General features: G+C 26.3%; 1 protein-coding gene and 1 pseudogene across 1 annotated transcript; one reads left to right on the plus strand and one right to left on the minus strand.

Annotated features, from left to right (window-relative positions):
- Nucleotides 1-2,735: 2,735 nt before the first annotated feature.
- On the minus strand, nt 2,736-15,308 carry LOC145828864 (protein argonaute-3-like; annotated as a pseudogene).
- A 27,568-nt stretch (nt 15,309-42,876) lies between these two features.
- Nucleotides 42,877-52,881, plus strand: LOC145828865 (dynein axonemal assembly factor 3-like). The gene is made up of 11 exons (XM_082936611.1): nt 42,877-42,964; nt 46,647-46,786; nt 47,476-47,569; nt 47,831-47,988; nt 48,301-48,474; nt 50,180-50,299; nt 50,860-50,988; nt 51,472-51,685; nt 51,832-51,946; nt 52,191-52,259; nt 52,707-52,881. Exons 1-11 carry the CDS (start codon nt 42,877-42,879, stop codon nt 52,879-52,881), a joined length of 1,476 nt encoding a protein of 491 aa, XP_082792737.1.
- The last annotated feature ends 19,208 nt before the right edge of the window (nt 52,882-72,089 follow it).

The following is a 72,089-nucleotide window of genomic DNA, read 5'->3' on the forward strand; positions in this document are numbered from 1 at the left end:
TGTGGCAATTATCACAAAAATATCTTGTGCAAAATTTCAATTTGTTTCGAAATTTTCGACAGAGGCTGTTTTAGATTTTCTAAATCAACCTTAATTTAAACTGTAAAGAATGACTGAAAGAAATTTTCACGGAAGTATTTTTCTGCATATTTTTTATTAATTTCAAGTTTATAAGAAAAAAAATGTCACTATTAAAAATTGAATTGTTTTTAAGAAGTCATGAATTCTATATAATGTGTTTTTGTAATAGTTGCCACGTATAAAAAAAAAAATCTAACTAAAAACCTTAAGATGTACTTTTTGGGTCCCATGTATTTTTTACTGGGGTTGTTTTAAGAAAGTAAAAACTTGCAAATACGTTCGGTTTTCTAGATCAGCTAAAACTTTGCACAAGATGATTTCGTAATAACTGCCACATGTAAAACACTTTTCAGCTGAGATATCAAAGATTGAGTAATATTGTTAATTAAAAAACTACATACTCGATAAGATTTACCATATAAATGACTATCATTGTTGCCACAGATCAAGCTGAGAAAAATTTCCTGACTTTTGCTGACTTTTTCCTGAATTTTTACTAAAATCTTCCTGACTTTTCTAAATCAAACTCTTAATTCAAACTTATTCTTTCTAAAATACATAATCTAAGACTTGAAAGTATAAAAAGTTTTTAATCTTGTTCTAATACAGGTTAAAACAACAGTTTTTAGCTGAATTCAATCATTTAACTTCCATTACATCACTTGAATTATCTGTGTTCAATTGATAACGATATTTCTCAACTAAAATCTTAAAACAATAACGAACTTTTACAATTAAAACCTTGAAACAATAAAAAACTTATCAAATACTGTTTTTTTTGATAAAATGTACTAAAATTTATTTTCTCCGTTTGTCTATTAGCACTTCAACCTATTCATCTAATGAAGATATGGTTTCAAACATCTGGTCCCCTCTCTCTTATAAATTAATTCAAAAATTTAAACAACTTTGAAAAAACTATATACAGGTAAAGTACACCCATGAATCTCTTAAATAAAATACTAAACTAACTGCTTAATTATAAAGAACTTAATTTTTTACTTAAAGAAAAACACTTTGATCCCAAAATTAGAGTAGATAAACTTTTGTGTATATTATATATCATAGTTACACTATGAAAGTGTCCTTGCTACAGGTTATCAACACTAAAACACTTACCAGTATTACTTGTTCAAGTAAGGTAGTTTTTCAATATATTAATAGAAAGTTTTGCAGTTTTATAAAGGATATTTTATTAATTTATACCAGATGAAGGCATTAGATAATAAATAGTTTTGTAAATTTCTAAGAAAAATTGGTCTGACTTTAAAGGACTTTCAATTAAATTTTTACTATTTGAAGGCTGTGAAATTTAAAGAATTTTGTCAATTTAAACTGACAAAATCTAACTTTTTTTTAAACTTTGTAAAATTTCCTGAATTTTTTCAAAAATTCTATTTTCTTCTGACTTTAGTCAATTTTTTTTATATTTTCCTGATTTCCTGACCTTGTGGCAACTCTGGACTTTGATAATGAAAATCTATTGGGTAATATTGGAAGATAAACAGGAAATTGGTCATTATAAACTTGACCGAAAATTTGATAGTAAATAAACAAGTCAAAGGTAATTCATTTCATACTAATGTCAATAATTTCAATCATAATTTTTCACAAAAATTATTTCAAAACATGTTATGTTATAAATTAGAGTTAAAGTTTATGTACTAACAAAAGAGTAAAGCTAATCAAACTTTCTGAACAATAAATAGCTAAATTTTATTCTGTGTACACTAGATATATATTCAAATGTAATTCTATTCAACAGGTTAAAATAAGTAAGAATTATTTTTCAAATCATATTTTAGAAGGATGGTCAAACAACGGTTGTCAGAGTTAAAGAACTCTAAATAAGTTAGAAGCATTTGTATGTTTATACTTAAGCATGATACTTATGTAATTTTGTTAAGTTATTAAAATCTAAAATAGTTACTATAACTAAAACACTTAAAAACTATTGTTATTTTATTTATTTTTTGTTAACGTTTTAGTATTAAACTACTGACTGTTTTTTTTTTAATTAAATTTTTTTTACGTTATTAAAAATAATAATAACAATAATAAAAAATAATAATAATTAAAAAACAATGTTAATAAAAAAAAAATAATAATAATAACCATAATTATAACGATAACCATAGTAATTTTAATGTTAATAGTAATTAATACAATAAGAATAATAATAAGAACAATAATAACAACATTAGCAATAGTAATAATAACAATAATAATAAATAATAATAATAATAAAAATAAAAACAATAATGAAACTAATAATAACAATAGTAATAATAGTAATATTAATAATACTATAATTTATATATTAACAATAATAAACAAAAATAATAATAATAATACTGTACTTAAAGCATTGACTTTATTATTTTTATAACAATTTATTGAAATCTAAATTACTCTAAAAATAGTTTTATAACATCCATAAAAATTCCGAATGTAATAAACATTTCTATACTTTTTATGTTTTGACTAGTATACTTTTATAGCTTTTTACTAGGTATAAATAAATAAGTTACTCGTAGTTTAAAAAAGTGAGGAAACCAAACATGACAAAAATACAACAATTTTAGTAAGACAAAAAACATTTTGTAAATAAGTTGTTCTGTTGAAGTCTTTTATGACGGGATTTTTGACGAGTACTACTTCCTCTTCTTCTTCATCGAACCCTAAATGTAAATTAGCTTTTATTAAGAAATGTTTGTGCAACATAAAATAAAAGCGTTTAATTTCTATTTTAGAAGAAAATGAAAACGAAAGGCTTATCAAAGTACGACGCTGCTTATAAATTAATAAAATAAAACTTTTGGATCAAAAAGAAAAAAAAAACAGTTTTTTCTCTTCATAAATATGCATCGTTGAAAAAAGTTATTTTCCTATATTATATTTCTACTTTGTCATTAGTAATATATTGGTTTATACCAGGGTTTCCCAAACTTTTTTGCTAATGGCCCCCTTTAAAGAGTTTGAAAAAGTAATGGCTCCCTTCAACATATAGATTACTCAAAAACTACGATAAAATGCACATAAGAGCTTTTTTTTTTTTTTTTTGCTCTTCATCTGCAACTCAAGAATATCTAGTGTAAGTTTCAAGTTATGACCTCATGGCCCCCCTGTGGCTCCTTTACTGCTCATGGCCCCCTGAGTATCTGTCAAGGCCCCCTAGGGGGCCACTTGGCCCACTTTGAGAAACCCTGGTTTATACAAAACAGTATTAAAAAATGTGTCTCTTCAGTGAAATTAAAACTTTATTTTTACAAAATATTGTTTTACATTTGTTATATGTGTCACTTATGTGTTTTATATATCTCGCTTAATCAAAATAATACTGATATTGTTTTTTATATTTAAATGGATAAATTAAAAAATTCAAATAAATTTTTTTTTATCTAATCTTCTATAATTAAGTTTAAAATAAGAAAATATATATAAATTTATATGTCAGTTTATCTTATAAAAATAGGCAAGAGTTTAAAAAAAATTAGTAAGAATTGAAACTTAAAAACTTCCTTTAATCAAATTTTGATATTAAATTTAATATTTTCATAAATTCTAAAATAGAACTATGTTGTACCCTGTAGCGCTCTTCAGAAGCATTTAGATTCTAAGAATTAAAAAGATATAAACGTGATATATTAAAATTTGATTTAAGTTTACAAACTAATGTTTTAAAAGCAACAAAAATAATAAAGATTAATAAAATCGTTAAAACTACTTTGGACAAAAATTAAAAAGAAAATTGTTTATAATTCATTTTAAATGCTTGATTAGTTAAAAAAGTTATAATAATAGCTTTTTGAAAAGACTTCGTAGTAATATATTAATTTTTTTTCTGTAATTAAATATTAAGATATAAAAAACCAAAATATGCAAACTTTAATATTTTAATATGGGTAAAGTGGCAACCCTGTATAAACATAAACTAAAATTAACTAAAAAAATCTTCCCAAACTTATACTTTTACTCATGATACTATTTGCATGTTCCTGTTTTATTATTAACAAAAGATAAAAAACAAAAACAATATTTACAGAAAGCATTGTATCGTCAACAATGGCTAAAAAGTTAAACAATTCAGATATTTACTGAAAAACAATCCAAACGTACCTGAATGCCGGCGTGGGAGCAGAGGTAGAAGTCGAACTCGGTGGGGTGGCAGATGCCCACGTCCACTGTGGTCCCGCCGTGATGTTGTCCAATCTGTCCTCGCCTGCAGAACAACCGGGTGTGATGGCTGCACCACTATGAACGTGATGCCGGGCTGGTAGCCGACACACAGTACGCGGTCCTGATGGCGCGAAGCTCGCTCGCGAGTACCTGCAGGTGAAATGTTAAATTTATGTTTGTTTCCAACAACTGAACTCGTTGTTTGCACGAAAGCGTCGCGGTATCCAGAACATTTTGAGCGGATCATTTGAACTAGTTGATTTCAGTGAACAAGGAATAGCTTCTAAAAGTTCTTTCAAAAGATAGTGTTTTTATGTTTTTCATAAAACAATTGTTCCTCAGACACTTGCCAACACTTGATAAGTTTGCTGATTTTTTTTCAGACATAGTTAAAGCGGCTTTTTAAATTTAAAAGAAATTGCAGGAGAAAACGTTTTGAATTTTAAATTAGTGAAAATTTAGAAAATTAAGGATCAAACAGCTTTTTACGGTGTCTAAGCGTTTTACCATTCAAATGACAGTAATGTTGTGGAAGCACTAAGTTAAGCTGAAGTATAAAAAAATATATTTTATTACAGCTATTATTAGAAAAATATTAAATTTATGTTAGAATGTTTTTACACATTTTTTATAAATCAGGATGTTTTTATTTTAATTTTGTGTTGTACATTTTATTTTGTATTAAAAGCTTAATAAAGAAAACTTTTGTAGATTTTAACTTATTTTGGAATTAAGAATTATTAAACAAAACATTAAGTTGTTAATTACTCAGTTTTACAATTACTATTTGATTAACATTAAAATATTTTTATAGTAAATAAATTAATTTACTTTGTTTTCAAACAATAGAAATCTTATAACTTTAATACAAAAATTAAAATTTATAGTTGTCTTTAGTTCGCATAATTGTGGTAAACTATAGTAAAAACATGGAAATACTATATAGTATCATTTAATAATAGCTTTTTTTAATTTATTCTGTTGTGCAATGATTCCACTAACAGTTTTAAAAAGTGTAGTCTAATTTCTAGAAAGACGAACTATATTTAAATATTCAGCGTTGCCACTCGTTTTATCAATAATTTTTCCAGGTTTTCCAAATTTTTTAGAGGTTTTTAAAAGTGCACATTTTTTGGTCTATTTTTATTTAAAGTTAAGTTTAAGGTAAGAAACTGTGTTAAATAGTATAAAAACATTTAAGATACTGTAAAGCTACTTTAAATATGTTTTTTGATAAAATAAAATTTGATGACGAAAATTATGTTTTATTTATATGATAGACTTTTTGAGTCATAAACATAAAAAAATTTATTAAATACAAGGTTTTTTTTTTCAAAATTTCCCAAATTCCAGGTTTTTCCAGGTAAAGTTGCAACCCTGTAAATAGAGAATAAAATTAACTAACAAAATTTTCTTAAACTTATTCTTTTAGTTATGATAATATTTGCCTGTTCATATTTTTATATTAACAAAAAATAAAAAATTAAAATAATGAAAATAATATTTTCTACAATTGCTAAACAATTAAACAATTCAGATAGTTACTAAAAACAATCCAAACGTACCTGAATGCCGGCATAAAGCAAACTCGGTGGGGTGGCAGATGCCGACGTCCACTGTGGTCCCCGCCGGGATGTTGCCCGACTTTTCCTGCAGAACAGCCGGGTGTGATGGCTGCACCACTATGAACGTGATGCCGGGCTGGTAGCCGACACACAGTACGCGGTCCTGATGGCTCGCGAGTACCTGCAGGTAAAAATGTTAAATCAATGTTTGGTTCCAACAACTAAACTTGTTGTTTGCGCGAAAAAATTGCGGTAATTTACCAGATTTGATTTAAAATCATATTAAACATTAATTGAAACCAGATTAAATCCAAAATCATATTAAATTAATTTATTACCTGATTGAATTCCCTCGCTGACGCCTTCCCTGTACACGACGATCCTGACGGGCTTGAAGTTTGTCGCCTTGTAGAACTCCACCGTCAGGTGGCGCACCATCGACGCCAGGTCCTCCCCGTATTATCTCCTCCCTGCGCTGCTGCACCCTCACTTTGGCGCTGTGCCTGGACGCGTCCATGGATCCCGCCACCTGTGACGTCATAATTGACTACTGTTGTCGTAATACTAAGTAGGCTAATTTTTATTGAAGCATCTCATATTATAAAAAGTAAGTGTATCAATAATTTTCTGTGAAAACTTTTAGTAAATCAATCAGTTTTCGTTCTTGATTAGGTAAACTTTAATTGCGGCGCCATTTTGTACGCATGCCAAAATTAACTGTGTGTGCAATATACGTTACTAGCTTATTGAAACACTAATGCCTGGAAAAATTAGTTGTCTCAGAAATTAATTGAAATGTTCAATGTCTAAAACAAAAGTCAGAAATTTTCATAATTAAGTTTTTAACACAACCTACAAGCAGCAATGGAAGGCTTCTTGGTGTCGCCTGCTGGAGGGTGAGTGACGTCAGCACCGAAGAAAATATCCGGGTCGTTGAAAATACGCGGTCTGCAAATAACAAGTTTGTAAATTAAATTGTTAAAATAAAATGCTCAGATCCATACAGAGGTCTCATTAGCAAATAAAAAGACTGCATACTCATTTACAACGAACTTCAAGCAGGTAGAAAATAACTAAAAAATATACATAAATTAATACTGTTTAAACAATAAATATGTAAAATACTCCATTTGAGAACGAACTGACCTGAGACCGGGAACCAAGATGTTGTTGACGCCGCCCAACTTCAATTTATTTTAAAGCACAAGTTGAAGAGGGTCTGGGAGGAGGTCTTGGTGACGTTATTCACTTGCACGCACTGGGTCGCTATCCCCAACAGCAAGTCTCCCACCCTCTTCACTTCAGATGTTTTATTTTAATAGATGTTTACGTTTTATTTTAGCGAGTTTTTTTATTATGCGGATTTTAAAAATAGTCATTTTGAAATATTTTTTCGAGTAAAATATTTTGCAATACTATGTCTTGTAATTTTACAGGCTTCATGCAATCCGTTATAAGAAATTATGATGGTTTATAATAATAAAGAATCATCAGTTGAACGCAAAGAGTCAAACTTTAACATTTCTCACCGTACAAGTATTGCGGTTTAACAACTGCAGCGGGTAATTTTTTATGTTAAAGTAAATGTTTTTTAATAACACCTTCTGCAAGAAATTCAGTAGAACAATAAGATGATACAAAAAAGGGAGATTTTAGTAAGAAATTTATTTCAAAGATTGGTAATGCAATGCTGTAAAATTATAATTTTAAGAATTAAGTTATATCAAACAATGAGCATGATTAAAAAATAATATAAACCAACCGAAAACTAAAGTTTTTCCTGACAAAACATCAATAATGAGCTGAACTCATCACAGAGGTGCCTGTTAAAAAATATATAATTATTAATCATGATGTTTAGTATATCCTTTAAACTGTGTCCGTCGCGCTTTCATATCCTAGAAATCAACTTTTAAGCCACATGTTAAATAAATTCACTACTCGACCCACAACAGTCGAGACTAGTTCAAGAAAACTTTAAGTCATTTACACGAATAAAAAAACAATTTTTTTATATAAATAACTATAATTTACCAGTTATTTAATTCACAATACATATTCCTAATAAAAACCTGAACAGCGGTTCGACTTACTCGCTGCCCCGCGCGTACTTGCAGAATATGGGGCTTCCCCTTAGAGGGATGCTCGCGTCCTCGCTTATCCGCTGCAATTTTTTCATAAACGTCCGCAGGTGCTGATCGCATGCCCTCATCTCGATGTTGATGCCCGAATGGAACTGCTTGCCCCGCATGTCCCACACCCCCTGGTTGGGCGTAGCTTGCGCGCGTCTGTTGGAATGTTATTAATTTGAACTTTTTTAGTACAGTTACTAAATCGTTGTTACTGTAAGTTTCATGTCCCGCACTCCCTGGTTAGATGTTAGTTGGATTAGTATTATTGAGTAATTTTTTTTTCATTTTATGTTGAACTACAATACAATTCTAATGTAGGTATTTTTTTTTGTTTTTAGTTAATACTATGAACCTAGTTGACATTTTTTGATAGAAGAAAATTAATTATAAAACGTAAAAATCTAAATTATTTGTATTGAAAGTAACTTTCGTAACTTATATTATGCATATCATTTAAATTTTTTCGTTTACTGGTACTATGAACCAACGGAAAAAAATTGCACCAAATTGATGAAACAAAAATTTAATTATTAAAGTTATTAAGAGTACTCATGTTAATTGTCAGCAAACTGTTGATTATTTTTTGCTTAAATAAGTTATTGTTTAGAAAATTGTTAGTTGTTTTCAATAACTCAGTAGAATTTCCAATTAAGTGATAAAAAATCAGAAAAATTAACTCAAATTAAAAATTAAAACAAACTCACGTCGCCACTATACCGTTTTTGGGAGAAAGCAAAATTTTTCCCCTCACTTCAATTATTTCATCCACAACCTGTTAGTATTTACAATATTATTTACATGTTGACTTCAAACTGTTTAAAAGCTTTATACACGCATACTAGATAGTATATCATGTCCTGTTAAAAATAGGTTAATGTTTACTTGCTGGCCAATTTTTTTTAGAAAAATTTCTCCAGGATTTAAAAGTACACAATTTTGGATCTTTTCTAATTTTTAGTTTAAAGTTAAGTAGTGATGTACCGGACTCACTATCCGGGTCCGGATCCAGCCGGGTAATAATATTTTTGTCTGATAGCTGGATCCGGCCGGATCTTGAGTTGAAAAAATGATCCGGATCCGGTTTCGGCCGGATCTTGATTTAAAAAAAAATCCGGTTCCGGCAGGATCCTAACAGAGATCCGGCCGATTTGGATCTAGTTAGTAAAAAAAAGCATACAGAAAAGTTTTTTTCAAAAACAAACCCTATGTAAATTAAAAAAGAGTCATTTTCGTCAGTTAAAAATAAACACCTACCGTGATTGGCTCATTTTGTACACGTGACTAATTTACACTTGTTTACATTTAAACTATGAAATCAACATTTCAGAAATGCAACTCTTTACCTATGTTGTAAAATTAAAATCTTTACTACCAAATTGTCAACTTTATGGCTAGTTATTCTACTGATTATTAGATTAAAGTAATTTTTTCAGTATTTATAAACCTCATTCTGACTCAGGCTAGTTTATACTCACTCTAGCTAGTTATTTTTTGACTCAAACTTCAGCAGAAAAGGCAAGAAGCAGCACTGGTTCGCTTTCAGCTCCAAAGAATATAAAGCTCGCTGCTAAGAAGCAATCAACAATGAATGATTTTAAAAACTTCAAAACTTGGGGCAAAGATGATCCAAAATCAATTACGGTTAATGAAAAAATCATCAATATGATTGCTGTTGACAACCAGCCGTTTTCAATAGTAAATGATAAAGGGTTTTGATCCCAAGCAGAAAACATTTTAACGAGATAATGCTTCAACGGGCTTACAAAAATTTGACTTGTGATAATTCTAAACTTCTGGAAAAGTCTTCCAATTTTTCTTTTACGACAGACATATGGACTAATTCAAAGACCAATACATCACTTTCACTGACGGCGCATTGGTTGAATAAAAGTTTTGTTTATTACCACCGTGTCTTGCATTGCCGGGAAATGGAAGGTCGCCATACTGGACTCAATATTTCTTCTAACATTAAAGATATGCTCAAAAATTGAGAATAAATCACAATCAGGTGCACTTGATTGTGCGAGATAATGCTTACTATATGAGGTATGGCTTGGTATTGTCAAATATAGCATTAATTCCTTGCTTTATTCACACACTACAATTAATTACAAAGGACTCATTGTTTGCGGACGAGGATGTAGAAGTCTTTAAAAGCATCAAGAGCACGAAAAACTTGTTGGCAATTTCAGCGATTCCACCTCAGCTTGTGAAAAGCTATAATTAATTTAAGTTGGTCTAGATTCCACAGCCTTGCTACTTGTTTAAGATGAGGAGGAATTCGACCTACCTAATGCTAAAAAGGTAAATAAGTTTAAAATTAGTGTCCAGAATTATGTAGCTAGCCATTTGCAAGCTCTTATCATTACAGAAAAAGAGCGGCAATTGTAATGTCAGGTACTAAAGCTTCTTGAACCTGTTCAATTAGTTACTAAAGATTGTAGCAAAAATGATGCTCTACTCTCTAGTGTTATTCTGTATACACGAGCACTGAAGAACTTCATCGGTCACCAAGCACGTTGCGTGCTCGATTTAAATGCTGCTACAAACCTAGCAAAAATGAGAAGGCTTGCGAAAACAGGTTATACAATACCTCCTCGGATTTATACCTGAATGATAACAGTTTACTGTCAACCACAATGGCTGTTGATCAGCGCTATCGCCTTTCAGTTTTTTGCTTCTGAATTGAAAAAAAAAGTTAAGACACTGCTGCAAATAAAGTCAAAAAGCATATCAGCTGTGAGGCAAATGAACATTGTGACTCTCCTACACATAAACGTTAGAGAGTTCAAAGTCACAATCTTTAACATTTTATCCAAATGACTTTCTTAGTCTTTACTCTACTGAAGAAGAAGAAGAAGAAGCACAGAACAAGCAACAAAACATAGAAAGTGACGAGGTTGTTGCTGAGATTAAGAGCTTCTTAACCGAAGTAAATTTAAAAGGTCGTGCCATAGAAGCCGATGTTTTAGAATGGTGGAACTTAAACCGAGCATTTTATCCCTATCTCACAAACTTTGCAAGGAAATGTCTGTCTGCACCTCCATACTGTGTAATCAGAACGATTTTATTCTGAAGCTGGCAATTTGTATGAAAATAAGCGCAATCGCTTACTTAGGAAAAGCTTTTACTTCTTCACCACAACTTAGCAAAATAGATATTTTAGTGTTTTTTATTCTTCTTTTAATTTAAAGTTTTTTACTGTTCTTTTAATTTTAATAAAATTCAAATGTAAATACTGTTCGGAAAATGAGCAAACATACCAGCTACTATTTTTAAGTGTTAATCTTAGCTAGACCTTAATAACATATCATAAACTTTCTTATTAATTAATTATTTTAGCAGTATATTTGTATTTTTTAGTCTAATTCTTTTTTAAACTATTATTTTTCAAAACTTGAAAGGATATAGTTAAATATAACACATAAAAGATAACTTCACACAATTATACTTAGTTAGTAGTAGCGATGTACCGGACTCACTATCCGGGTCCGGATCCGGCCGGATATTGCCATTTTAGTCTGATATCAGGATCCGGCCGGATCTTGATATGAAAAAAACACCGGATCTGATTCTGGCCGGATATTGATTTTAAAAAAAGGTTCGGATCCGGTTCCGGCCGCATCCTAACAGAGATCCGACCGATTCGGATCTAGTTAGTAAAAAAGAGCATATAGAAAAGTATTTTTTTAAAAACAGACCCTGTGAAAATTAAAAAAGGGTCATTTTCGTCAGTTATGAAATAAACATTTCAGAAATTCAACTTTTTACCTATGTTGTAAAATGAAATCTTTACTACCAAATTGTCAACCTTATGGCTAGCTGTTCTACTGATTATTAGATTAAAGTATTTTTTTCAGTTTTTATAAACCTCATTCTGACTCAGGCTAGTTTATGCTCACTCTAGCTAGTTTTTTTTTTTGACTTAAACAGTGGCAACCCTGCTAGTTTGTAAATTTTTGGTTTTTTCTGAAAATCTTAGCCTGCCTCAGACTAGTTTAGTTTTTATAAAAACTCAGGCTAGTTTTCTTTTAGATTTTGAATGAGTTTGAGCTGATCCGGTTTTCAAAATTTTGTGATTTTCTAGTTAATTATGTTCAAGAACTTGATTTCAGATTGTTAATTGTAAATATTACCTAAAAATGTCAACCTTGTGGCTAGCTGTTCTACTAATTATTAGATTAAAGTATTTTTTCAGTTTTTAAAAACCTCATTTTGACTCATGCTAGTTTATAGTCACTTTACAGGGCTCCCATATTTTTAGATTTCTCTAGATATCCCTAGATTTTTGCAACTATCAAAAAAAAAAAACCTAAATTTCCCTAAAATTTCCTAAATAAAATAAAACAAACATGAATTTCCCTAGATTTTACTTTTTTTATTGCTGAACCTTTTTTTATGATATATATATATATAATGTTACATAATTGACATAATATGACTCACTATCAAGGTCCGGATCCGGGCGGATGTTGTCATTTTTGTCTGATATCCGGATCTGGCCGGATCTTGATATGAAAAAAATATCCGGTCCAGGTTCCGGCTAAATCCTAATTTGAAAAAAAAAATCTTGATTCAGTTCCGGCCGGATTTTAATTTGAAAAAGCTATCCGGGTCTAGCCGAATCTTAATTTGAATAAAAAGTCCGGATCCGGGTACGGTACATCACTAGTTAGTAATAAGTTATATAATTTCGCATTATCGTACATAGTAGTTTTTATATTATAAATATTACAAATAACTTAAAGTATTAAAAATTTGGTTCCGGATCCGCCCGGATTTTAATTTAAAAAAATATCCGGGTCTGGTTCCGGCCGGATCCTAACTTGAAAAAAAAAATCCGGATTCGGTTCCGGCCGGTTTCTAGTTTGAAAAATAAAGTCCGGATTCGGGTCCTGTACATCACTATAGTTAAGTAAGAAACAGTTTTGAATAGTACAAAAATAATGTAAAGATACTGTAAAACAACTTTAAATGTGTTTCTTAACAAAAAAAGTTTGATGATGACAGAAAAAATTTATCTATATGATTTTTTTAGTCAAATTGTAACTTTACTACTAAACAGGTAAAAGTTGCTTAAAATTCCAGGTATTTTAATGATTTTCGTTCAAAATTCCAGGTTTCTTCAAATGTCGAGGTTTTTTGGCACCCTGTATTTACATGTTTGAATTACTTTAAACTGTTTGAGAAATAGATTAAATTTTTTTTTTCAAATATAACTACCTGGATGCCAAACTCTTGCACGTAAGGGTCGTTTTTGAACTACGCCTTTTTCACAAGCTGCAAAATTTCTCTTTCGCGATCTGGAGCGCTTCTTGCAGTTGCCTAAAAAACAAATTGGTAATTCAATAAGTTCCGGTGAGTTTTTTTTTTTGCTCATATTTTAAAGTTGTTAATTAAATATAATTGTTAAAATTAAATATACTTAAATATTAGTTATTCTAGCCTAGTTTTAGTTGAAATACAAAACTTTAATTGCAAATTCAGTTTTACTTAAAACAAACCTTTATTTTAACAGACAGATAATGTACATTAACAAATTACAGTATTTAAGCGAACCGTATTAAATCAACTGTGTAACCTTGATCATGGTGGAAGTGTGGCTGTCGGTGAGCAACTGATGCAACGCTGTCCGATGTTTGCAACTCGATAGCGGCAGGAAGGTGTGCTTCTGCTCCTTACCCACTTGCAAGCACGGCAGGTGAGGGTATCTGTTGCGTTGTACTAGATTGAAAACACTTTTAAACATTTTTCTATATATATTTACCAAAATTTAAAAGCTTTAAAATTTTTGTTCATGTAAAAAAAACCTAAAGTTTGTGCAACGTTTCTAATGATAAAACAACATTTTTCTAATTAGGCTAAATAACTTTTTTTATTGTAAATGTACAAGAGTAACAAAATAAAACAAACTTCAAGGGTAGGAAATGGTCAAAACAACTATTACACTATAAAATAATTAACTCATTTATTATTACACTAAGATGCATAAACTTGAAACTGACTGCAAACGCATGCTTCTCCTGGAAGTACCTCGCCATGATGCTTTCTGCCTTTCATCTGCAGGAAGAACGGTTCTGCTGGGTGGCCGACCTCTTCGTGACGTTGCACACGCGGTACTTCCCCCTCATGTTGCCGCAGCACGTGATCTCGACCTGTGGGTGACGTCACAATGATCACAAGAGGGGTTCGTACAAAAACGTACACTCGTTTGCAACGTCTTTAATTCTTTATCAACATTTACCGCACTTTTATACTTTTGAACGAATGCACAATTTAACATTGTTCGGTATTTTTAACAACATTCAACTTAACCAAACGAACTCTCCTTTTTCATACACATGTCTCTGATGTGAGTAACTAATAAGATTGTTTCAAAACCCTGCAACCAACCTTCAGCCTCCTGTTTTCTTTGAAAAACTTGACGCGCTGTAAGTCGCTCAGCCCCCTAACGTACCCCAGCTCGTCAGGCTTCTTTACCTCCAGAACGTCGCACAGGAACGGCTGGATCCGATAGAACGCCGTCGCGCTAACTGTAAAAGTTGATTTGTAAAATTGGTCACACTAACTTATATGTGTGAAACTGCATGTGCTGTTTAAAAGTAAAAGGCAGACATGGAACTTTTGATTGCTTTTTGTTCGTATGCCACAAATTAGTTACGATACTTAACAGTTAAAATGTTTAATTTATATCGATTATTTTTATTATATAATTATGTTATGATTATTATAATCAAAAAGTTTAAGAATAACTATAGTTTTGCCAGGTACAACTTATTTAAAGAATTACTAAAAAAATATGCTGACTTCTAAAACACACACATTCTTCAAAGTCAGCATCAAACAATGAAACTAAAACTTTATTTTGTTTTATATGTTACATATTCATTCTTTCCTTTAGTTCAACAACTGTTTTACATAAGTCATATAGTTATTTCACCACCAATGAACTTTTTCCATTAAACTAACCGTAAATATTAAGCAACATTTTCCACTTAGACGGCCTCATGTACTGGTGGAAACCGAACCACACCTCTCTTCCGCCTCCTAGGGTGTCGTGAATCCCTCGGGATCGCTGAAAAACGACCTGCCCACGGGTGTGTACCTAAAAACCAATGATAAATAAAACTTACTAGGTTGCGTGTGTAGTGTGAAAAGTTTGTAATGTGAAAGAATAAAACTTATAGGAGTTTTGTGGTGAAAGAGATAAACTTTTTTTAAATACTGTGTATAAAAAATAGCTAAAAGAAATCATACTGATAAAAACAATGTACGTAAACATTTAATTACCTTACATCTAAGAATAAAATTCAATTACTTTAAATAAAAACCTATCAAAATAAGAAATCATTATTTAAATAATCAGCATATCGGATCGGACAAACAAAAGCAACTAATGTAATGAACTAAAATGAAATAAGGTAACTTTGATATATACACGCATTATTATTTTTTATTTTAAACAAAAATGGAATTAAAAAGTGTTTGACTTTTAATTGATCTCAATTTAATTTACAACGCTAAACTATTTAAAAATTTTAGACTTGAGAAAAGAAATAAATCAGCACTTTTTAAATGTTAAAACGACTTCTAAAACTCGAATTAATACGGTATATAATAAAAATAGAGAAATGTTAAATTTAAAACATGAAATGTATTTATTTAAAAAATCTATTTCATTACTGAAACATATAAAAAGAAAAAATGGTAGGGCAGAATTTTAAGAAGGTAAAAAACTTTTATAGTTAAATAAAACATTTAAACACTTGTTTAAACATTCTTACACACAACAACGAAGTATCATCTAACTAATTTTTTTTCTTCTTTTATGTAATTTTGGAGTTTTTTTAGTAAACGAAGTTTTCAAAAGTATATCTATTATGTTACTTTTTTATTTAAAATTATTTTTGTAAGTTGAAGTCTGCATAAATGGTAGGGGTCAAAAATTTGCGTTTAATTAGCATTTTTTGTTAAGTTGTTAAATTTTTCACATTAATAAGATGTGTATTAACCAGGGGCGTGTCTAGACTTTTTTCAAAGGGGGTTCACAATTTTTTTTGTTCTTAATTTCCCGCTTAAGTACGCATTTCTTAGGTATGCACTACCAGTTAAGTACGCAATATTTAGTAGAAAAACACTGCGTTTAAAATTCTTTTTTCTGCTTAGAAATAAATATATATATATAGGTAGTAATGGAAAAATATTATATATTTCTATTTATTATTCTGTATTAAATTTAGATAAATTAAAAATATAAGAGCCGGAAAATATTATATTTATTATAAAAACAATTTTTAAAGTACTTTGATCGATAAAAATTGAAATTTCACAAAAAAAATTGAGTAATTACCTAGAATGATGTCGCCCCAATATCAAGCTGAAATTATATTAATTTCAATGTTGTTTTTTACCATAATTATAGGCTTAAAAAATATATTTTATAAATACATAGATAGAACTTATTTTTCATAAGCCAATAAAACTTATATCATTCATTTCTTTTGTTTTCAAAATAAAGCAAATGATACAATAACTTATATACATTCTTATACTGTAAAATAAAATCAATTGACTCTTTTAGTTTTTAACAAATAAATTTAGTTATAACTATGTATTTATATAGCTTGTTTAAAACGAAGAGTAATTTTAGATCAACCATATAAGGCTTAAAATCAATATTTTAAGCCTAACATTGTGGTTCAAAAAATTAACAATACATTTTCAGCTTGATATTAGTGCAACATCATCCTAGGTAATTACCAAAAAATGTTTAGACTTTTACAACAAAATTAAAATGTCTCTAAATTATAATTAAATGTTTGCCTGATGGTGCAGAAATTCTAATAATGATTTTGTAATCTCTCTGAGTTAAGAAATTCAATAAATTAAGAACCAACTTTATGGCCAACAGATATACAAAAATAAAAAAACCTAAATAAAAAAATTTAATATATCATTAAATGATAAAAGAATAATTTGCCAGTTGTAGTTGTCTCAATATAATCTGAAAATTCTCTAAACAGAACTTTTTAAGGTTTAAACCCAGTTGGTTGATACATAAACAAAGAATATAAATTTTAAGGTACAAAAGCTTCACACAACATTATTATATACAACCAACTTGGTAAAATAAAACTTTAGTGATTTTATTAGAAATTTTTTAAGTAAAATTGTACTTACTAGTTCAAAAACAATACTGTATCAAGAGTTATTTATATTAAGTAACAAATTATAGTGAAAATTAAGAGCATTTTAGTAAAAAGTTTCCTAGAAAAAAAATGCTACTTTAAAACTTTTACCTGTTATGACGTCACAATTAAAACTTTATTTAAAATCTATTTCAGCTGTGCAAAAAGGAGCATTTTTAGTTAAGGAAACTTTTTTTATCTTTCAGTGTTATAAATTCAACATTCATTATTCAAAGTTTATCAAATAACCAAAACAAAGTCAATAAACAAAGTTTTTAGGGTATTTTAAGAATCTTTTTTTTTTTTTTTTTTTGATTTTTTTCATGGGGTTCACAGGAAACTGGAAACCAGTCAAAACACGCCCCTGGTATTAAGTTAATTTCCTAGTTATTTCTTGTATTTTAAAAGTCGTTTTACTCTGTTTTGTTTTGTCAACAACACTGTATGGAAATATTTTTGTATATTATTCCATATATGACAGAGTTTTTGAACTTTTAACTAATTTAAATAGCTATATTAAAACTAAGCATTTTTTAAAATACTTTTTGTACCTCTTTAATCAAACTTTTAATTATTTGAAAGGTTTTTTATTTGACTAACTTTTTGCTTAAAAGTTTATTTTATTAAAAAAATGATAAAATAAGTTGTAAAAAACTTTTACTATCTGGCATATTATTTTATATTTCTACCAGTAAGTGGTCACACAATTACTAAAGCACTATAATTTAAGTTAAGTTTAAAAACTTTAATCAAAAATATTTTATTCTAAAACTCTAGATACTCTTTCATAAGGCATATAAACTTAAAAAATTATACCAATAACATTTTGTTATACCTTTTAAGAAAAAAAAACTTAATTAAAAAGTTATGATATTTTTAGAACTACGAAGTATTTTGAGACATTAAATTATGTACAATTAAATAGGAATATGCATAGTTTAATTTAACATAACGAAGAAAATTTAAACTTTTTGGAAAAAAATATGCATTTCTGGCATTTTACGTAGTCAAACCTACGTCGCAATTTTAATTAACTATAGTCGAGCATGTTATGCTAAAATGCGGCAAAAACAAATTTGCAAAAAATTCAAATTTTAGTATTTTTTCCAATTCTATTATACTTTTTTAATGCAGATTATAAAATGTAAACACAAAAACTATTTTTTATTTAATAAAAGAAGTATTATGTATATTTTATTTTTTTATAAAATCTATTTCCAGGTTTAATTTTATTTTAGTATTTTCTAACAATATACTTTTTGTTTGTCATAAGTTTTGCCTAAAACGTTGATCAACAATCTAACTTATATTTGTCATACTTGTAAATTCAGGGAACAGGTCAAAATTGCACAAACACAAAATTGTACAAAGGGACTAAATTGCACGAGGTGACTAAATTGCACGAGGGTACTAAAATGTACGAAGACAAATTTACACAAAGATTATTTTACACGAAGACAAATTTACACGAGGGGACAAAATTACATTAAGTCAATTTTGTACCTAGTATCAATTATTGCACGAGTGACAGTTTTGCACTGAGGGTCATTTATGTACGAGAGTAGAAAAAAAATAACAAAAAAATAGAAAATTAAAAAACAAACAAAAAAAAAACTACAAAAAAATGAAAAAAAAAATGCTGACCGAGGATAAGGGTTTGAGGTAACATTTATAGTAAAAATAAAAATAACCAATAAAAATGTTATTAAAAAAAACAAAAAAATATTATTTAACAAAAATTATTTAATTGAAATGAAGAAAAAAAAGTTACCAACCGAGGGTAAGGGTTAGTGGTAACAGTGATAGTATAAAAAAAAGGAGAGTTAAAATTATTTAGAAACTAAAAACAAATTAATAACAAGTTCAACCTTTTCAAAAACGTCTCCGCGCAAAATTGTCTGCTGGTGCAAAAGTGACTTTACGTGCAACATAGTCACTCATGTAAAAGCGTCTTCGTGCAAAAGTTTCTTCGTGCAATTTTGTCCCCTCGTGCAAATTTGATACCTTCCCGTATATTATGTAACAAAATATTTTTTTTTTCACTAGTAAACTGTTAGAACTAATTAAAATTATTATATATATTTGTTTTAAACAGTTTATTTTACAAATAAAAAATAAAGGAATAGTTTAAGAAAATGTCTTTGTTTAATAACATTAATATGACATAGTAATAAGCGGAGAGAAAACATAAATTTATATATAAAACGTGTAATTTTCTATAACATTTTGAATTTTTAAGAAATATGGTTCAACTTTTTTGGTAAACTAATTATCATTAAAAAAAGTTTAAAATAAAAACAATAATCAATAAAACTGTTACTATCTTGCTTGCTTGCCAAAATTTCTACCACTAAGTAATCATACATTCACTTAAGCAATGTTTGCCTTGTACTCATAGTTTCCACTAAATGAAATAAAAAAGATTATTTGCAAAAAAAAATGCTTTTTTTTTGTGGAAATAAGTGGTTTTGTTACAATAATTCCTTAAGAAAACAGATAAGCCGTACTCCGGGGTTCAAAAACAATTCCAACTAACTACTGTTTCAGACAAAGCTATACTAAAATGTTCAAATACGAAAAAGCTATAAAATAGCCTTAAAATAGTTGCCTAATAAAACAAAACCAAAACACACTAATTGCAAAGCTTTCGTCCTTTATTTAGATTATTTTTAGTGCAAAAATACGGCTGTAAAAAGAAAAACTAAAATAAAGACAAAAAATTTCAAAAAATATACATATATATATATAAATGTTTTTAATTGATAAAATGACATCTATTTATTAACAGCAAACAAAACACTTAAAATAAAAAAATACTAAATAAAAAAACACATTTACTTTATGCTTATAATATTAAAAAAAGATCTATTTTATAAAACTACATATGTACATTAAAATATAAATATATGTTAAGATCTACTTAATAACACAAAAACGTACAAGAAAAAATACAAAAAAGATGCATCTAACAAAATTTACTTTAATTATTTTACCCCTATAAATCACTGTATTGTGTTTTAAATTCTCATTCAGAAATTTTAAACATTCAGGGTAAAACATCAAAGTTGAGACCAAATCTGAACTGCAAGAGTTATGGAATTTACGTAGCTATATGCACAAAATGTAGTAGCAACTATATAGGACAAACTAAAAATAGCCTCAGTACAAGACTGACAGCACACAGATTTAGTTGGAATAGATCAAAATCAAATGTTAACCCAAAAGATATAAAAGATGAAAACACTTTATATAGGCACTACTATTTTAAACACAAGAACGATCAACAGAGTGTTGGTTTTCATGGCGCGTATGAAGTTGCTTTTTTGGAAGAACCAGATTTTAAGAATCTTAACTATAAAGAAAACTTTTGGATAAATAAACTCAAATCAATTATTAATTTAGCTAAAACACAATATAGTGATTTAAAGAAGTAAAATAGTTAAAGTACATTTTGTTAGTTTCATCTTTTTTTTAATTTTTTTTGTATGTTTTTGTATTATTTAGTGGTCTTAACATGTATTCATATACTAATATACATATGTAATTTTATAAAACAGAACTTTTTTTAATATTATAAGCATAAAGTAAATGTGTTTTTTTATTTAGCAATTTTTTAAAAAAGTGTTTTGTTTGTTGTTAATAAACAAATGTAATTTTATCAATTAAAAACTTTTTTTTATGTATATAAATTTAAGTTTTATGTTTAAATTTTATTTTTTGTTATTGCAGCCGTATTTTTGGACTGGAAATGTTCTAAATAAAGGACAAAAGCTTTGCAATTAGTCTGTTTTGGTTTTTGTTTCATTAGACAACTGTTTTAAGGCTATTTTATAGCTTTTTAGTATTTAATAGTTCATTAAAAAATTAAAAAAAAGTATAAGCACAGTTAAATTTCACATAATTGTCGGAAATTAAAAATCAAATATAGTAAAGTGTTATGTAAATGTTCGTTTTTTTGACATTTAAAATATATTATAGGACAAATATATTCTTTAAAGCAAAAAAGGTTAAAATGCGACAGAAACTGTGGTTTAAAAATGTTTAAATGAGTTTAGTAAGTCTTTTCGTCTTATAACTTTTAAATGTGTTTTTTATACTAATTCTAGTGCCGAATTAAAAAATTAAATAATACAACATTTTTTGTTTCGTTTGACAAGAAAGAAGTAAGCATTTTCTAATTTTACAACAAGATTTTAAAAACTATTTAACAACATACCGTAGAAAAAGATGAAGCTGCTAATGAACTTTCCCAATATATTTCATTGTACTGCACGTTTACAACTTGTGAGCATCTAAGATAGAGATTAATTAAAACCTTTTAAATTAAAGTATTATACTATAAAAACAATATAAAGTTAAAAAGTAAAGCAAGACATCACAAAAAATAAAAACTTATTAAACATGCTACTGTTTCAATTGCTCAAATTTGAGTGTTTTTTATCAAAACACTGGTAATTTAAAAGTACTTTCATTGTTAATTGATATTTTTTTTAATTTACTAGAAAAACATTAATTTTCAAGATAAAAATATAAATCAAGCTATAATAACTATTTAATAGCGTTTTAACAAAAATTTACAAATAACTTGCATTAAGTAATTTTAACATAACCATTATAAAACTTACAAAAACAATGTTTAGCAAAAATTTCATTAAATATTTTTTTTTACCTGCCAATTAAATGTATATAGTTTTAGTTCAGAATAATGGTTTTTGTCGTACTTTTATTAATGTTTTAATTAAAATTCATTTTTATGTTTTATTCATACGTTTCGTAGTACTTTGTGAGAAACAAATGTTTAAGTTTCTATAAAAAAAAATAAACAAACAATAGTTTTTGTTTTTGAATAACAAGTTATACATAAACTTAGACAAGTTTATTACAACAAAAATAGGTAAATAGTGAGTAGTTTAGCTTAAAAATGTTGTATTTTTTTTTGTAAATAAGATAGCTTAATAAAAATGTGAATAAGTTTTGTAGTACACCTTAAGTGAAAAACAAAATTAAAAACTCAAACGGAATCACTTTTTAGATTAAGAACTATTTATCAATTTCCATTATGTCAATAATAGTGTTGCCACTTATTGAAGCGAAAATGCCAGTCAAAGTGAAAAATATAATTGAGTTTAGTCAAACTATTATTAAAAAAAAAAACAATGTTAAAAGACAAATATTCAAAAACTTACAATTAATCAAGGTTAAACACATTAAGAAAATATTGTAACAAACTAAAATCGCTAACGTTTTTATCAAACCGAAAAGTAATACAACAAAAACGGGGTTAGTTTTTGCTTGAAAAGGTCTGTAAAAAAAAAAAAAATATATTTTTTTTAAAAATAAAAAAGTTATTAAATATCAAATTAAATTCATTTAGTTATCTTGTAAGCTCTAGCATATATTCTAATTCAATTTTAAAGCACATCTTGTACCAGTTATATTAGTTTTGCACAAATTATTTTTAAGCTTAACAATTAGTCACTTACAAGAAGTTTATGCTTTAATTTCCCATAATAAGAGGAAAATAAAGTTTTTTGATAGAAAGTTTAATTTTAAAGTCATAAAAACTAAACTGTGTTTAACAACGAACAAACTTAAGTTATACTTGAGTTTTTTGTTTTTTTTTTATTAGAATTATATGTTTAGCTGAAAGTTAGTATGTTTTTTTTTCCAAATATTACCTTGCATTTAAAATAGTTGTTGTTAATCAATTAAGATTTTGATGTTTAGATTAGATTATTTTTGTTGTTATAGCATGTAATTACATGTAAAGATTTAAACTAGTCACAAGCTGAAAAATCATTTAACGTATTATTAACTATTATTAATTTTTTTTATCAAAAAATATTTTTAAAACAAATATATTGAAGTAAACTTATGTAATTTTACTTAATATTTGATTAAACAGTGAAAAATAAACTTATGCTTTGAAATTAAACTTTTCAAGTCATAAAAAAACTGTAATTAATTAATTATGAAGACTAATGTTAATTTTTTGGTTCATGAAGTTTACATAAAATACATTTTAGAGTTGTAGTTTATGTATAAGAATTATTTAAGTTAGGTTTAGGTTCTTTTTAATAGAATTTTTTTAGTTGAAAATTTCATTTACATAAATCATTAAGTGAATAAAACATTAACTCTTAATAAATACTCAAATAAGTTCAGAAAAAAATAATTTTTTAAAGTGATATTTTTTTGCAAAAAAAAGGGGAAATAGTTTAAAAATAAAATGAACTTTAAGAAACATTCAAAATAAAAAGTTAACTTTTGCAATAAAATTAAAAGTATAACAGAAAGAAAAAATATTAAAGTAATACTTACCAAAATTTAAGAATTTAAAATAAACTTATTGTCCTGCGGATTTCGTATCTGGGTATGTTTAGTTTCTTTTGACCTTGACCTCTTTATTACAGCATCTAGTAACAACGGTTTGTTTTTAATAATTTCAATAAAACACGACATTAAGTTCTGCAGCAACACAATTTTATTTATATTTATTTATATTTTTATGTTATACTATGTTATAATTGATGTTTTTATCTTTTAAATTTCTTATGTATTTAAAATGCTCTATTTCATGTTTTTTTTTTCCATTTTTGAATGTTAATTAATGAATTTTTTGGCTTACCTTAAATGTCTGTCTTGTTTATTTAGTAAAAAGTAGCTTTGTTTTTAGTTCTGACAGTGGACAAACCAAGACTATCAAAAAAAAATCTTGAGCTTCTTTTTAAACATGTTTACCATGGTTTGTGAAAATGAGTACATCTAGTGTTTGGGGAATATTTTACTACTTTATTGTACTAAAATAGCCACAATATTTTGCCACTAAAACTTGGTTGTAAATAAGATGATTAATTTGCACATCTTTATATAGATATCCTTTTTTAAATTTCAGCAAACGGAAAAACCTTTTTTAGGATCAATAACTATATTATTAATTTTTCAAAATAATAATGCATTCAAAAAAAGATATTATTAATTTATAAACGATATCTTATTCAAATTAAGTTCTATTTTATTAAGATTTTAACATTAGTTGATGACCTCTTATTTTGAGTGAAATATTAATTGAAAATAAACTTTTAAAATGTTTAAAATTTTATTACTCTTCTTATTATTAATTTGGGACCTTTTATGTTATATTTAAAAGTTAATAATTTTAATACAGCTTTGTTAATCTAGTTATTCTAAATGATAAGGTACTTTTACAGTTAGTTATTTATGTGTCTAGTCTGTGTATGTAACATACAAAGTGAAATGACGTGAGTTTTAAAACTAGTTAGTTTAAATACCTAAATTTTAAGGAATTTACATTGAAATTTAAGTTTCAGTGCAATAGTAACTATGCTAAGTGAAGTTCAAATTTTAATTTAAAAGAAGTAAAGTGTCTTTTTTGTTTATTTGTGTGTATTTCATTGTAAGTTAAATCATAATAGTTATGAACATAAATCATATATACTCCATATGACCTTTTTAACTGAATAGTAAGTTTACTAAAAACGACGAAGGAGGAGTGTTCTGATCTGTTCCAGATGATTAATTGACAACTAAACATGCAAAGGCCAAGAACAGTTAAAAAAAAAACACAATTGACAACAAAATTACTTATTTGCTACTCTGTGCAAATTTGATTTAAGGGAATTATAAAAAAAATCGAAGTTTTACTATAATTAAGAAAAAAAAAATTGAAACTTAATATGAATATTAAACTGGTTTTATAAACACTTACACTGCACCCATGTCGGAAGAAGCTCCTGAGTCCGTAATTTGTTCTTGGTGCTGCTTTGAAGACAGAAGGTGCACTCCACTACACAGATCAACAGCGGCTGCGACTGACCTTACAGCGCACATGTGTTTAATTACATATTAAACTTACTATGCAAAGATAAAACAAATATATATGTTTATTTTGAGCACTTTAAGTTCAGGGAAAATAGGTTTTGCAAAATTTTGTTATTTTATATTTTTACATACATTTATCAAGAACCATCTGCCGTTTACTTAAAAAAAGAGACAAATTTTCTCACTGACATGTCCTTAAGTCGATTTAAATTAATTTGTTGTGAACATAAAATTCGTTTTTAAAGTTCTAATATTCGTTTTAAATTAATATATTTAAGTTTCTTAAATTAAAACTTGATTAAATCATTAAATACTTAAAGCTAAAAACAACCTCTTATTGAAATTTAAATATTTAAATAATCTAAGTTTATTTTTTCTATTTTATTTTAATAAAAATACAACCTTCTTTTTTTACATCAATTAATTCAAAGTTTTTAGTCTTGTTGTTTTTGTTCTTTTAGTATTTCTGTTCTTAAAATGTTCAAATTTTATTACTCTCCTTATTAATGTCTATAAATCCTTTATTAAGTTTTGTGTGTATTATTACTACAAGTTAAAATATAAGTTTGAAATTGTTTATTTAACACTGGTTGTGATACCCTTTTTTGAAAACTACTTAGTCAATAAAAATATCATTCTGTTTTATAGTAAATTATTTGTTATATGAATCATAAAATGACTTATTGACTTTTATGCACTATGATCAAATGTGGTAATGCATTCTTAATCTAGACTAAACTAATGAAAAAATATTAAAAATATAGAATAACTAAAGTAAGATAAATTAACTTTGTGAATAGGAGCTTTCTAGATGAATTTAATATTTATCTAATAACTTAAACATAATTCTATAAAGATCAATGGTTCTTGATCAGAACAATTACAATTTACAATTTTACTAAGACATTTTTTTAATGAACAAACTGTAATCTTAATTACAAAACAAATACATTTTTACATTGCTGTTTATAAAATTTAACATACTTTTGCTGTGTTATTAAAATTTATTTTAGTACAGTATAATTTATTACATTTTAAAATTAATTAATTAACTAATTTCACTAGAGTAACTACTCCAAATGCAGTATGTAAATAAAACTTCATCTGAATTTTTCGTAAAACTTCATATGTATACTAAATAACATAAACATCTCTAACTTAGAAATAACTTAAAAATATATAAATTTTGTAAATAAATAGCATATTGTTCAATATTTTGCTAGCTATGTTATGCTTGAGCAGTAAAACGTACGCAAAATCGAAATTGTCCTTTTAGAATTTACGAAAACGTTTGGTCAGTAACCGCAAGTCAAGTATAATGTATTTTAAGAATAATGATGATTGAATAAAAACATTTAATAAAAAGTCTAGTATATAGTTTAATTTAAATCGTTTTCTATTTACTCATTCTAAAATATTTTTTTTCGAAATTTGTTTGGTAATAGTTTCAAAATTTTATTTTTCGTTTTTTATGCAAATAATACTTAATAATTCAGTAATAAGTTGTATCTAATTTAAAAAAAAAATGACTAAAAACTATTATCTCTGTCCATTATTACAAGCTCAATGATCATTTATAAAGTATAAATAGTTAAAGAAAATATAAAACCTTTTAAACGTACTGTTATAAAGCATTAGTAATGAACTTAAATTTACCAGACAGAATTATTTTATTATATATAAATAAATAACATTTTTTCAAAAATCTATAACGAAAAATATATATGATAGTGAAAAATAATTATTCGAAATTTTTTTATACTAGATCGAATAGGAGTCGAATGGTTTCTAAAGAAATACATGTACTATAACTAAAAAGTTAGTTTTCTTAGTTTAATTTATTTCTTTATAGTTTCCAGAATAAATCTACTTAAATCAGTTTTATTTTCATGAAATAAACTACTGTACTCAGTCAATAAATCAACGAGTAGTAATTTTCTACAGTTTTAATAAAGTCGTAATAAAAACGTTGGTATAAAATTAAACGTTATACTTTCCTACAAAATAACTTAAATTGAAAGTATAGATTACTAAACAATTACTTTACAGCAGTTTTTTTTAAATTCGATATTGTTTTAGTACATATTTTATAAAGAAGTCCATTTTACTGTTTATACTAAGTTCAACAGTCTTTTAAGAACAACAGAAGAATTGAAAGTAAAAATAATGACTAATTAAATTTTTTAATGAAAATTTAAACATAAAGTTTTTATTGAAAAAACAAAACATAACTTAGTACCATACCGACTAACAGTTAAGTTTTAATCGTATTCATAAACTTTAATCAAAAAAAAAACATTTGGGTAGTTTTCCTTAAACAGTTTTGAATAAAACACTAGTCACAGGAAAAAAATTAATCGGTAGCTGGTCGAATTTTGCGCTAGCCGTGGTTTTCGACCAATAGATTAATTTAATGTCAGTTATTTTTTTCAACATTTTTCACAGCTTAATTTAAAATACTTATAATTAACTGTCTTGATTTATTTAATTTTACTGTCTTAAAAGAATTCGGGTTTTAAAATACTTTATGTACAAGCTTTTTTTAATCTAAATTTTCTACCACTTCAGTTGACAAATAATTTTTGGTTCATAAACCTTTTTTGGATTGTTCGTAGAAAAGATAAAGTTTTTAACTTTAAATTAGCTTTTATAAAAATTAATATAAATTTCAGTTGATAAAAACAAAGAGTAAAATGATAAAATAAACGTTTTATAACTAAATCATCATTTTTAAAGACATCATATAATTTTGATTATTTTCACAACTTCGTACTTTTAGCTAATAAAACTTAGTTTTTTAACCTAAACAAATAGCATTTAAGAAATGTTAAAGTTTTTTTTTAAACCTTCTTTCGCAATTTATTTGCATAAGCTTATATTTGTTTCTTAAACGACATTGATTTTGGTGTTTTTTCTAAATTAATATCTTGTTTACAAGCTTCAAAAGTAATACAAAGCCTTGCTGGTATACTTCGTCTAAAATAAAAACTAATTAAAACTTACTTACCTTATATTTTTTCTATTATTTTAACACTAGCCTTCAAAATTTATTTATAGTTTGTTTATTTTATTTTAAACGTGTTTTTTTTTCACTTGTTGACAGAAACTAAAGCTAAGGAAAACCTACAAAAGTCTAAAAAAAATTAATTAGCTATAAAAATTAAATATACAATAATACTTAGTTTTGAACTAATTCTGAATAAATGATTTAGTGAATCTAAATTTAAACTTTTGCTCAGTTATGACCCTTTGATATATTATTGTTATGTTATTGTACTTTTGTTTAGTCTTTTTTAATTTGTAGAAGTTTTTTTCAACCGCTATTGAATTTTTATAAACTTTATTAAAAGTCTTTTAAATGTTCGTTTTACTGGTTATTCAATATAATCTTTTCTTTCGTATCAATAAAATTTTAGATACGTATAAAGTTATCTTTAAAATAGCAGTTGTTTCTGAATGAAATTATAGCATTATTTATAAAAAATCTTTAAGTATTCTTTAAATACCTTAAACAGTTTTATAAACTGTTTTTCAGGAGTTTCACTATGTTAAAGACTAAAAATTATTTTGAATACCTGGCATTTAAACCACACAACGTATTTATGCTGATACCATTTAAATAATAAATTTTAGCATCAATAAGCCTAGGGCAAACTAAAATATTTTTTACTAAATAAGTTCAAAATCAAGCAAACGAAAAAACTGGTGGTTAAGCCGTTAGATCAGGCAAATATTTATTTAAATATAAAAGTTATAAACTTATGACTTTTTATGACTTATATCTTGAAAACATAGCTATACTTTAATAGTTAATGGTTTTGTTTATAAACTGTACATTAGTTTATACCATTGTATTTGAAGCTATCTATACTCGCTTAAATGATTTTTTTTTCAAATTGAAAACAACTTTTGAAACTATAAAAAATAAAACTTTTTCAAAAAATTAAAGTTGCTGTTTTAAATAATTACTTTTTATCATTCAAAAAATAAAAATATATCTAACAAACTTCAAGTTAAACTTTAGACACTCCGTTCATTATGCATGAACTAGTTTTGATAATTTAACCATAATAAGTACAGCGTACAATGGGAAAACATTCGATACAGCTGATTTGAAAATTAAATTAAATAAATTACAACCAGTTGTCTTACTTTACGTAAACAACCACTTTTAACTCATAAAATAATAAATTCATGGCTGGTATAAATCACTCGCTGTGAGTAAAAATTTTTTAAAGCAAAAAAGAAACGTATCAAAAGCTAATTTTAAGTGTGTACTTTTTCTTCTTTTTAATCATATTTTAAACTTATACTTTAAAATTTTAAAACGTTTACGAACGAGTTAAGTTTGAGTTTTATACGAACACTCTAGGTTACTAGTTTTGGTCTCAAAACACATTACCACTTCAAAAATTACACAACACCTTGAAAACTTATCAAAATATTTTTATTCAATAAATACTTAGTTACTCAGACCTCATGATATAAAACTTTTTGTATTTCTATTTAGTTTTTTTAGAAAGTAAAAAATTTTAAATACCTCTACACTTAATTAATAAGCAACTGATAATTTTTTAACTCAAGCTTAAATAATCAATTAAAAATTATGATCGTCAATTTTATTAGATTTAGCTGTTATAAGCCCAAGCCAACTAAAATTGATTACACGAAACAAATTTATTGTCAAAGTTAATAATTATTTTTACGAATATCGATATATAAAAGAGTTAAATTCAATGTTTACTTATATCAAAGATTATTTTTTAATTTTTATTTTTCAAAACACTATTAAATTTTATTGTCAAGGTACCAGCTTGTAAGTTGTTTAGTCGTTTAATAAAATTTATAAGAAATTTATGATAAAATTTATAATAAAATTTATAATAAGAAAGCTGATTACGCATTTAAAGCTTTGAAAATTTATCAAAACTTTCTAATCTTTAATAAAAAATTAAGGGTACAAATATTTTAGTAAGTTACTTATAAGGCGCAGGTTTTGTAAAAAGAAATTTGTTTATGCAAAAAATAAATTTATTAATTAATTTTTTTTTTATTTAGACTATGTAGTGGAAGGCTTGTTTTACTAGACTCAAAAAACGTATTATCAAACTAGTTTTTAGTTGTAACCAGGGGCGTAGCGTGGGGAGGGACGCTGGCGCATGCGTGCCACCCAAAAAAAAAAAAGTAGTAAAAAAAACGTAATATCTATATTCTTTATTCTTTATTTTTTCTGATTAATTTTCCGTTTTTCAACTAAGTTTTTCTAGTATTTGAAAAGTAAAACAAAATTTCAAATACCAATTAGTGACAAGTTAGGGAAATTACCCAGTATACCGATTCGGTGCGTGATTTCAAATGTGCACCAATGTTGATCCAAAACTCCATAAGGAAAAATTTTATAACTTAATTAACTTCATAAGAATTTACACTCAAACAGTACGCAACCAGTTAGTGCACCGGAGTAGTATAACCTTATGAGAGAATTTTCTACAAGGACAAATGCTAACATTTTGTTAGTAAACCATAAAGCTAAACCTGTTGTATAGTGATAATGATTCAAGAATAAACAAATAGTAGTAAAAATAGCAATTAATAACTGCTCATAAAATAAAAATAAATTGAAGAACAAAAAATATTAACAACATAATTTAAAAGATAGTTGACAAAAAAAAATAACAAATAATAAATAAACAGTTCATACTGTGATTGCAGTTTTAATCTCACTGTACAAAAAGTATTCTTTATATTACCCTAAACTTAAATTTTTTTTTAAAAGTAGTTTTTTTTTATTAAGATAACAAACAAATCAAAAAATTTTTAAAATTAATCAATTTTTGTAGCTAGTTATTTTAAAATTTCTTCAGTCACATCATGAATAATATTATAGCAACTTGTAAAACAGATTTTTTACAATCAATATTTAGTCTTAAAGACTTAATTAATTAATTATAAATTTATTTCATTTTAAATCAAGTTTAAATGGTATTTAAAAAAAATTCTTTCTACCCACTGTTTGTAGTATTTAAAAAATGCTATTCCCTAAAGATCATAGAAAAACTGATTTCAAGATAAATGAAAAGCTATATTTCTTGTGAATTTTTAAAAGCATGGAAAAGGTTGACCTTCAAAAATTTATCTTTTAAACTTTTTGTTTTGTATCAGAAACATTTAGTAAAATCTTTCCACACACAAAGGATAACTCAAGATTCTATGAAGTTTTGGAAAATTTTAGTATGACTCAGTTAAAACTAGGATAACTTTTTTAGTTTCTTATAAAATTAAGTATTTTTAAGCTCAGGCTGATTAGGGATATATTTGTTTTTTTGTTAACTCAGGGTAGATTTAGTGGTTTTTAAAGCTTTTTTTTAAGAGCCTAGTTTCTATTAGTTTAAAAACAATAAAAAATATCTTTAAAATAATTTAAAATGCCTATGATGACACATGATATTTTAAAACTAACTCAGGACAGTTATTTTGACTCAAAGAGTGGCAAGGCAATCTTGATATCTTCAAAGTTGGTTGTTTTTTTTTTAAATTTGTTTTATAATACTAAATAAAAAGTAAAAATATGTTTTCATTAATTTTAGATTATTATCTAAAAAAAATATGCAAAGTAGTATTGTATGGAATGTTGCAAGTCTAAAAATATGTCAGATAGGAAAATTATCTGAAAATCAAAAACTTGAATTGAAAAATAACAGACCAACACCAGATATTGCTATTACTCTAGACTGCAGTTCAAGTGGTATAAAATTTTAATTTTTGTTTATATTTCAAATTTTCTTCATTTGTTAATATATATTTTTACAGTTTTATATTGTAATATATCCAAAAATGTAGAAGTTAAAACAAAAAAAAAAAACTAGCTCTTTAGATTTTTTCTAAAAAAAATAAAAAATTTAAGACTTTTAATTTTAATACTGAAGATTTTAATTTTTTATATAAAAGATAGAGATAGTATATTAAAAGCTGCAACAAACTAAAAGTATGAGTTATTTTGAGTTTAATACAATTCTATTTGTAGATATAAAATAAATATTTAAAATTATCTAGAAAATGCACAGAGAAAATGTTTAGAGGCATTAATTGTTATACTTAGTTGACTATTTATTTGTATATTTTTGATATTTTTTTGATATTTTTTCTTAAATAAAACATATACTTTCGTTTTTTTGAATATATTCATTTTTAAAGATATAAAATTTACTGTAAGTAGTAAAAACATTTTTCTTTAGTAAGTTTACATTTGTATAAGTATAAGTAGTTCTAATAAAGTTTATACTTTTTTTAATTATTTAATTTTGTAATAAATAATTATTTTTTAAAACAGTTGCTTTAAACTTATTTTACTTAATGAATTTATTTTAATTATATTACTTATAAAAAGACCTTTTTATAGCTAATTACAAAAGTTGCAACTTAGGGGATTTTTTGAGAAAAAAAATTGCGCACCCCCTGACCAAAACACCACGCTACGCCACTGGTTGTAACTGATAAGAAATAGAAAATAGAACTTTACTTAAACGTCATTTAGAAAGACATTAATCAAATTTATATACAGCAAAAGTTTATAAAATTATTTATTTTTGGTAATATTTGGAAAAATGAATATATACCGAATTTTAAAAACCTTTATATACCGATGTATAATAAATAATATATTTTTTAAAAGTTCGCCAAAAAAAAAAAAAATGTTTTTGAAAAGTTTTGTTCTCCAGAAAAAAAAAACTCAACACACTTTTTAAATAATCACGTCCACCTCAATAATTCTCATTATCAAAACTGAAAAATAGAAAGTTTTGAAAACATAAGCACAGCGAATGATGATAACAGAGACAAAATTAGATTAAGCAAATTACAACCAGTTATCTGACTCTGTGTGCACTTAGCTTAAATTCGCATAATGAGAAAACTGTCCGGCATAATTTGCTCTCAGCCAACGATAATTGTTTCAAGTAAGTAAGAATTGCAATTAAGGCTAATTTTAAGTATGTGCTTTGCGGTGAAAATCTGATGCTGAGTAAACAACTTGCGGTCAATTCACAATTACCACTAATTTTAATTCGGTTTTGAAGGAAACCAGGCGAGACAGCCTGCTAAAGTTTGTGAGAGAAAATTTTTAAAATAAAAAAGCGTAAAGCATAATTTTAGCAGTGTATATCACAGTGAGTCGACTGATATTGTTTTCATAAGTCAGACAGTATACGTCTGAAGTCAGACAGAGTACGTTGTCAGCTTCGGTTTAATTTTGTATAACTTGTTTTAAAAGATTTTGTTTTTGTTTAATAAAGTTTTATCAGCTCAAAGAATAAACAATTTATTGAGTGTTTGTATTTGGTTACAAGTTATAAAATAACTTTGCAGTGTCTTAAGAATTTGAAAATTGACTTTGGAAAACAAAGTATAAATTAGTTTATACATCAATTAAAATCGAGTATAAATTATAATGTTTTCATTTTTATAGATAACTATTTAATAAAAGTTAAAGCTTTCAGTTATTTTCTGTTCAAAGTTAAACGACAACATGGAAAGAACAAACTACAAATTTTATGGTTGGTTGATTTATATTGTTATGTTAATTATTTATTCTCGTTAAGTATCTTTTTATCAGTTTTTTTTTTTAAACTTATATCGTTAATTCTTAACAGACGGCTCTAGCAATCTTAATCTTCAATTATCTAAAAGCGATATTTTACAGCTTCGAAACAGAGTTATGCAACTGGGTAATACCTTTTTTTTGATAACTATCTTTATTAGCTATAATAAAATTTAAGATCAAGTACAAACATAATTGATCATTTGTTATTGACTATCATGTATGTTTAAATATACCAATTATTCAAACAAGATAAATCGGATAGTCATGAAATAGGTATCTAATTTGTTTTACAGAGCACAGCATGCATCCGGTGTTGAGGAACGAAGATGCCTACACCGAGCCGGCTAACAACGTGATTTCATCCAATCAAGCTTTTGGATATCTTCGATCATTCCAAAACAATAGGACTTCACTATTTACTGGAAAAACTAATGAAGAAATGCAAAAGGGTTTGAAACTATAATTTTATTTAATCAACATAACTTTAACTTTAAGAATTATTTAAGTTTAGTTTTAAATTTTATGTAAATACCTTTTTTTTTATTAAATTACAAATAAATAAGGAGGTTTATAAATGTAGTTAATAAGTATTTTTCATGATTTTCAAAAATATGTATTTATAGAGCATAAGGAGAATCCGGTACTACGTAATCAAGAAGCGTACACTGAGAGCACGCTATTTGAACGTAAATTTGTTTTGTATATTAAATAAGATAAAACTTCAAAACTAAACAAAAATGTATAAATATAATATAAATAAAGCTTTTCAATTGAAAATAAACTTAACTATATATAAACAGTTACTGTAGATTATCCTAGATAAGGTAATAAAAGTTTTATTTAAGCATAAAGAATTTAATTGATAACTATTTGAAGTCATTCTTAATAAATTAAATACTTTTAGTAAGTTTAAACTGTAAAATAAACAAGTTATGTACTAATTGTTAACTTAAAGCTGTTTTATGGTATAACTGTAATTATTTTTTTTCTTGAATAAAATTGATCTTGTTTAAATAAATAAAAAATATGTTTAATGAACCTTAAGTCGTATTTTATAAAATTCAAACAAAAAAATTTTATAAAACTAATTTTACGTCATTTAGTTGTACGACAAAGTATAAACATTTTGTATGCAAGTTTTATGATAAATAGCTTAACTTGTTTGTATTATATAGCAGCTTACAAAAGCTGACACATGACACATGTAATAATTAACTGTTTAAGTATATAATTTTCATTATACAGTTGGAAATGGAGTATTCGGAGGGAAATCAAGACATATTTTACCAAATATTCAAAAAGTACTGATTTCAACTTTTAGCCAGTTGACACAGAATCCCACACCAGCTGAAGTAGAAATAATGTCAAGTCGCCTAAATTTGGAACCAATTATTATTGAGGTAAGTGTTAAACAATTTGTTACTTGGCATTTTTCTATAAAATTAGTTATTTTACATCTTACTATTCCATTTGTTTTTAGTTTAGGACGTTTTAAGTTAATTAGTAATGTTACCAGTAAACCTTTTAAACTACATTTGTCTTTTTTATTAAAATTTAAAATAAAAACTTACTAAATAATTTTTACAGGAATTTTTCTCTAGAATGCGAATAAACTTCAGAAAAAAGTAAAAAAAAGAATTATGCAAATTTATTCTGTTAATGTAATCATGTATGTATAAATATTAATTGAACTTTTATTGTTTGGTAGGAATAACTAACTGTTTTGTTACATAATTGTTTTCAATCTTTTTACTTTGTTTTGTTAACCAGAGATAACTGTTTTGTGTAATATATTTATAACTATATTTATTATATTTATTATCTGTTTTACAGTTCATTTTATATAAAGCTAATCTGCTTGTACTATAAAGCTTTTAATAATTTATTGACCATTTGTCTATACTTAAACTTTTTCAGTGTACTTATTTAAGTGGTGTGTTTGTATTTTATACGAGTTTATATGTCGTAAAAGTTTTAATAAAACATGTAAAAATTTTGTTTTGTTTCGTATAGTTTATAAAGCATAGCTCGATTTGTTTGATTGTAAAAAAAAAACAAATACGCTTAACAAATGTTTTTAATAGCTGTATTTAAAGTTAGTCAAGTTTTAAACATGCAAAGTTAAAAACTATATATTATAGATTTGATAGAAAAATAAGTAAATTACTGTTTTAAGTTGCTATAAATAGTACTGATTTTATGTTATTAGTTAGAATTTATAGCCGAAAGCAATATTCGTTTTTAATAGTCTTACTTTGATTAATTACTATTTTCAAGTTCAACTTATGCAAACATACTTTTTAAAACTTCGTAGTTTGAATTAATAATTGCAGTTACTTATTAAATTTGTTTTAAACGTTTAACTCTTAAAGTTAAGCATTTTTTAAAATGAAAACTTATACTTTTAAGTAATAATAACTAATATTGCTTATTAGTCAAAGAAATAACTTTGTTAAGATTTTATAATTGTAATATATTTGCCTACTAATAAACTTAACCCAGATACGTGATACTATTTTACCCATTGAACTGTCTATATTTAAAGCTTAATTTCAGTGCTAACTTAATGTTAGCTGTTAATCACAAGCTACTTAAACTGTAAATACTTAAAAATTCATAAAAACGTTTATTATAATCTAATTTAACATAATTTAACAACTTAAACTATAAAAATCAAAAATATAAATCTTATAATCATATTTTTGTTGCTAGTTTAACTATGAACCGGACAAGTTTAAAAGCTTCTATTTGAGTAATTTTATGTTAAAGACTTAAATACGTTTATCATGTTATAGTGTAAAATGTAACATAAAAAATTTTATACTTGCTAATGAACTAATATATTATGTGCTTTTTGTCAAATTTACAAGTAGAAGTTTTCTAGGTAAATGTACAAAGTTGTTTTAGTACAGCAGATACTTACCAAATCTAAAATATTTAGATCACTGGTTCTTTAGAGGTAAATTCTCTTTATAAAAGTTATATGAATAAATAATTTTAATTTTTCTTTTATGATTATAAGCTAGTATTTAACTATAACTATATTTAAATTAAAAAAACTCTTTAAACTTTACGATTTTTAGCACTCTGAAAGTTTAAGTTTTTTTTTTCCTCAAAATTAAACACTATTTTGTATATTGGGGGTAAATTTGGTAAAAACCTTTTAAAATGAGTAAAACGTGACAAAAAGGTTTAGAACAGCTGATGTAGATGATAACTGCAATTTTAATTGTGCTTTTTGTGGTTGTACTTTTTAGGATCGAAATACTAAGCCCCCAAGCGACTCATATTAGTTGCAACATATAATGTGCACTTAACTCTAAAGATTAACATTTTAGGATCAAAAAATGCGTCCCCATGCGACTTGTGTTAGTTGCAACTTATATTGTGCACTTAGAAGAAAAAATATTATGCTTTTAGCAAATAAAATTGTGCACCTAAGCATTAAAAAAGCATAAAAAAAGTATAAGTAGAAACAACCGCAAAAATTGCATATTACTTTTAGCAAAACATCCCTGACACCAAATTTCTCTTTTAATTAAACTCAATAAACCACTACTACACACTTATATTATAGTTTAGTATTAGCATCATCAAGACTTTTTTGTTTCATTGCTCGTCTTAGCATTGTCGGAAATTTTCAATTTCATTGCTCGTCTTAGCGTTGTCGGGACTTATTAATTTCATTGCTCGTCTTAGCATTGTCGGAAATTTTCAATTTCATTGCTCGTCTTAGCATTGTCGAGACTTTTTTGTTTGAATGTTCGTCTTAGAATTGTCGGAAATTTTTATTTCAACGTTCGCCTTAGCAATTGTAAACTGTTTTAAATGGAATAAAAAATTCCCTGAGGCAAAAGTTCCAAAGGCGCTCCTTCTCAATCTTAATGATTCTTTTGTTTTCTAAGCGAAAAAACTAATAAAAAATTCCTCTTTTTTAATAAAATCCTCGCAAAACATCCAAAAATAAAAGCTTTGCAACAACAAAAATTTCGCTTAATGAAAACTCGTAAACTCATTACGCAACAGAGTGGAAGGAAATTGAAAATAGCGATTTGTTTTCAATTCGGATTGCAGTGGGTGAACTGTCACCTACTGAGAAATAGAAAGTTGTGCAATCTGCTATAAAAAGGCGGCAATTGATTGCGTAGTAAACAATTATTTTAATTTATTCAAATTAATCACGTATGCCTTACGCGCTGGTATCTGTTTGGTATTTTTGTTTTTTTTGTGGATTTTACTTTCAAAGCAAGAATTTGGAATAGTTTTTGCGATAATTGATTTAAAAATTTTACAAAGCAAATTCAAAGTAGTCAGTTTACTTTATTAGATTTTGAATAACTTAGATTTTTAGTTTTAATACCTTTTTGTTTATTTTGTAATTTTTTTTCGAACCAAATTTTGTCTTTTTTTTTATAATTCGATTTTCTTTTGTTTTATGATAATTAATGTGATACTTTGTTAGTTGTTGGTAATCTACTTAATCAACGTGCAAATATAAGTACAAAAAAGTTACAGTAACTTACTACAAAAATAGTAGTCTTAATATGTTGAAAACTTATTACCATATCTTTATACCTTTCTAAAACTGAACAAAAGCTTAGGCTTTATATCTTTTATGTAAAAAGGTGTTCGGTTTTTACTAAAAAATATTGTAAAAAAAGTTAAAGCTTGATGGTTAACATAATTCTACATCAGAAAGAATATTAAAAAAAATATAAAGCTTTGCTTTCTTGTTATGTTTTCAAATTAATATGATACTAAATGATAAATAAGGTCTACTGTAGTATGTGTCTTGTTTTTTTGAAAATTCTGTGAACACCGGGTGGTGATTATAGAAGTATGTAGTTTTTTATTTTGATGATCTTTTAAAGTTATTATAACAATTTTTCATATTTTACTGACTGATAGAATGTGTGGGTACTTTTAAGATAAAAGTTTATTATTACAAATTTGATCAGCTTCATTTATTTTAATTTATTTTTACTGAATTTAATGTTTTAACATTATATTATTTACCATTTAGCATTGTATTTTTTATTGCACAGTATTGGTAGACATTATTTTATTAATCATAATCACATTTAAAAAATAGATTTTATCTAATTGCTTTTGGTGTAAACGAAAATTAAAGATTTTGTTTGGTGTTATACCATGTTATCAAAACTGTTAGTTAAAATAGTCTGTTTGTCAAAATTAAAATTTTTGAAATACTTTTTGTATTTATAATGAGTGGAATGAAAAGTTTAGGTGTGCACTCAAAGTCTTTCTAAAATTTTTATGTGTGTAAATTATCCCTTAGAGTTTTAACAAAAAACATTAGTAGGTAAAATATATTTTTTAAAATTAGTATAAAAAACTTTATTGCATAAATGTAAAAAATTAAAATGTTCAAATTTTTTTTTGTAAGTGTTTTTGTTTAAGTTTTTAAAATGTAAAGTGTTATAAAAGATTGTAATCAGAAAAGTAATTTTTTGTCATAAATTATAAAAAAAAATTGCGTACTTATTCCAGTGAGTTGTTAGTTTTAATGAGAAACCAAAAATTTTCAAGCATATAATTAATTTCCTTGAATGAATTTGTTGAAATTTTCTGAAAACTAAAACTGCAGTTTTTTTTATTTTTTAAACAAAAAAATGTCCCACATTGTTTTATAAAATCCAAATGTTTTATATAACATTTGAATACTCAAAAATGATTTCGGCAAGTTTCAATTTAATTACTTTTATTAATTACTTAATAGTTAAAGCTGCAATTAAATTGTTATATCGTATTTCAAAGCACTTTTTTCAGTTGAAATATCCTATTTTTTTGATAAGATTAAAATATTTCGTATAGTTGTTAATAAATTTTCAAAGATGCATAAAAGAACTCTCTCTCGTTCTTTTTTTTTTTTCGTTTACAATTGTTATCTCTTTTTTTTTAAGTAAAAAATGTAAAAGTAGCGTTTCATTTTCAGTTGCAGAAGAAATCTTCGTATTATTATAACATTTTTTAATTTGAGCAATTTTTTTTCGACCATTGAAAGTTTAAACTGTTGTTTAAACAGAAAACAGATTTCAGCTATTAATTTCAATGAGAATCGTGTTCAAAAAGTATTGCCGTTTTATGTCAATCGAATAAGCATCAGTGTATTGCTGTTTTAGCTTTGCGCATTCAAGCGTGATGGTAGTAAACTCATGTTCGGTTTTAGTAAACTCTCGTTTTTTAAGATCACATATTCAGTTTTGAATTGCTAGTGAACAAAGAAGTGTGTTTTTTTATATACAAATTCAATAAAAGTAGAAAATAAAACCAGTAGAAAAACATAGCAAAATTTGTTATTTAGATTAAAAAAAAGTAGTACAAATATTATAAAAAGCAACTTGAATTTTTCCTAAGTGGTAGAAAGTATTTTTTTTGTTGCCAACATTATCCCATTAGTTATTTATTGGAATAATTATTATAGGATTTTGGTATTTTTACTTTTTGTTATACTATTTATGTATTGCTTGAAATAAAATAGTATAAAAGTAGCTCACAATGAGATAGTAAATCATTAAAGATTTAAATTATTTTTATTACAGCAAAAAGGTTTTTCTTGAATCATTAATACATATATTTTGTTGTTGTTGACTGCAACACATGGTTGCCACTTTACCTGGAAATTTGGAAAAACCTGGTATTTGACAATTTAGGCAAAAAAAAAACCTGGATTTTGAAAAACTTAAAAACAACCTGAAAAAAACCTGGAATTTGAACAAAAATAACTAAATAAATCTGGAAAAACCTAGAATATTAACAATTTTCACATATTCAGTAGTAAAATTTCGACTTGCCTCAAAAAATTATCATGTAAATAAAAAATTACGGTAATCATCAATTTATTTTTTATTAAAAACATATTTAAAGTAGCTTTACATTATCTTTTAAATGTTTTTTTTTTACTATTTTACACAGTTTCTTATCTTAAACTCAACTATAAACTTACATTGACCCAAAAATGTGGTCTTTAAAAAATCTGGAGGAAATTTAAAAAATCTGGAATTTTTTTTTTAAAACGAGTGGCAAACCTGTGCAACATTACCATTAAGTCAGTTATCTAAAAAAGTATTTTTAACGTTACTACGTAAAAAATTTTACTGTTGAATTCAACCTTTTTGAATGCCCAGAACTGATAAATTATTATATTGAATTTTGTGATCAATTTGAACCAGTTAATTATTATATATCAATATCAATCACAATAACGATATCAAAGTTTACATTAGCTTTTACTTGATAATAACCACATTTTATTAAGTCATTAAAATTTCAGAAGTTTTCAGAAATTCTATATCCAGGAATACCAAAAAATCTGGAATCCCGGAAAAGCTTGGAATTCCGAACAAAATCACTTAAAAACCTTTAATTGTAACAACTTGTTTCGATTAAATTCCAAAAAAGTTTCGACTTGATATGAAAAATATATCAAAAGATAAGAAATAATTTGTTCCAATAAAAATGTTATTAGTTAAAAAAAAATTTTAAAGTAGCTTTACACTATCCATAAATATTGTTGTACTATTTATCACAGTTTTTTACCTTTGGTTTAAAACTTTACTTGAAATGGATAAAAAACCTTGTTCTTTAAAAAACCTGGAAAAAATGGATAAAACTAAAAAAGAATTTTTAATAAACCGACAGTAGTCTATAGTACAACTAGTAAAACATCGACAGTGCTTTTTATTATAAAAAAAACAACCCTACAGCAGAATCATGTTAGATTACAAAAGAAAATTATCATAATTCCAAACAACAAAACTAACAAAGTTACTCAATAAAAATATTTAGGTTTTGTTTACTAAAGACTTTTTTTTTTCAACAGCGCTTCAGCAAATGGAATACTCACCTGCATTTGCTTTTTGATAACTCATCTGTTGACAAATAGCTATGTAAATTATATTTTTAATACAACACAGCTATTATAACTAATAATCACCTCTTTTTAAAATAATACCTCCTACAATATTTATTCACTCCACAGCGCTTCAGCAAATGGGATACGGCCTGTCACCGCAGTTCGCCCGCACAGCCACTTGGTGCCACGACAAGCGAGGCGTCATGGGACAACTCGACTTGGAATCGTTCATCTGCTGCTGTTTGAAACTGCAGAAACTGACTGGCGATTTTCAGAGGAGGGATGCGCAACGTGTAGGGAGGGCTAATTTGAACTACGAGGATTTCATGGTGATGGCAGTCAACAATATCATGTAAATTGTGTGTGGGATATTTTTATTGATTTCCAGGACTTGATTGACATTTTTTATTGTGTATTAACATGTGTTTCTATTATGTTGCTTACTATAAAGTTGAGATATCGATGTATGACTTTTTCTTAACATTGTTAGATCTTACACAAGAAAGAGTTAAAACTTTTATGAATGTGTTGTATATAGTGTTTTTGTGACACCTTTGTGTTATTGCCGTTATGGGGTTAGATAAATATTTTCGTCACAGCTGTACCATTAATGTAATTATTAAGATTATTACCTACACATATAAGATTATAAATTGCCTCTTCTGCGTAAAACCAATAGATATTCTTATGCAAAATTAAATTCAGTTTTTCAGTTTTTCTAAAGATTATTTTTTGCATGTTGAAATGGTTATTAATTAATTATACTATTTACTCTCTCACTTTGGCATTATAATAACATCAGAAGGTTTGCTTCTAATTTCTAAAGTAAATGTTCTTATTACATTAAGTTTTTTAATTTTCCTTGACCTTTTTTAGTTATTTAAACATGTTATGACGTTATGTAGCAGCTGATTTTTTTTTTGGTTTTAATTGAGCCTTTTGTACAGTAACAATCAAGTACAAAATATAGATTTCATAAACATCTTCAGAGGGAGTTTTTGTTTTCTCATTGCATTTGTTCTATATCAGTTTAACAACAGCTGCTTACTGATATACTTAGTTTTACTATAAACAAAACAAAGCAGAATTTAAATTATATTTTTCTCACTATGAAGCTTTCTGTTAACAATATATGTCTTTAAGAACTATATAAATTATTTAAAAACCGTTATAGTAGTACAAGTAACAAATATACTTTTTTAAAGTTATTCTTTTCTGTCTCCTTACTTAAGTCTTATTAGTAATAACCATATTAAATTGAGTTTATAACTTTTCTCTACAATGCTTTCCTTTGAAATGTTCTGTCTGCATAGTTGTTAACAATTTTTTTGATTAGAAATATTCTATAGAAGTTTTATTTCTGCTTACTAAAGTGTTATTAACAAATATTTTAAACCAGAGTAGTAATTAAAATATGCCGGGTAGTGAAAATGGTGGAGTTATTCCGGGTTACGGACTTATACCATACTGGGGCCACAGTCCCGCCATAGATTTTCAAGAAGGTTTGTTTATTTGTTTTATATAAAAATACTATTTAAATTATTTTTGTTTTCTTTCTTACTGAGGCACAATCCTGAAATTGAGTTTCAAGAAGGTGTGTTGTTTGTTTTGGAATATACGGTATACTTTTCAGTAGTTTTTCTCTTTAAAAGAGCTATTGCAAAATGTTTGTTTACTTACAGAATAAATATCAAAAATGATTATCAATTAAAAATCTTTTGCATAGACAAAATTGTTTTTACATAATAAATTTTTTAACAAACTAAAAAAATAACATATACTTGAAACTTGGAAGCTATTTGTTGCACATCTGTAATGTTTATAAATATTTTATACTTTTAGTAAATAAATCATTAATTATTGCTATTTATCATTAATGTTTTAATTATACTTTTCATGCATACTTTTTAAACATAAAAATTTTTGTTTCTTGATTTATTATAAAACATGTTTTGTTGCATAGAATATGGATTATAGTATTTATTTATTTTTGTTTTTACAGCTGCAACTTAAAAAAATAAATACTTTTAAACATTAAAAATATTTTTTTCTTACATTGACAATCGTACCATATATAAAAACTAAGTTCGTAGCGACTCTTTGGCAATTCGAACAAAATTATACAACCCAGCTCACTTAAACTAAGCTGCTTCATAACAAAATAGTTGCTGAAACATCGCACAAGCAGTTATTTCGATTCGCGCCCAAACAGTGTATTTGCGAAGCAAGCAGACAAAACAACAAACACTTTTTTTTGCAATTAATTGCATGCCGCCAAAAACTGCATCTCGAATCTTCCCCGACTCTCGCTGGCGTCCGTGACGGTTCTCTTCGACACGCTCCACTGATTCTCTCGTTTTTTTTTGTGCAAAAACAACTTTTGAACAACTCGTTTGAACTCTGTTATGTTAATTCGGCTCTAAAATTTTTATGTTTGCATTCGTTAATACGTGAATGGTTTGTATATAGATATAAAAATTTAACTTTTGTTTTTCTTTCATTGGCTATCTTGTGTCTTTTTGCAAAATACAGTTGTAAAAGAACTCAAGTGAACTCTGTTATGTTAGTTCATCCAGGTGAAACTTCGTGTTTGAGTTCCAATACGAATATTACGAACAGCATAGATTATTTGCGCTTTTACAAAAATTTTTAAGAAAAATCTTTGAACTCTAAAGTTTATTTATGCATCTAACAGCTTTATGTTTACATTTTATGTACGTGAATGGTTTTTCTTTAAAACTAAATGTTTTTCGAACCTGTTTGAACTCACAGATCGATGTTTTCATTTCATGTTTCTATTTTCTTAAATACTTTCGTCATTTAGGATCAAATTTCAAAATACTTTTGGAACTCGAGGGAATATTTTTTGCGCTCCCATTGCATATGAACGTGAATACAGTCTGTCTTTAGAAATATAAACTCAACTTTTTGTTTTTTCTTTATTGATCTTGCGTTTACTGAAAAAAAAACAACTTTCTGGTAAATTCGTTTAAAATCTGTTATGTTGATTTGCACAGCTAACAGCTCTTTAATGTGTATGTGAACTTGAAATTAAAAAATCTGACTTTTGTTTTTCTGAACCCGATTGAACTTACACACGTCGATATTTCAGTTTTTACTTTTCTTAAAAAACCGACGCAGTTTCGTCATTCAGAATTAAATGTGGAAACTCGCGGGGAAATAATTTGTCTCTGTTTGGATTGCGAGCCGAAAAAATGAAGAATTAGTTTTTAATGTTGCTTTTTGTTTGTTTGATATTTCTGTGTGTTTATTTTAAGCTTCCAAACTCGAATGATCCCGAATGCTTGTCGAATTATGCGTGCAAACGAGTTTTGATTCTCGAAATGTTTTTTGTTTTGAAATTTGTTTTCATTTTCTTGCCACTCATTAGGATTTTGCATTGACGTCAGAAATTTTGCACATCTCACGTTTTAAAAGGCGATAAACAAATTGATTAACTAAATTGTGTTTTTGGTGCAGCTGTTTATTTAGATTAAAAGACATTTCTTGTTATCTTTTATAAACTGTTAGAGATTTAATAACAAAAAAAGTAACTTACATTAAAATGATACAGAATAACTAATTTTGATGAGAAAACTTCAATTTTATTTTAATACAAATGTATATACATCACTTTTTTATAGAACTAAAAACCTAGTTTATACAATTAAAATATTAGTCTGTATTATCATTATAAAATAGAAAATATTTGTTTATCTATTACAAATTTTCAATGTGTGATTTTATTTTATTTCAATATAAAAAAATATTAAATAAAATTTAGTATATAATTGTAATTTCATGGTAAATAAAAATGCAAATAAAATAAAACAACTTTATTTATCTATTATTACACACTTACAATTAAAATACAGGAGCAGATACTTGAGCTTTTGAAAATTATTTCAAAGAGGTACACAATACAAGTTTGAATACACGTTTAAAATTTTATTTATTCATAACTTTTTATTTACTTTTTGGTAAGATTAATTTTTATTTTAAGTGTATTTTAAGGTATTTGTTGTTTTATTACTGTTAAAAAATCAATAATTTGGAAATTTGTCTCTAGATTTCAAAGTTTAAGTTTAGTTTTCACCTTAATCTATAAATAGTTTACTTAATTAAACATACTTTGAACTATTTTTTTTTTAATTGGAGATAAAAAAGTACTGTTGTTTTTCAATTTATCTCATAATATGTTCTCTATGTTTCAAAAAACTTTTCATAAAAACTAGTTACTTCTTTATAAAAAAAAATTCAATTGACTATAACCATTTAGTCTAAAAAGTTAAATAGTCGATTGTAAAGTTAAAATAAAATAAGAATAATATTAATAACAACTATGTCTCAGGTTTCAGTAATTAAAAAAAAAAAAAATTAATCACAATTTATCATTACATATATTATTGTTACTATATATGATTACTATACGTTTGTTATATGTTATTAAAATTTAATCCCAAATTATCATTACATATATTACTGTTACTATTTATGACTATTATATGTTTGCTAACATATGAATATCATAACATTACTTAATAGACTGAAGTTATGAAGTAGTTTAAACTATAAAGCAACCTCTTAAATTAACAATTCATGCGGAAAAAGGGATTTTATAAAGTTGATAAGCTCTTATATGAAAGCTTAAACTGTGAACTAAAACAAATATTTTATAGAATACAAAGATTACACTTCACTTTTGAGATGTGTTTGTTTGTGTAAATAGTTTCAAATACAAACATATGGAATAATAATCAAATTCAGGTCTGAGCGAAGAATTTAAACTAGATATTAACAGTTTAATTTTTCTATGTTAATTTTATAAGTTCGCTAACATTATACTACAAACTTTTACATTAAAGTAATTTTCGCAAATAGTTTTTTAGCTCTTACATAAGTACTATAAACACCAATGTTTCTAAATTTCTATGTTAATTTTGCAGTTTAACCATCATTATACTACAAATAACTAATGTTAATAATGAACATGTAAATAAAGAAAACAAATGTTAACTAGCCTTTTACATGAATATAGTTTTCATTATTCACAGACATTTACAGGTCTGAGCGATGAAATACTATTTTCAAATGTTAACTTTATAAGTTCGTTAACATTTCAGCATAACAACACAATAGGACATTAGACAGCACTATAAATATTACAACAACTATTAATCACAGACCTGTGTGAAGACCTGAAACTGGAAACTGACAGACACGGAAACGAGATACTGAACGTGCTGATGGTTGGTAGCGGTGACTGCCGACACATTCTTAAGACCATGGCCAAGATGTACCAGCACAAGAATAGAAGCATTCATGTTTGTTTATTATTTTCGTTTATTTATTATATCTTAAAACCATGGATAAAATGTACAAACACTAGAATAGAAGCATACACGTTTGTTTTATTATTATTGTTTTCATTTAATATTAATTTATGTGTCAAAAACCATAGCTAAAATGTACAAACATAAGAAGAGAAGCACACGTGTTTGTTTTACTCAAATATCTTTATAATTAACTTTGTTATATCTTATTTCTTTATTGTAAAGTACAAGTTTGTTTAAATATTCATATTTGATTCATTAAACCACTAAAATATATCCTTGGTAAGTTAATTGTTCAAAATATAATTTCTATTTCTGAACCCATAATAAAATAAAGTCGATTCAAAAGAGCTTTTTTTTTTAATTTTAATATGTATTTTTTTTTATAAAATTCTATCAAATATAAAGTTTGTTTTGAAGAATGTAAAGATGCACATTAGTAAATAATAACACTTTTGCAATACAATTATTACACAGTCTCTAATAATATATTATGCGAAATAATATTTATAATAAAATGTTATCTTCTACAGATACACACAGCTATATGTTCTAGAATATTTATAATACTTTTGTACAGATGTACAAAATATGATAATAATTTTATAATATTTTTATACAGATATACGCAATATAGTAACATTTTAATGTTATTTTTAAGAATACAATACACATTACAGATATACACAATAGAAAGCAATATGGAATCAGTTGCCCGCCACATCCTTCTACTCACTCTTGCATTGGAACCTAAAGAATTAATGGGGATCCAAGGTATTAACATTGTCAATATTTATTATTGAAAGATTCCATTAAAAGTGTTTTTGGTTTTGTATTTTCTTCTTAAATAAAGCTTTTACTTTCAAAATTAGAAATTTTATTTCTGATAATCAGTATGTGCACATATCAGCATTACAAAGTTGTATAACTATTTATGGTGATAACTCCTTGAAGTGAACTTACATCTGGGTAGATCCCACATATGCCCTTAATTTCAGTAACATAACTAAATGAAAACCAATACTATCAAAACAGAAAAGACGGAAATGTTCATGGAGTTGTACGGGAATACCCTGTTGCGAGACGAGACATCCACATACCTGAAGAAATCATCGTTCTGCTTGGAGCAGATGGTAACTGATCTCGAATATGCCGATGAACGAATGCCTTGTTTAGATTTGTCTCATTTGAAGGTGATTATAGCATAATGCTATTTATATTAATGTTAATTATAAATTTATGTTATTTATATCCATGGTGGTTTCTAAAAAATAAAAGTCTTTTATGCAGTTTTTAGAAACGTTAATTGTATTTAAAAAATATGTAAGTATACACTTCTGTATACAGAAATTATATAACTACAATCAAGTTTACTTTTTTAAATATGCGACAAACTGTAACTGTTAAAATTTTAAATACTATTTACTGGTAAGTGTATTTGTTTGAAATTAGCCAGTTTTCAACGGTGACACGTTTTATTTTGAAATAATTTTAATCACTTACAGTTGATGGATAGAGACTTGCTGCATGATTCATTCAAATCGTGGCGCAACACCAAGGTAAAAAGCAAACTAATGACAACAAGAGATATGAGAGAAAGAAGTTTGCTCAGTCATAGATACGACTCAAGAGGTTCGCACTACGATTGGCAGCATGTGATGCAACTTCATCGAAAACAAGTTGGATTGAAAATTTTAATATATATTAAGTATTACGAGGTACAATTCGAGAGATTTGTTTAATATTTGTAATTTATTATACTACGATAGGCACTTGATGATGCAATTACACCAGAAACAAGTTAAATTAACATGTATAAAATATGTATCACTAGTTTATTAATATGTTGACAATTTGTATCATGATTATTAACTTATGATACAGTTGCATCAAAAACAAGTGAGATAAAATAAAATATTCTTAAATGAAATTTTACTTTATTACTGACCATTAACTAAATTTAAATGGTAGTTTTTATAAATATTTTGCCTAATAATTTTGTTTCGTACTTGCAGTATAACAGTTTTTTTTCTTTTCAAAGTGACAACAAAACTTTTACAAAGAAGAACAGTTTAGTTAAAGCTTTGTACATTAGCAAACAAAATGGTTTAATTTCAAAATTACTCTCATTGGTTATAAGCAATATTCTAAACTAAACAGAAAGAAAGTTATCACATTACATAAGAAATAAATTAACACTTATTTTTGATGAAAAGATTTTGTGTTTTTTGATTTATAAACAAAAACAGTTAGAAAGTCAACCGTCAAAATAAACTAATTAGAATAAAGGTCAATTTATTGAAGACTGATGTCATTAGTTTAATTTAGCAATTATTAGCGATAAAAATGTATTATAGGCTGTTTTGTAATTTAGCATAAATTAATTAGGATATATTAATAATAGTATAAAGTTATACTATTATAAAAGAAATAGAGTACAATTAATCAACTTATTTTTTAAGTTTTAGTATTTGCTACTTTTTTATAATTAATAATAAATTTACGCCTACAATTGTTCGTTTTAAGTCATATCTAAAACTTCAATAGCGTATTATACAAGCTAAAACTTTTGAAAAATAAAATAAGTTCAACAAAACTCGGTACATGGTACAAAAGTGTTTTTCATAAGTTGATTGCTGAAACGTCTCACGGAATAACAAATATACAAGCAGATAATAAAGAATTTAGACAAAAATAACAACATGTTTTCAAAACGTGATCAATTATATGTGATTTGATTGTTTCAAATAAATTGTTTTAACACATATTGATATTTGTCTATCTGTTTGAGAAGCTTTTTAATTTTTTTATCTTAAATTTTGGAATTGTACTGTTAACTTTTTGTTAAAATAACGTTGGTAGCAATATTTTAAAAGTCTTCCACTGTGTCTTACTCATATTTACATTTACTATTTTAAAATTAAAAGATTATCTAAATATGTAAAAAAAATGTTTAGTTATTAAAATTCATATCAAATTGAATGCCAACCTTCCAAAATACTTATACATTTTATAGAGTTAATATTTTTATTTGAATTTGTTTTTGTTTTTTAATAGGGGGTTAGTCAAAGTTCTTATAAAGTGTATGTGTAAACTTTTTGTTATCATTAATTTTTTTTCACATAAGTATTTCTTAAATTTCTGAAACAAAGTAGACAAACCAGAGCCAGCAAAGGTTTGATTGCATTGGTATCTGACAATTTAAATATAATTTATGTATTAAACAATCATGTACCCAACTTTTGTAGTAAATGAATAAATAAATATATTGAACAATATACAAAGTCTACCTTAAAAAATAAATTCCAAAGTCAAAAAAGGTTTAAAAATTAAAGTACCACACATATTCAGCCAACAATTTTATCAATAATTTTATCCGAATAGGCGAATATGATACAGAAAGCGGAATATTTGAGGTTCAGATTCGACGGAGTTGCATTTCAGATCATGAACGGATTCTACCCCCACAAGAACAAAAGTTTGGAAAGTTCTGTAACTTTGAATGTAAGTTTTATTGTCATTTATTAGTTTCTAAATATTCTTCTCCCACAAAAACAGAAATTTAGAAGGTTCCAACACACTAAATGTAAGTTTCGTTATTTTATTTAGTATTTTAACAAAAAGATAAGTTTAGAAGTCCCACCACTTTGAATCTTAGTATTTTAAATTATTAATATTGTATAAAAGAACGTCGGTTTGAAAAAAATAACCTTAAATCAATTATGAGCTCTATTTAAGTTGAACAAAATCAATAAGAGTAACTAAACCCATTAGATCCATAAACTATAAAAAAAAAAGAATTTCAATTTGCTTAAAAACTTGAACCTGCTACTATAACTAAAAAAGTGTGTTTTGTTCCAACAGCTATATAAATTCTTTAACAATTTAAAGTTTTTTGTTTATTAGCAAATAAAAATAGTTTTCATCTCAATAGCTCGGGAGGCAAGTTTTTGTGTTAGTAAAATTACAAGTTAACTCTCCAAACAATAGCTACTAATTCAAAATTGGTTGCTACTATAGTTCACAAAGCGTATTTAAATATTTACGTTTATTTATGCCAACAGCACGGTCAGCAAGCCCCGAAGAAGGTCAGAGGATACTTGGGCGACATGACCACAGGACCCTTTATCACGTTCGGCACCGAAACTGACAACAAGGAACTGCTTAAAACACAAAACGGTACCGTCGCTAAGGTTCGTTTGTTATTGACTAATATAGGGTTTTTTAGGTTGTTTAAATTTGATATCTTTATTTAGATTTAGAACAACTGACTTAAGATCTGTTACAGTTTTTTTTGTACTAATGGTTGGTATTTATTTTAAAGAATTTTTTTAGCATTAATAGATTTGATATTTTTAGTTTGATCAATTTTAATTAGTATCAGATTGTTTTTAAATAAATCTTGTGTTCTTGGTTTGTTTTTATAAAAATATCTGATACTGAATCAAAAAAGAAGGCTTAAATAACATCTATCAGATGTTATAGTTTAGTTTTTTATAACAAAAATACATGTAAGTATTAAAACAGTTGCCCTTTTCATGTTAGTTTTGTCTGATACTGATTATTTATATAATAAAATCTAAAGCTCTTAATAACAGCCATCGACACATTACAAGTATGGTTGTTATTATACAAAATATAAATGTATTTAAAATGTATGTCACTACTTCTCATAGAGCTCAACGGAGATCACGGAGTACAATCTGAACGAGATCTTCCACGAGATATTGCACAAGACCCCGTACGATCCCAACAACCCGCCCAAAGACGAAGAGGATGAAGAGGAGATGGATCACGACGGTGACACTGATGGTTCTGATGATGAGGATTCCGATGACACTGATTATGAAGAGTTTGTCTATCCGGAAGACTTTATAAGGGATGAATATGGTTTGTTTTGTTTGCAAAAATGTAATGTTTTAGTTTTAAAGAAAATTTCAATATATTTTGTTTAGATATGTTGTAGAGTTTTACAATTCAATGTACTAATTGGTTTTACCAAAAAGGAGAATGAAAAAGAAAAAGTTTATTTACAGAACCGATCACAGTGGGTAATATAACAGTTCATCTGTTGCCGGCAGCGTCCGGTCCTGAGCTACACCTCAAGGAGAAGTACAAGGAGTTCTTCCACTGCATTTTCATGGGAACAACGTAAGTTGCCTTTATGTTGTAGTTTATCGAAATTTGATAAAAATAAATTGAAATAACTCAAAGGTTCATTATATTTCAAATTGAAATTTTTATACTAGTTAGTTTTTTATTATGTCGAAAACTCAGTCTTACCAGATTGTGTTTTGTATCATAAATGTTCAGTTTTGGTAAATAAAGTTTAAATACGTTCATTTAGAATAAAACGTTTTGGCTTAAGTAAGTAGGACGAAATAAAACTTTACAGATTGGCGAGTTCTGTGTATCTGAACAAAGTCAGCGCTCCGGGATGCTCGTTGACTATCGAGCTTGCAAAGTTTGTTTTTAACTTGTTTTAATATATGTATTAAATGTAATGTTAATTAAACTTATCTTTATAACATAATTTAATTGATTATTGAGCTTGCAAAGTTTGTTTTTAACTTGTTTCAAATATATTTTGTTTTTAAGTTGAGATGTTTGCAATAACAAAACTTTATTTTTTTTATCAAGCAGTGCACCATATTTTTTTCAAACACTAAAGTAGTTATACGTGATTGGTTAAAAATTTAAATATAGTTGTTTGTATAAAAACAACTGCATAATTTTATTAAAACTACTCCTTTTAGTGATAACAAGTTTCTTACTTTGAGTCAATTCACCATAGCATGCATCAAATCCTTTGACATCTTTGAAAGAAAAAATTAAAATCACCTGTTTGGTGTTTTTTTTAAATAAGTGTTTTTTAATTAATTACACCTTACTTATTTATCATAAACACCAGATACTACCTGGACTTATCGAAGGAGAGGGTGAAGTGTTTCGAGAGCAACATGAACGACTTTGCGAAGAAGCACGGATTCGTGAGAAGGGATCCTTCAAGTCAGTTTCTCGAGGACAGTTACGAGAACGTCTTCTCCAAGTTCGTCTTCAGGCCTCAGAACAACTCGGAAAAATAAAAACTTTGGTTTTAGTCAAATTTTTATTATTGTTAGAAAAGTTTCAAGCTGTTTTTTCGAATTTCGAGATTGATTTTAAAAGATACTTTTTAAATAACCTAAACAACAAGAACATCTTATTTTGATTCGAAGTTAAGTTGATATTTTTGTTCAAGAACTTTTGGCAAATATTTTTTTTTAGCTGTAAACGTTAATAACAACTTTATTGTCAATCTTTTTTATATTACCTGACATTTTGAATTCAACTTTTAAGGATTAAAATAGAAACTTTTTGAATAGCTCTGAAATATAAAGTTATGATATTTTTTATTTAGATTCAATAAACTTTTTGTTTGAGATCGTGTGGCAAAAGTTTTATATCACTTTTATTTTTAAACGAAGCTTTTTTAAAATCTTGCTGTTTAATTAAAATGTTTGAAGTAAATGTTTAAAAGTTTTTATGAGTACTTTTCAAATATTTACTCAAAAACTGCGAAGACTTTGAACTATTGTAAAACAAGTTTATATTTGTTTGTTTCTATGCCTTTCAAACGTTTCTTCCACCTTTTGTGTTTTTTGCACAAAAATAACTCTCAGGAACGCTTTGTTAATCTTAAAATACTTCATTGTTGCATCGAATCAAAAGTTTTTTTTTTAATTAATTTAATTTAGACTGTTTATTATTATATCAAAAAATTGGTGCTATTTTCTTCTGAACTTAGTTTTACATAACAAATAACATCAGTATTCAATTTTTTACGGAGTAATCTTTTGAGTTGATCTTTTTATTATTACTTTTTGTCTTATTTTTTTCTTCTCTTTAATCTTTTAGCTTTATAGAAAACACTTGTTTCAATGCAAAATTTTTACAATTTAAAAAACAAAATTGTTTTTGTACTCAATTTTATCATAGCTCAAATAAACATTGAATTTAAATAATTGATAACAAATAAATGTGTTTTGTTTTATGTAGAAGTTAGAGTTTTTTAGTATAGCTTCAAAGAATTTTTAAGTAAAGTAGAAATTTTTTACAAAAAATTAATTTATATTTTATAAACAGTATGCATTAATTGTGTTTGTGGAAGATACTTATAAGACTAATATTTTTACAATAGAAAGCAATAGGCTCTACTTTTTGCTTTAAAAATATTACAAGTTTAAATCTATCTCAAAATAGTGCTTATTTATAAACGTTTACTTAAAATCGAAGAGTGTAAACTATTACTTTCGCTTTCTAAATGCTTTGAACGATCGCTATTAAAAAAATATTAATTTATTATTTAAGTTAAACAAAGTTATCAAGTTACATACTATCATAGTTGCCATAATTTAGAGCTCTTTTGTTTGCGCTTATTTACATGTTCATTCACTATAAGCTTTAAATAGGGCAACTTTGCATACATTCACCTTTGCACAAAGCTATAATTATAAGTATATATAGTGTTCGTTTATAGAGGTAGAATACATTAAAAAAAATCAATTTCAATAGCAATTAACAAAGTTTCAAAATAATAGTTGACACAATTGTTGTAAAAAGTCGCGATTTACTGGATTACTTTGTAAAAATCCAGCTGGATCTTGATTTTCAAAAAAAGTCTAGATCTTACCTAGGACCAAATACTTTAAGCGTCTTCATTTGTCGTTATATATAATAATACCTAAAATTTCGATTGAAACCAATTAATTAAATACACCAAAATTTTATGAGAAAAAATAATCTGCTATAAAAAATGCTAAGTTTGTCTCTACTTTTTGAAAAGACTTAAGCGTACATTTTAAACTAGTACAACTTATACAAATTGTAAAATATTAAAACAATATATGTATACTGTAAATTAAAAATGCTTATAAGCACTGCTTTAGTTTACAACATGGTTTGTCATAGCATTTTATTCATAAGGCCCCCTCTGAATTAATAAAAAAGCTATGGCTTCCTCAGACAATATTTCTCAAAAGACTACCATGGTATACGCCTAAGACGTTTCTTTGCTTCCCATTATCAAAAACATAATATATAGTGTAAGTTTCAATTGTTTGCCCTTTGCTGCTTTTGGCCCTCAATGTAGCCTATTTTAGAAAACCCTGGTTTAAAACATGGGTTGGCAAACTATGACTAGGTATACTTGAAATTTTTGAAACTTGCACTTCGGTATAGCTTACAAGGGGTTTTAAACTCACAAAAAATCATTCTTTGAATTACAATGAAGAGTAAAGTCAGGTTTTCTGTGAAAACTACAAGTGATTTTTAGTTTATGATAGAAATTCTTGGGTTCGTAATAAAAATTTAAATCAAGTAATAGAATAACTAAAGTTGATTTCAAAACTGGATCTTGATTTGAAGTAACATTCAGAACTAATGGGACTAGTAATATGAGAACCCGGTAGATCATTAGCAAAACGATAGTTTAAATTATTAGAGAACAAATGTCAGATTACTCAAACACACTAACTAAGTTCATTTTGTATATGAGTAGTTACTAAAATTAACATGCACAAACTATAAATCAAAAAGTTTTTATGAATATAACATAAGGTTTGCTTTAATTTCAAAGTTCTAATAAAAGATAAGCAACAAAATTTAAGTTATCTTGACTATGGTTAATGTGTTAACTTTTAAATATCTCCGATTACGTAGTTAAACTGGAAAATAAATAACTTTTAGCTCTAAACTTGTCAGTAAGATGCGTATTAAGGTTAATTTTATAATATAACTGCACAAAATATTATACCAAAGTATAAAAATATAACTAAAACGGTTTGTTAGATTTAATAAGTTTACTATGCTATAAACAAAACAAATAGCTTTAAACGTTTGAGAATAATTATATATAAACATTTAAAATAATCGGAACACATAGAAAAAGGTAGATGTCAAATTTGCACGAGCGTACAAAATTGCACAGGGGGAGAAATTTGCACGAGTAGTTATCAGTAGTTTAAAATAAGTCATACTTCTGTCTTTCTTTAGTTAATAAAGATTTAATGTTTTGTGATAGAATTGCCACCTAGTATTAAATGTATTAAGTTTTAAAAATAGTAAAAAGCTTATTAAGACTTAAGTATATAATGCAAAGTAAATTTTAGTTCAATAACTATGTTAAATTTAAACATGCCTTCTCTGTATAGCTAAAAGTTATCTAAATTACTAAAGTAAATGTAACTAACACCTTGAGTAAAACTTAAACAATGTTCCATTGCATGTGACTAAACTAAAACATAAGTATTTTGAAAATGTGACTAAAACTAAAACTGTGGCCCGCGAAGAACTTGAAGCTTGTAATTTGGCCCGCGATTACCAAACTGCCTGTCGACCTCTGTTCTAAGCGTGTTGTTTATAAATACTTATAATGCAAATATAAATTCTTAAACAACTGAAATGTGTTAATTTTTAATTACTTTTAATTTCAATTAAAAATGATTGACAATAACTGTAGTATAACTTTAACTTTAACAGTTTCAAATTAGTTTATTACTTAGAAGTACAATCTCATTGTTAAAACTTCTAGTTTTGTACATTGGTTGTTTTTAATTGATTATAATGCGTTTTAAGTTTTTTAAGCAGTTAAAATTGTTAAAAAAATATAAGTTTTTATTACTTAAGAACTTAAATTTCTGATTTAATTTAATTTATTGCATTTTTAAGTGTTTTTTATTTTTTTATATAAATTGTTTGTTCGATAAGCATTTATGTTTGTTCAAGTATCAAAAGCTTTAATTGAATTAAGAAATGATAAATTTAAATCGTTACACTTTTTGGAAAAATATTATTAGACTGTATTTTAATTAGCAGTATTGCTTATTGCTACAGGTAAACTATTAATTTAATAAACATAATAGTATGATCAAATACATCACGCTGGAACGCTCATTGAGTTCAATGAAAGAAGTCCGCTTGAAGAAGTAGAATAATATTAAGAAGAAGATAAGTGAAATGGAGAAGTAGTTGTAGGAATTACGATTCAACAACTACTGTTGGAGCGTTTTCAGGAAAATACAGTTTATTGAACGATAAAAAATGCGCTTTATATATTTGATCGTAGGACCTGGTGCACGAAAAAACTTTTGGTTATAGAGTCGCACACCACGAATACCTTTTAACGTCTTGCCTAGGACAGCACAATAATGAAGGATAAAGTCTTAAAATTGTATCAAAAAATAATGTTTTGCTTAATTTAACATCAGAATTAATAGTGATGAGCAAAAATGAGGACTTTTGAGTTATGTACTTTTCGACGTCTTTAAAAAGCAAAGATGGTGTAATTAGATAAACAAACTTTGTTTTTGTGATTGTTATTTGTAGAAAAAAAACAAAAACAAAGTTGAAAATGTTATCTTAAGTTAAAATCATTGAATAATGATTACTTTGTCTAAACAGACCAGTCGATAAGAAAGTTATCAGCAAAAATAGGTAGATTTATTTAGTTTTCGGATGATTTAACAAGGAAAGATATTCTGTTAAATTGTCAAAAACATTTTTCTGAAAGAAAAGTTCTTTCCGAATTCGTTGATCTGAAATATCAGTGATATTTTGCTTCTTTTGACTCAAATTGACTTAACTTTTGAGCACAGTGCAGTTCTGCAGGAAAGTTTCGATAAATAACAATTTACGAAGCTCAAGCAAAGAAACAGTGTTTTATTCATAGAAATAAAAAAAGAACTTAAATGACTAAAGTTTTAGTTAGTAGTATGAAAAAGTATCGTATGAATCTTAAAAAACATATTGTACAAGAAAACATGAAAAAAATAATCTAATTCGGATTTAAGCTCATACCTAAAATTGTTTAAAAGCTTGCTTTTTGTGTTAACAATAAAACTAGTAATAAACAAAACAAAATAGAATTGTTCTTTTTTTAGATCATGTTGATAATAAATTTTCCGAAAGGTTCTTTTTTTCAACGAATGTGTAAAAAAATTTTATTGCATTTTAAAGCTAGTTGAAGGTTAATGTTTAATTATCTGAAATAAAGTTAGAAAAAAATTATGAAAGTTGAGATTCAATTACAAACGGTTTTGGTTGTAGAAGTTTTTAGTGATAAATTCTAGAACTTTTTGTATAACAGTATAAAAATATGTATAAGCAAACAATTTTACGTATGATATAATAGAACAGTATTACGTATTAGTAGTAAAACAGCAAGAAAGTTTGAACTAATTGTTCTCTTAAAAAAGTTAAAAAAACAAACATGACTAAAAAAAAAAAATACTATAAAGATAAGCACTAATTTGCTGCTTGTACATATATGTTTATTAATGGAGTAAAAAAATTGCAATTTTTATGATTTGCTTGATTTTAGCTATAAACTTTTTGGCTAATGGTTTGTTTTATTCCTACATTTTTAATAAAATTTAAGCTTAATAATAACTAAGTTTCTATAAAGCTTTATCATCATATTTATCGTATGAGTCATGAAGTAAACTTAGTAACATACTTTTTCTTGTACTTATAGTTTTTTTAATTATTTCTTGTTTGAAACTTAGTCATAGCATTTAGTTGATCAAAGTAGTGTTTAAAAATATTTTTTTGGTGTATTTTAAACACTTTGTATTATTCGACCTGTTAGCAAATTTAAATTATAACAAAAAAAGTTGCATTAGCAAATAATTGATAACATGTTAGTAACAAACATAAAAGTTATACTTCTTTGATTTTAAATCAAAGTAAAATGTTACACAAAAAACTTGAGCGTATTTTTTTTTTGTAATTTAATCTACAAAACGTACGTTAACCTTTTATTTCCTCTTTAAATATTTTATTATTAATGATGTTTCTAGTTACTTTTTGTAACATGATAAGTTTTTTATTTTCTATAAAGGCCACTCAAATGTAATTACACAAAAAAAAAATATTTTATAAATTAAAACATTTCCAAACAATAGTTTGGTTGCTTTAAGAAATATTGAATTTTTTACATGGAGAACATTTTATATTTTGATTACTATGAAAAAAAAAAGATTTTTTTTAAGTTTTGAATCTTCTGTTAAACAGAAGTTAAAGCTTTTGCTTTATTTTTTTTTTTGAAATAATTCGACTTTTAATTTATATAAAACTTTTATTACAATTAAATTATATGTTTTTCTTTTAATAAGTATACATTATGTGTATTTTTTTTAATTTACAGTCTCTTAAGAAAACACGTTATAATCAACCAAACAAACAAGTGTTCTCAGATCAAATTCGCTCATAATAGCAATGTAGTGATCATTGTCGCAATTCACCACTGTTACTTTGAACTCTCTTCTGTTGTAAACGAGACAGTGGTCCATGTTGTTACCGTTCACATCTCTCACCCACCAATTCACCAAGTCGGTCCTATCCTTGAACGGTAGAAGTATCTGCCTGTTGATGGAAATTAATTAGTTAATTATTTACATTTCATATTTATTTTTATACCTGTACTAAGCGATAAAAGCTGTAATGTAAGATTTATACCTAAAGCTACACACCAATACTCAGTTATTTAGTATATATACTTGAACAACTTTTATTCACTAAACAACTGCTTAACTTATTTTTAACCAACTTAATACTTTCAATAATTTTTACCTGAGTTTTTTAACTTTTTAGTTATTTTGTATAACAATAAGCACTCAAATTTCTGTTTGACATAGTAAGCATAATAATTTATCATCTGAATATACTTTTTAAATTACGAGAACAAATCATAGAACTATGTAATTTGTAAAATAAAATAGATATTATAATTTTTTATGAAAGATGTTATTTCTACTTATTTTTCATCTTTATTCTATTTTAACTCACTCGAGATTACTTATTGAATCTTCATATATTCTTCTTTCGAGTGACAATTTTCCGTTTACGTCATGCTTCTTTTCTGGTACCACGATCTTAAGTAGAAGAAATTTAAATGAAACGCAACTGTTGCAGAAATTACTTAGCAACAATACAAGTATAATAAAACGTTAAGAACGACTTGAAAAACGTAGGACTTTTTTTACTATCTGTTTTTAATATTTTATAAGCCTTACAAAATTATGTTTAATTCTAAAGTAAATATTATAAAATTTCTAATCTTTTTAAATATGTGATAAAAAATGTAGACTGTTGTGTTGTTTTTAAAGTATTTCTATACAAACTTAATATATTTCCAATTAAAATCTAAAAACAGTTTAGCAGTATCCTAGAAATTTTGTACAATTTTGTTTATGATTATTCAAAGATTAAAAACAGTTCTGCAGATTAGTTCGGTATTATTACTTCACAAGCCCTATATTACCATACTATGACGTCACAAACCTTATAGTACCACTCTATGACGTCACAAACCTTGTTACCGACGACGGTGAAGTTAGTTTTGAAATCTGCAACTTTTCCGCCAAAACTCACCATTTTGTTGTGGGCTTCCTGGTAGCTTTTCGACAGGTAATTGTAATCGTGGTAGAAATGGTATCTAAAAGTATGTTGTAATTAAATATATTACCAGATAAATAAATATTATGTCCATCAATTTATTTTCGTGGTTGTAATTGAGGTAATGATGGTACCTTGGGATGTATTTTTATTAACTGTTTAATAGAAATGATACATTTAAGTTTATTTTAATATCATATATTCATTATAATAGTATTAAATTAAGATAAAATTGTACCTTCTTTCCTTATGGTCATTAGAAGCATCTGATACTGCGCATCTAATGAACCAAATGTTCCACTTGAAACCTATAAAAGTTATTTTTAAGGATTACTTATTTTTTGTCGTGATACTAAATAATAGCTGTACTAATTTTTACAGATAATAAACAATCTTGCTCTAGTTTAAGCGATGGCTTGTAGTAATTTGTTGAAAAAAAAGAAGATTTTTAATGAAATGTTGTTTGTAGCAAATAATTAGTTTAGAAGTTTTTATCAAACAAAATATGTAGTTTTTCATCTTTTAATTCCGTTATTTTGTTTATGTTTTATAAAAATCTCACTCATTGACTATATTTTTCTTTATTGCATAAGCCGCTTTGCATTTTAAAACTTTTTTATTTTTAAATTATTTGAATTTTTTGTTTTTAGTGAGTTGTTCATTCAAATAATATATAATTTTATTTATAATAGCTATATATGGGTGGGTGTCACTTTTGCACGAGGGGACACTTTTGCACGAGCGTCACTTTTGCACGAGCGTCACTTTATCACGAGGGGACACTTTTGCACGGCGTCACTTTTGCACGAGCGACTCTTTTGCACGAGCGTCACTTTAGTACGAGGGGACACTTTTGCACTGCGTCACTTTTGCACGCAGGGTCACTTTTGCACGAGGGGACACTTTTGCACGAGCGTCACTTTTGCACGAGCGTCACTTTATCACGAGGGGACACTTTTGCACGGCGTCACTTTTGCACGGAGGGTCACATTTGCACGAGGGGACACTTTTGCACGGCGACTCTTTTGCACGCAGGGTCACTTTTGCACGATGGGACACTTTTGCACGGCGTCACTTTTGCACGCAGGGTCATTTTTGCACGGCGTAATTTTTGCACGAGGAGACACTTCTGCACGGCGACATTTGTTACGGCAGCATTGTTGCACATGGGTACTTTTGCACAACGTCACATTTTTACGATGAAGATTTTGCCCAGCGAAATTTTGACACAATGATTTTTTCGCACGGAATATCAATTTTTCATTTTGGTAAAAAGTTCTTTAGCTAGTACCAAATTTTTAACATACTTATATTAAAGGCAAAAAATGAAAGATTTGAAATCTTAAACAGTAAAAGTTAATGTTAGAAACAAACTAAGGAAAGATAAAATATAATTATTTTTAAAAATTTCATACCAGGGACACAAAAAAAAAATTAATTTAGAAACTAGGATAAAAAATACTTTGAGTGTAAGTAAGTTGTTCTAGTTTATTTTGAAATTTAATATATTAGTCAACAACTTTGTCATATTGTATATTTTACTACACAGTTACAAGTTTATTGTCCATATAATTGACCTAGGCATCAAAACCTAGACCACTTAAACTGAAAGAAACATAATAAAAAAATAAAATTAATCCAGAAGTTTATTATAAAAACAAAGATAAAAACATAGTTTGATATAAAACTTATAGGTTAACATAAAAAGCAAAATGTTAAGCACAAACTTCTACTTATTTACGCTTTGATGTAGAACGATGAACGTCAAATATTTAAACGCATTTATTTACAACAAAAATAAAAACCTAACACTCCAAGGACATTAAAAATAGACTGGCTAGATGAGTAATCATTAAATACATTAAAAAAAGGACTCATTATTAATAGAGTAAAGGTGCTGCTAATATAATAAATTGAATTATAAACTAAGCTTAATCTTAAAATTAAATCAACGGTTGATAAAATTACTTATTAATTTTACTAACACAAACATAAATTTGATAAAAAAATTTTAACTTTAATCGAAATTCTTAAAAATTTTTGCAGAAACTAATTCATTTGTAAGTTTGTTCCATATTTCAACTAACCGATAAAAAAAATTCTGCCAAGCCTCATTTTAGATATGTTGCAGCGGTTGAAGACTAATATGGTATATTTTCTTTTAACATAAGTTCAAACTTCCAAATGTTACTTTCTCTTTGGCTTATCATGATCATGCAAAGTTATAATGCTGAAATAATCCAAGTTCAAATCATTTTATTGCTCTTTTTATTCTCACTAAATAAAAAAATAGACTGAAAAATAAATGTCAAGTAAAATCTGAAATACCTTTACAATTCAAAAATTAACTAAATCTTTTGTTTTATTTTAACAATCGTTTATAATAAAAATAAATTTTAACCATTTGTTTAACAACTATATATTGCTAATTTTAAAATCAAGAGAATATAAATAAAAAATAATACTCAAGATTCGTGTTTCAAAGCCTTACTAAATTAAGGTTATCTTTCTCTTTAAAATTTAACGAGATTCAGATAACTTTTATTTAAATTATTCAAAACTGTTTGTTATTCATCTAATTTATTTTGATTAAGATTATAAATATTTATAAATGAATTGTGGTACGTAATTATATTGTTCTCCGTAAAACTTAAGATAAAAACTTTTATTTAAGAAATTTATTTAAGCACTGACGAGGTATTAGACCGAAACTTAGTTTGTAAAATAAATTTTTGCAACAATAATTTCATAAAAAAACTACAACATTTTATTGATTCAAAACAATTTGCGTTTAAAAGCGAATATTATTTAAATTGACAAAAAAAAAATCTAATTATATTTTTATTTGAGAAAATAAAAATTAGAAGCGTGCAAAAGTGAAGTTCTATTCAAAATTGACTGATTATTTAAAATTTTGCAGTTCATAAGTATACCCGTGAAATTATAACGCAGTGCGAAAGTGATGCTTTGCAAAAGTGTTGTCATGCAAATGTAACGTCGTGCAAAAGTTTTGACGTGTAAAAATGTAGCCGTGAAAAAGTGACGACCGTGCAAAAGTGACGCCGTGCAAAAGTGTCCTTCGTGCAAAAGTGACCCTCCGTGCAAAAGAGTCGCCGTGCAAAAGTGTCACCTCGTGCAAAAGTGACCCTGCGTGCAAAAGTGACGCCGTGCAAAAGTGTCACCTCGTACTAAAGTGACGCTCGTGCAAAAGTTACGCCGTGCAAAAGTGTCCCCTCGTGCAAAAGTGACCCTGCGTGCAAAAGTAACGCCGTGCAAAAGTGTCCTCTCGTGCTAAAGTGTCGCTCGTGCAAAAGAGTCGCCGTGCAAAAGTGACCCTTCGTGCAAAAGTGACTCTCGTGCAAAAGTGTCCCCTCGTGCAAAAGTGTCTTCGTGCAAAAGTGACGCTCGTGCAAAAGTGACCCGTTCCCAAAAAATAGCCCTTAAATAGCTGTCTAATGAAACAATAGCCAAAACACTTTAGTTGCAAAGCTTTTGCCTTTATTTAGAAATTTTCAATGCAAAAATACGGCTGTAAAAACATAAATTAAAACATAAAATGTATATTTAAAAATGTTTTTAATTGATAAAATGACATCTATTAACAGCAAACAAAAAACTTTATATAAAAATTTTTTACTAAATAAAAAACACATTTACTTTATTCCTATAATATTAAAAAGAGTTTTGTTTTATAAAATTACATATGTAATTAATATATAAATGTATGTTAAGAACTACTAAATAACACAAAGATATACAAAAAAATATACAAAAGAGATGCATCTAACAATATGTACTTTAACTACTCTACCCCTATAAATCACTGTATTGTGTTTTAGCTAAATTAATATTTGATTTGAGTTTATGTATCCAAAAATTTCTTTATAGCCAAGGTTCTTAAAATTTAGTTCTTCCAAAAAAGCAACTTCATACGCGTCATCAAAACAACACTCTTTCTGTAGATCGTTCTTGTGTTTAAAATAGTAGTGTCTATATAAGGCATTTTCATCTGTTATATCTTTTGGGTTAAAATTTGACTTTGATCTATTCCAACTATATCTATGTGCTGTCCATCTTGTACTGAATCTATTTTTAGTTTGTCCTATATAGTTGCTATTACATTTTGTGCATATAGCTGCGTAAATTCCATAACTCTTGCAGTTCAGATTCGGTTTCAATTTTATTGTCTTACCCTGAATGTTTAAAATTTCTTTATCAAATACCATGCTTTTATGTTTGCCATGATTACCACATAGTGCGCATTTTTCACATTTGTTGCTTAATTTAGTACTCGTTTGTTTTTGTTTTGCAATTTGACTAAAACTGTTTAAAAGTTTTCATAGGCTCGCTGGTTTTGTAAACGATATTTTACCTAAAGGGAAAAGTTTAGTTTCCTCTTTAGTGAAACTTAAAAGCTTCTTAAATTGAGTAGACCAATGTACATTTTCGTTTTAAGTTATGTCTTTTTGTTCAATTGGAACGTTCCTATTCTCATTTTTGCAATAAATTTTCTTAAATTGGTCTTCTACTAGTTTGGGATTTAAATTGGATGCTAAACAATTAGTTTTAAGTTTTTTCAAACTCTCATAATAATCTTCTTTTCTTCATTTATTCTTTTCAATCTTTTTTTTCGCCTGTAATTATACCTTTAAAGATGTTCAGTGGGTGGAAAGATGTTCCGTTTAAAAAAGTAAAATTTACAGCTGTAGTTTTTTTATAATTTCTGGTATAGAAAAAACTTTTTTCGTTTATTCCAGTACGAATGTGCTCAATATCTAGGAAAGGTAACTTATCTACCTCATTTTCTTCGACATTATTGTTGATGTCAAATCTAGATTGTACTCTTTATATGTTTTCTTGAGATCTTTTATTATTTCTTTTGATATTGAAATATTCTCTGATATTAATGATATATCGTCAATGTAACGTTTTACAAATAGTGATTTATTTAATTTAGAAGCTTTAGTCATTATATAATTTAAATAAATATTAGCTATGACAACGGAGTTGTTGTCACCTGTAATAATACCTTTCTTCTGTTTAAAATATTTTTCCTAAAATACTATAAAGTTATTGCGTAAAGCTATTTCTGATAGCATTACTAAATATTTGATCATCGGTGTCTCAAAATCTGAGCACAACTTTAATGCTTCCACAAGAGCTTTGTTCACTAAATCTATTGATAATGACGGATACAAATTTACGACATCAACTGTACTTAAAATACAATTTTTTTCATCATAAGACTTTTTCCAAGTTTCAAGTCTTCTAAATAATTTTTTGAATCTTTACAATATTCATTTATTCCCTTTTTGCAATAAATAACACTAATCGGTTCCAGTATTAGGTTGAGTACAGCTGTCAATATACTTAGATATGTATAACCAGCGGCTTGGACTATTCTAGTTGGTAAATCTTTAGTACTGCAAGTTTTGAGAATATCTGGATTATCTTATGACATTCAAATATCTTATGACATTCAAATTTAAAAACTAAACTTGTTTTTTTAATAAATTTTAAGCTTTAAATTTTACTAAATGATACTTAAAATGTAAACCATAATTTATACAAGCTTAAGTTTTAAATTAATTTTATACATTATTTTTTGTTAAAAATTTTCGTTTAAGTTATCTGATTTATGACATTTACTTTAGTTTGAGATATGATGGTACGAGATTGTTCATAGCAAATCCTAAACACGTATACCGTTATTACACGCGTGTGGATGATCTGCATATTGACCTTACAGCTGGGGAAGTTATTCAAATGTCAAAAAAAAAACTGTTTCCATTGGCTGAAAAGCCCTTAGTCGTAGTGAAGTTGTTTTACATGTCAAAACAGAATTAATAGTTTTATTATCTTCGCTGCGCTAAAACTAGATAGTCGTTGTATTTTTGTTTGTTCATCATTATTGCTAAAATGTTTAAAATGATTTCTTTTGCCTTAGTTTTCTTGCCATTTTGAATTTATATGATTTTTACCACTATCATTTAAAGTAGCTCGCTTGTATAAACTTTTAGTTTAGTGTTATATGCGCTTTTTTAATTTTGTTTTTGTAAAATTACTTGTTTGTAACTTCGTTCAATAAACATTTTAAAATAAAATATCAGTTATTTAGTTTTAAAGATTAAACTTTGTAAACCGTAGTATATACAAAAACACTTGTTAAAGAAATCCAAATAAATAAACTTGTGTGTGTAAACGTAATGGCTAAGACACCTTTTACAAAATCTAGCATATATAAGTACCAATCAAGTTAATTTTTTTTCTCTATATAATCTGATTCGACCAAGTATATCGGAAAAATAAATATTTGTGAAACGCTTTACAGCTTAATTAAATTTTTAATTTAGATAATAAAATTAACTTCTAGTTAAACTACAAATATTAACCTCCATAGTATAAACTTAAAGTTTAATAATATAAAGAAGTTTGTAGAATCTGTAAAATTGTCAAAAAAGGTATGGTTTTATATATTGATTTTTTTTAGTTTTCAAATATAAATTTTTTTTATTATGCTTTGTAATTTTTAAATTTTTGTCTTAGGTTGAAAAAAAACTAAGAGTGAATAATTTAAAATTATGTTTTTTTCTTTTTAATTTGCCATTACGGTAAATATAAACATCTAGTAGTTTCATAATAAGTTTAGTTTAGTTGATACTAACGTATAAATTAGTAATCCTCCTTATTTAAGCTACTCCTCAAACAGGTTATATCTCTCAGTCAGAATGTAGTGTTTTGACTATTACTTCCTTTTATTATGCACATTTTTATAAAGTTGCTGTAAAACAGCCTGTTGTGAATTGCAACAAAAATCTTTAAAATATATAAAGTACTGCATCAGTCCGTTGATAGTATTAGAAAATACTAATTATTTGTTTAATATAACCCTTCAGTGAATTTAGATTGATTGTAACCACCGATTATAAGCTATGCATACTATTACGACTATATATTAGTATGTAGAGAGTAAACTTAAATACAAGTTTATAATAAAATTAGCAAACGTATTTATGTATATATTTTTTTAGTTTAGTTACATGTTTAATAATAACGAAAATGAGTTACTTACTTACTTAAAAACTTTTATTTTAATTTAGCTGAGTTCCTGAACATAAAACCTAAACAAAAACATTAGTTTGTTTCACTTTAACCAAGCTAAGAGGTCAAATAAATAAAAAAATCACATATCGTAAACTAAACAATTTTGATCGGCAAATTATTATAAAATAATTTTATTAATAAATTCCGAAGCTAATTAACAATACTAAAATCAAAAATTGGATTTTTTTGTTTGGAGAGAGGCTTATGTGAATTAACTTAGTTTAAAATAATATTTAACCAGTCTAAACGTTTACACCTCGATTATTTTGAATACTATACAATATAATGTTTTACTAAATTCATAACATATGCTAGAAACTTTGAATAAATGTATAAGGATTTAGACATTTGACTTCAAAACCTTTTCTTATTTTCGCAGATAGCTTTTATGGTAGCTGATGTGAATATAAAACATAATTAATAAAAGTTTAACCTTGTAAGTAATTTTTTCAAACATTTTGTTTTGATTATAATTAAAAAAAAAAAAGTTTTTATTATTAACTTTAAAGTTACTAAACTTTTTACTTCTTCAATTTCATTTTATTGTTATTATATTCTAGCTATTAGGCTTCAGCCATGTACATACTGTATATATTTTTATTATTCATTATGCCCTGTTTTCATTGGTCAGCAAACCTTGGAAGTTTTCAGTTAAATCATGTCAACTCAAAATATCCTTGTAGGTAAAATCTTAGCAAGAACTATAGTTAAGATAGGTTGAACTTCTATAATGTCAAAATAACCATGTAATTATATATAGTTATTATTTGAATGCTTAAATCTTAGATTGACCGTAAAAATTCCAAATTATTTTTTCTGAGAGTAACTTATAAAATTAATCCTAAATTTTATTTATCAAAATATTTACATAAAATATAACTAAAAACTGTTTTAAGTTTAGCAAAGTCCTAGTAGATAAATAAAAACTTAGCTATTTAACAAACAAAGTCAACATTCTCAAAACAGATAAAATTCTAAAGTACTAGCTGTGATAAAACTAAATGATTTGTTCATTGAACAGTTTTATTATTTGGTTAATTTTATTTTCATACCGAAAATTTTCGTAGGTAACTGTGCACTTGTAATAAACTATTACAATAATTGTATTTATACAGAACTTTCATAGTAATCATGTCTTCAAACAAATATTATTTGTGTTTCGGCATGCTTGGTTGTGCTGGAATATGTGCAGCTGTAAGAGCTTACAAGTTTTATTCTTCAAATAAAAGTAAAAGAGTTCCATACTCTAATGGTGAAGATGTTATTCCTAACGCGCTAGCCAAGGTTAAACTAGACGTTTTTTCATTTGCTACGCGGACAGCAAACTTCAATACATGTCAATACGACATAAGGCTATGAAATTGCAAGCAGACGAGGCGCTTACGGATTGTAATGATTGTTCTAGTTTAGGTGTTCACTTCAGAAAGTTTTATGAACATCGTTTCAACATTACGACAGATGGTCCTCTTAGGTATAAATATAAAAGATGCATTAAAAAATAAAATGGTTCTGAGATAATAATTTTTAAATATTGTTATTTAACCTTAGTTTATTTCACACTTTTAATATAGCAAAAGTTTGTTTTATAGTAACACAAAACTAAAATGTAATTTCAAAACAATCACTTATTCTTTAGGTATGAGGGTACGATGTTGTACATAACAGATCCTAAACAAGAAGATCATTATTACAGACGTACTGATAATTTGCATGAAATAGATCTGAACTCAACTGCTAGCGAAGTTTTTCAGAGGTCAAAAGAAAAGTTTCCATTAACAGAAAAGCCTTTAGTCATACTGAAGTCGTTTTACGCGTTAAGATATACTTAAAAGTTTCCTCTTTTTTACTAGACAATTGTTATACGTTATGTTTGCTTAAAGTTCTCGCTAAGATATTTATAAATTTTCTATTTTCTCCAGTTTTCTTGGTGTGTGCTTTATCTAATTAGCCCGCTTGCATAAGTTTCCAATTTATCAGCAATAAAGAACGATGTTTTTATAATTTTGTAATTAGAGAATTACTTAGTTTATAACTTTGTTCAATAAATATTCATAAAAAATAAGCAGTTGTTGTTAGTTTTAAACATTTAACTTTTTTATTGTAGTAAAAAAGAAAATACTTCTAAAATAAATTAAATTAATTTAATCTACATTATAAACAAACATACTGAGAACAGGTTCTCAGATTTAAGCAGATACTTAGGTCCATCACTGTTAATACAATTTAAAATTAGAAATTTTATCTTAAACTGATAACTTTTTTTAGTCAAATTTTTCTAAATATTTCTAATGATACAAAAAGTTGTAAACGTCTACGGCTTAAAAAAACAGTAACAAAATAATAAATACTATTCGACGTAAACTATCAAAATTTATCACCATAGAAAAACGTAATACAGTTTGAAAATAAGCCTTGAAATTGTGACAAACAGTATGTTTTTACATGTAGATTTTTAAAGTTTAACTTTATAATATGCTCCATTATGATATGTGATATTTTAAATATTTGTCCTAAATATATAAATAATAAAAAGTAACATTAAAAACATAAGTTTAAAATACATTCTTACCTAAATAAAAAAACAATCAATGTTTTACGACAAAATTTTTAATAAATGTACAAAATCTATTGATTTGGTCACACTAGAAGCAATCTCAATATTTTTAAATAAACCAGAACTGTGTAAGTAGAAAAAGTTTGACTATAAGGTTTCCTTATTTGTTTAAAAGTGTTATTGGTTAATTTGTTTAAAAGTTTCCTTGGTTATTTTATTTACTTTAAAAGTTTCTTTGTTTGTGTTAAACATTTTGTTTCGTTTTCGATTTAAATTGTTTGTTTTCTTGCGTTTATTACTATTTTAAATTAATTGATTTAGTCGATTAGTTTTTTACAGCAATTTAATTACTTAAGTAGTTTTCTAAAGTTATTGTTTTCACATAAAAAGCTATTGTTCTATTTTAAATTTATGCAGTAAGTTTCTGAAGAGTTGCAGTGAAAAAAAAAATGTGAATAGTTTACACATGATTTAAACCTGAAAGCTAAAAAATTACCAAAATCAAAATGATTTTGAAGAAATTAAGTTCACAAAATTTTAAAACTTATAAAAGGTTTTAGTTAAAAAATTATATAAACATAAAATGTTGTTAAAAAATAGTTATAAGCATAAACTTATAGTGATTATGTTCTACTTTTATGTTGTTTTTTAGTATTCATATATTAAAAGATATCAATGAAAAGAGGTTTATTTTTTGAAGTAAACGCCATAATCATATAATAATCAATCTTTAGACCTTTGAAGATCTTCGCTAGCAGATGAGTTCAGATCTATTTCCTGCAAATCAAATGCACGTCCGTAATAATGGTCTTCGTGTTTAGGATCTGTTATGTACGATCTCATACCAAGTTTTAGAATAAATACTCCATATCAAATATAAACAGTTATTTAAAAAGGGGTGAAAGCAATTATTTAAAGTGTCTATAACTTTAACAAGTTAATTAAAGAATCAAAACGAATAATATAAACTCTAATTTATTCATAAAATTTAGAACTAATATCGTAAAACAAACAAATCAGTTTCTTAACTTAAAAAGCACTTTTTTTAAGTAAAAAAAAAGTAAAAAGTATATTATCTATAATTTTAACTGTCGAAAGAAAGTAATAAAACTTAGTTTTTCAAACTGGGTAACTTTTGACTAAAATATTAAAGTTAGTAAATAATTACTTAAGCTGTAATTATTAAAATTGGTATAAAATTAGTATTTTGCAAAAGTTTTTTAAATCCAGTGTTGTATAAAAGCATTGTTATAAATAATAAACCTTATTTTAAGTTTATTACTAGAAATACTATTAATAAATTTTGATTTCAATTTATGAAAAAAAAAGTTAAATACTTGTTTATTCATTTAAAGTTTTTTTTAAAATAACTTAATTAAGAATTTAGCAGTTTGTTCAGTTATATGATCAGGAACTTATGAAAACTAAAATAAATTTTAAAATTAAGTACTAATTTTAGCTAAAACATAAATATCTTCGTTGTCATTTTACATATAATTAATGCAATAATAAGTTTCTTAACTACTTAATAGCTTATTTTTAAGTTTACTCCGTACGTAACAATACTCAGTCACAGTAATAGATTTATCTTATCATTAGTCTTTATAATCATAAAAAGTTACTGAAGAACTAAAGTAATAATAAAAACCTATAAGTAATAATTATTAGTTCTTTATACTAACAACCGGCTGATACAATGTTTTATAATAATAAATATTTCTAGCTGTGAACAACAACTGTTTAACAGTAAATCTATTAAAATTCACGTTAAAAAAAAGTATTAAACTAAGACTACATTTTGACTAATAAATACCATCTGGTTTGGTGAGTTGTTTCTTCCGTAGAACTCCATATTTTTTATGTTATATCAACTAAACTTTATTTATTGTAAAATTAGTATTTTAAAATACTTAGCATGATGGCTTATACAAAGTAATCATAATTTTAAATGTTTTAGTTTTTAGTTATCTTCAACAAAACAACATATTTTAGCAAAATAATTAGTAAAAAAATAAAACAAATCTACATGCTGTTGCATACTGCTTGTTAAAACTTAAATGCTTATTTTTAAATGATATTAGTTTAAGTTTAGGTAGTAAATTTCTCAAAAAATATTATAATTTTATATTAAAAAAAATTTTTTCGAAGCTGTAAAGAGTTTTGAAATTATTTTAATTTTCGCAACTAATTGCAAAATCGAAT

This window comes from Thalia democratica, chromosome 2 (genome assembly GCF_965202585.1).
Source record: "Thalia democratica chromosome 2, ktThaDemo2.hap1.1, whole genome shotgun sequence".
NCBI lineage: Eukaryota > Metazoa > Chordata > Thaliacea > Salpida > Salpidae > Thalia > Thalia democratica.

Coding starts and splice junctions, on each gene's coding strand:
- LOC145828865 (XM_082936611.1), top strand. CDS start 42,877: ATGCCGGGTAGTGAAAATGGTGGAGTTATTCCGGGTTACGGACTTATA. Junction 47,989..48,300: donor TAGATTTGTCTCATTTGAAG/GTGATTATAGCA, acceptor AATCACTTACAG/TTGATGGATAGAGACTTGCT. Junction 52,260..52,706: donor TTGACTATCGAGCTTGCAAA/GTTTGTTTTTAA, acceptor CATAAACACCAG/ATACTACCTGGACTTATCGA.